Source organism: Callorhinus ursinus, unplaced genomic scaffold, assembly GCF_003265705.2.
Source record: "Callorhinus ursinus isolate GAN/ISIS: 27379988/994484 unplaced genomic scaffold, GSC_fseal_2.0 scaffold5, whole genome shotgun sequence".
NCBI lineage: Eukaryota > Metazoa > Chordata > Mammalia > Carnivora > Otariidae > Callorhinus > Callorhinus ursinus.
Genome location: NW_027397067.1, coordinates 38578475 through 38650563, shown reverse-complemented (window position 1 = coordinate 38650563; position 72089 = coordinate 38578475). Strand labels below are relative to the sequence as shown.

At 38.3% G+C, this 72089-nt stretch overlaps 1 protein-coding gene and 1 pseudogene across 2 annotated transcripts; one reads left to right on the top strand and one right to left on the bottom strand.

The window, feature by feature from the left end:
* The first annotated feature begins 13277 nt into the window (after positions 1–13277).
* On the top strand, positions 13278–67711 carry PIP4P2 (phosphatidylinositol-4,5-bisphosphate 4-phosphatase 2). 2 transcript variants are annotated; one of them, XM_025870814.2, is made up of 7 exons: positions 13278–13585; positions 35450–35598; positions 39699–39805; positions 41188–41311; positions 52167–52219; positions 66434–66524; positions 67331–67711. In XM_025870814.2, the coding sequence occupies exons 1-7, from the start codon at positions 13480–13482 to the stop codon at positions 67472–67474; spliced, it is 774 nt and encodes a 257-aa protein (XP_025726599.1). In that variant the 5' UTR covers positions 13278–13479; the 3' UTR covers positions 67475–67711. The 2 variants fall into 2 exon arrangements, with proteins under 2 accessions (XP_025726599.1, XP_025726600.1); XM_025870815.2 differs by lacking the exon at positions 67331–67711 and adding an exon at positions 60378–60563 and having other exon boundaries at positions 66434–66505.
* On the bottom strand, positions 45864–46333 carry LOC112823216 (nudC domain-containing protein 2 pseudogene; annotated as a pseudogene).
* Positions 67712–72089: the final 4378 nt, after the last annotated feature.

Sequence of the window (72089 nt, the reverse complement as noted above, 5' to 3'; positions counted from 1 at the left end):
ACAATGATTTTAGTGCAATCTGTGCTCATAAATCATTTTCCATTCCTAAATATTCCTTTATTCCATTACTTGCTAATACATCTAGATGTCATTCTATTCATTGTTCTTTCATCTTATTAGTAATAGCATTTTTAGCTGAGACTAAGTACATTATCTTCTAAGGTGTAAGTGCTTAAGAATTAGATGCTCCCTGGGGCACCTGGGTGGCTCAGAGTCAGCAACCAACTTTTGATTTCAGCTCAGATCATGATCTTGGGTCGTTAGATGGAGCCTGGTGTCTGGCCTGTATTGGGCTCTGTGCTCAGTGGGGAGTCTGCGTCTCTCCCTCTTCCTCTCCCTCTGCCTCTCCCCTCGCTCACATGCTTTCTCACTCTCAAATAAATAAATAGATTAAAAGAAAAATAATTAGTTGCTCCCCTAACTGTGTTTTCATGGTGTTTTCCTCATATATCCATCAGTGAAGAAATGGTTTGATTTTCTAAGTGTATGTCACACTCAACTGAAAACCCCTCAAAATTAGAAGTCATGCTTTATTCATTTTTTAAAAAATATTTATTTATTCATTTGAGAGAGAGAGAATAGGGGTGAGGAGGGACCGAAGGGAAGGAAGAGAGAGAATCCTCAAGCAGACTCCCTGCTGAGCATGCAGCCCGATGTGGGCTCCATCTCACAACCCTGCGACCATGACCAGAGCCGAAATCAAGATTTGGATGATTAACCAACTAAGCCACCCAGGTAACCCCCAGAAGTCATGCTTTATTCATTTTTATGTCCCCACACTTAGGATAGTGTTTGGTACAAAGTAAGCAATCAATACGTGATTTTTTATGATTGAAGAAAAGGGCAGATGGTAAGAATAGCTGCTCAGAGAAAACAAATCAAGCAGTGGTTGAATCTGAAACTCTAATATTATTGTAATGAAAGAATTTCAAATATTTAAAACTTTTATGTTATCTTACTGACTAATCCTGGGAAGCATTTTTGTATAGATTTATGTTTCTAATCTTCTGGCTCACTAGAAATAGGAGAAAACTTAAAAACAGAAACATTTGTTTAGAGCTTATATGTTTTATTTTAATCAATTTTTTCCTAAATGGAAATACATATTAATATCTTCAAGAGATATTTTCAACTTTTTTTTAAAGATTTTTTATTTATTTATTTGACAGAGACAGAGAGACACAGTGAGAGAAGGAACACAAGCAGGGGGAGTGGGAGAAGGAGAAGCAGGCTTCCCGCTGGGCAGGGAGCCCGATGCGGGGCTCGATCCTAGAACCCTGGGATCATGACCTGAGCTGAAGGCAGATGCCTAACGACTGAGCCACCCAGGCGCCCCTATTTTCAACTTTTAGAAACAAAAAGTAAGTCACATAAAAATGCAGATCTTTCTTGTATTGGCCCAACTAAAAGTTACCTATTGATCTCTGATTATTACTCTGAGTTGAAGTTAATGGTATTTCTACCAAGGGATTATGTATTTTGTATACAATAAAGAGTATTACTTTTGTTTTCATGTATTTTACTTTCTTCTAGTTTTTGTTTGTTTTGTGTTACTAATACAAAGTAGGTAGGAATTTAAGAATTGAGATTTTTGCCTGCACCGAGTTGTTCATTACCAGACACAATTTAAGAGTCAACTAAGGACCACTAAGAGGATTTGCCTTTGTGTTATGGTGTGGGGAAGTCCTTCTGGGGAAGGTAGAACAGTGGCTCACCATATCCGAAATCCCTGCGAATGTGTTACCTTGCATGACAAATGGGACTTTGCAAATGCGATTAAGTTAAGAATGTTGAGACGAAAAGAATTTCCATATGAATAATCACAAGAGCCCTTATATGTGAAAGAAGGCGGGAGAGGCAGAGTCAGAGATTTGAAGATGCTGCACTGCTGGTTTCGCAGAAGGAGGAAGGGGTCATGAGTGAAGAGTGAAGGCAGTGGGTGGTCTCTTAAGGCCAGAAAAGGTGAGAAAATAGATTCTCTTCGGAGGCCTCCCCGGAGGAATGAAGCATTGCTGACAGCTCAGTTTTAGCCTAGTGAGAACCATTTTGGACTTCTGACCTCCAGAACTATAAGATAATAATAGTTCTGCATCTTTTTTAATTTGAAAGGAATGTATTGTTCGCCATCCATAAAAATAGAGCTTTACACACTCACAACTAATGAACAAAATCCTACACGATCCTATTTCATTGTTTTAAGCCACTAAATTGGTGGTAATTTGTTACAGCAGCAAAGCAAACTGATACACTTCCCTTATGTTATTCTACAAATGTGATATTATTGGTAAGTAAAAAGCTCCTCCTGTCATGCAGGCCAGAGACAGCTGCATGGGACCAGTTAGTGTTCATTAGTGTGGCCGGGGTGATTGGTGACCAGCGAGACCAGCGAGAATATGACAACATATGACAATATGTCACTGAGTCAATGACGAACTGACTCAGGCAGACAGAACAGGATGCCTTGGAAAGACTGAGTGACTTGAGGCATAAACTTAAGTGTCAAATGACCCAAACAGAGTAGACTTGAGAGTAAATGGCCAATAAGACATGAGAAGGACAAGGCAGGAAATGGTACTCTGCTAACTTATGTATCATGTATTCTAGGTTTAACACAAAATGCGAAAGAATGAGGATGGGGTTCTATCAGCAAAAGAATACAGTTTGATATTTCATGGGCTATAAATTACAGAGCATATAAAGGAAGATCATATACAGAAACAGCATATACGGAAAAATAAGGCAATCATTAAAAACACTTTCAACATAGGGGTGCCTGGGTGACTCAGTTGGTTGGTTGTCTGCCTTCGGCTCTGGTCATGACCCCGGGACCCTGGGATCGGGCCCCATGTCAGGCTCTCTGCTCAGTGGGGAGCCTGTTTCTCCCTCTCTCTCTGCTGCTCCCCCTGCTTGTGCTGTCTCTCTGTCAAATAAATGAATAAAATCTTTAAAAAATATTTTCAACACAGACAAAATCAATAGACAATAAACTAAGAAAAACATTTGCCTTATTTATTATATGTGTTGAACTTTCAAAAGCTGACTGAGAATCAAGGGAATAGGTACTTTATTCAAGCTGTTGCAATAGAGAGAATATCCAAAGGGAGCGTTTCTGGGAAAATGGGAAACAAGAGGAATTGTATATAGCAAAGATACAAAAGTGGCAGAGTGTCAATTAAAAGTTTGGTGACTAATCAGGCAGGTACTGCAACGCGAAGATGCTGAGAAAGGGAGAGTCCCAGTCACCACAAGTGGGGGTAAAAAATGGTTCTCACGTCCTAGAGGGCAACTGACAATACACACCCTAAGATTTTTACATGTGCACAGTCTCTGATCTAGCCTTCCCATTCAAAAAATGTATCAGGAATAAATATCAGAAAAGTGTTCAAAGATTGACTGAAGTCATCCTTGACTTTTGTCTTTCATACACTGCATGAAATCCATCAGGAATTGGTTGACCTTCACAATATATCCAGAATCTGACCCTTTCTTTCCAAAAATGTAGGGGTGGGGGGGTTGGAGAGAGAGAGATTGGGAAGAGCGGGGAGAGAGAGATGGGGAGAGAGAGAGAGGGAGAGAAATTTGGCCTGTTTTAGTTCATTACGTCCTGTTCTTAGAACTGTAACTCAAAAAAGGAAGTGAAAGGAATGGATTAGTCTCTTAGTACCAGGGAGCGCCAGGGTCAGTGTACATTCAGAAAAAGAAGTTTTATATTTCTCCACACAGGCAAAAGATAAGTATATTTGCTATATGAAGATAAAGAAATTCTTTATAACTCTTTCTATGTATTTCTTTGTAAGGGAGAACACCTCCTGCTGTAATAAATAAACTCTGAAATTTCAGTGGCTTTTAACACAACAAAGCATATTTCTTTCTCACAAAACACTTCAAAAACCATTGTTCTTGGGCAGCTCTCCTGTATGTAAGTGATTTAGTGTCTCAAGATACTTCCTTCTTGTACCATTTTCAACATGTGACTCCCACGGTCTCCTTGGGGGTCATTTCCTGCCATCTATCTTAGAGAGGAAAAGGGCTTTGGAGGATCATGAAAGGGAGGTTTTTATGGGCCAGGCTAAAAGTAGTCTGTATCACTTCTACGAACCTTCCATTGGCCAGAATTTGGACATACAACTCTCCTTAAGTGCAAAGATGGCTGGGAAATGTAATTTAGCTCGGTTTTTAGGAGGAAAACGGAATGGGTTTGATCAATCAATAAAATTTGAAATTAAACTCATAAATGAAATTTTTAAGTGGTAATAAAAAAGATGAACTCCCCAGTGGAAAAATGGCCAATGCCAAGGATTAATAAAAATATTCAATAATCATTAAGGATAAAGATAAATAAGTTACAAAAAATCTACCTTTCATATTAAACTATCCATATTAAAAATAATAGTCCATTTATTTTCCTAAGCTGCTGAAAAATGGAGCGTCCCAGTCACCATAAGTGGGGGTAAAAAAATGATTCTCAGGTCCTAGAAGGCAACTGACAATACACACCCCAAGATTTTTACATGTGCATGGTCTCTGATCTAGCCTTCCCATTCAAAAAATTTATCAGGAATAAATATCAGAAAAGTGTTCAAAGATTGACTGAAGTCATCCTCGACTTTTGTCTTTCATACACTGCATGAAATCCATCAGGAAATCCTGTTAGACTGACCTTCACAATATATCCACAATCTGACCCCTTCTTTCCACCTTTACTCCTTCTTTCTTACCTACAGTCTAATTTTAACACAAGTAGCCATTGTGATCCTTTTAAAACCTATGTCGTATCAAGTCCTCCTCTATCCTAGGCCTCCAAGAGCTCCAGTTTTCCGTCTCAGAGGAAACGCCAAACGGGCTGCCTATGATCTGCCCCACCCAGGGCGATGGCAAACTTCTCTGATCTTATCTTTCACTCCCCCTCCCCACCCCCCCTCCCCAGCTCACTGTCCCTGCTGTTCCCGAATATGCCAAGTGTGCTCCCTCCTCGGGATGTTGCTGTTCACTGTCCTCATCTCTGCTCAGGTATCAGTGAAAAGGCAATGCGCCTCTCCACCCCTCTCTATTTCTCCTTACCCTGCTTGATTTCTCCCTGTAACATTTATCACCATCTGATGCAGTATATGTCCTCATTCGACTGAGTGTTACCTGTCTTCTATTGTAATGAGGTAAGGGGTTTTGTAACCCCTAGAACAGTGCCTGACACATAGAAGGCAATCAATAAATACCGGTTGAATGAATGAATAAAATACTGCAAAAATCCTGAAACATCAAAAAAATAGAGGACTGCTTCCTGGGATGCTGCCGTGAAGGGTCAGACAGATAAGACAGAATCAGAAGCCGAGAGGTGCAGAAAATAAAACTAGAATGTGGTTTTGTATGTCATAGGAGGAAACTCTGGGAATACCAATTTCTAAAGAGGTAACAGTTATTTTTCTTACCCAGCTGGTTTCTGAAACCATAGGAATGGCAAGTTTCTCATCATAAAATGTGTTTTACATTTATCAACTGCTTCTCTGGTCTCAAACAGGTTTTTCTGTGAACATGGGTGTCTCCAAGGGCTAAAAGATTTTTTTTTTTTAAGATTTTATTTATTTGCGAGAGAGAGAATGAGAGACAGAGAGCATGAGAGGGGGGAGGGTCAGAGGGAGAAGCAGACTCCCCGCTGAGCAGGGAGCCCGATGCGTCCTCGATCCCGGGACTCCAGGATCATGACCTGAGCTGAAGGCAGTCGCTTAACCAACTGAGCCACCCAGGTGCCCAGGCTAAAAGAATTTTTAAAAAGCCATCTTATTCTTTGCAGACTGTTATTAGTCTGCTGGAGTAGCCATAAGAAAATGACACAGACTGCTTGGTTTAAACAGCAGAAATTTATTTTCTCACAGTTCTGAAAGATGGAAGTGCAAGGTCAAGGTCCAACAGGGCTCAATTTCTGGTGAGGACTCTTTCAGGCTTGCAGATGGCTGCCTCCTTGCTGTGTCCTCAGCTGGGCTTTCCTCAGTGCAGATTCATCAACAGAGAGAGAGGCTGAGAGAGAGCATGCATATGCAAGTGGGCCCAAGCTCTCTGGTGCCTCCTTTTCTACAGACATCAATCCTATTGGATTAGGGCACCATTGTTATGACCTTATTTAACCTTAATTACCCCTTAAATGCCCTATCTCATCTTTGTAGCCCCAGCATTTAGTACCAGATACTTGTATTTTTTAGTCAAAAAAGTTTTAATCAAGGAAAGCTTGAATTTGGGGCAGCAGTCATATATTTTTCCATTCTATATCTATCTATCTATCTATCTATCTATCTATCTATCTATCTATCTATCTATCTTTCCATCCATCCAAGTTATTAAACCAACTTAACTCAGTGAAGTACAAATTAAGAAATAGTTATAGTTTCCTCTAAATGCTGTCCCTAACATGACCATTTTAAATTCCCCCTTGCCTCCCGTAACATATCTTATCACCTCTTGGGTAGATTCTATAACTTCCTGGTCAATTTCAGTGATTAAAAATCCATTCAGTCTATAACTCTAATTTCATATCCAAATAAAAGATTTCCTTTTTCCTGTCATCTGCTAGCATTGTTTTTTTTTTTTTTTTAAGATTATTTATTTATTTATTTATTTGACAGAGAGAGACACAGCGAGAGAGGGAACACAAGCAGGGGGAGTGGGAGAGGGAGAAGCAGGCTTCCCACTGAGCAGGGAGCCCGATGCGAGGCTTGATCCCAGGACCCTGGGATCATGACTTGATCCGAAGGCAGACGCTTAACGACTGAGCCACCCAGGCGCCCCTAGCATTGTGGTTTGAAGGACCTAGAATGGGGAGGGAATATGAGCTTCTCTTCGTTCTCATTTTTCTACCTTAGGCGAAAAGAAAGCAGTTTACCTCTGGGTTTCAGGTCCTTCTTTCCTTTTCAGTTGCAAGCTTCTCCAGGGAGTGGACACAGGGAGGAGTTAGAGGGATTCAAGCGGCCATCATTGTAGTCTTCCTTGGGCTGTTTGGCACTAACTGTTGGACCCACACTACCTGGCCGTTGACAATGGTCTCGCCGTGGCAGGTTTTCAGATACTGGATTTCCAGAGGAGGCACAGATGTGAGTTCTTTTTTTTTTTTTAAGAAGACTTTATTTTTAAAGTAATTTCTACACCCAACATGGGGTTCGAGCTCACAACCCCAAGATCAAGAGTTTCATGCTCCACTGACTGAGCCAGCCAGGTGCCCCTTGTGTGAGTTCTTTAGGGACCTTCCCAGTCCACAGTGTCCTGTTTAAATTCTTCCGATTCTGCTCAGCTCTTGCACTCAGTGGTAGACCCATGGGCTCTTGTCACTGGAGGATTTTTTTGCCCCGTAGTTATTTTGTGTGTGTTTGTGCCAGCATGCTGGCACAAGCTCAGCTAGCTCTGTGGTGCTCACTTGGCCCACCAGAAACTCATGTTCTCATCAAAGCAGAGGTGATTGTTGAGCTACACCACAAGCCTGTTTGTCCTGCCTTCATTCACCAATTCTTTTTTCCTGTTCATATAGACTTTAGGCAGATGGACTAGCCTGTGTCCTAATTTGATATACAGCTAGAAAATGAGGTGCTGGTTTTCCTTTCATGCAGGTACCCCCAGACTTTGCAAGTAATTCTCTTGGAGCCCTTCTCACTTGGCTTTTTGGAAAAGGTTAGGAAATAGCCACAGCAGAACTTCTTAGGCCAACAATTTATGGCTCCAGTAATTCCCATTTTCCTCTTCCTTCTTTGGCTTATATGGATTCGGGGTTATTGTGGTTATTGAGGGACCAATGTGGCTGATTTAACATCTGCAAGTACTGACCGCTTCTTTGTCCTCAGCTTGGACCCTGGCTATCAGTTTTGGGTCAATAGGGAAAGTCTGACCCAAGTTCACGTCATATATCCTCTACTGAACTTTGCATTTCACTCTTCCCCTTTGGACGGTGCTTATAGAGCTTGTGTCTTCCTTTACACTTATTAGCATCCTATGAGATGTAGGACAGCTATCCCCCATCTTGCTGATGAAACTGAGACAGTGACAGGCAATCTAGGACTAATTAATTGAAAACAAATTCTTCTGTAACTGCAGTGAAGCCTGTAACCCTTCTCAATTGTTTTTGCAAAATGTTGCACCTTTTACAACTCCAGAACATGGCCTTGTTCTTTCAGTTATAACTTTGTCTGCTGAAGAAGTAAACAAAACCCCTTGGAGCTGAAGGTAAAGCTCTTTACCCTAGGCAGAGTACCCATCCTTCAAGTTTCCCTCACCTGACAACCAGATTCTTGCTTTCCCAAGGCATGCAATAATTAAGGGCATTCATGTTACATTCTGTATGTGAAATCTAAATCCCTGTTCCCTTGGACCTGACGGTGTTCCTCAAAGTTTTTTAATAGGCATTTCCAAAAGACCTGGGAAAATTTATGCTTAAATACAAACTCCTCAGGCCTGCTAAGATGCTCCAGAGTTCTTGGATTAAGCATGCAGACCTCACACAGAGATGCTACCCTATATAACTTCAAGGTAAGGTAAATGAATTAGGGAATTAAAAATATAAACATACTCCAGGGGTGCCTGGCTGGTTCAGGCGGTAGAGTGTGTGACTCTTGATCTTGGGATCATGAGTTCAAGACCCACATCGGGCTTAGAGCTTCCTTAAAAACACACACACACACACACTCCAGACCATTGTACTTTTAGCTTAGTCCAGTCATGCTTATCCCCTGGTCTTCCTTCTAATAGAGTTAAAAAGGGAGTGTGGTAAAACAGCTTATATTTATAGCTGCCAGGCACTGATAATTATATTCCATACATTTTCTCTTTTATCATAAATACCCCACAGGGTAGGTATTATTTTCTCTGTTCTACAGACTAATTAGACAAATGAGGTATATAGAAGTTAAGCAAACTTAACCAAGATTACCACTTAGAGGTACTGAATTCAAATTATATAGAATAATATTCAAATACAATTGATTTCCAAGTGTGGGCTACCCCAGCACAGAAGAGAAAGACTGAGAAATCAAGGGACAGAGTGGAGGAAGCATTCTGATATGCACTGAGAAAAGCAGTTATAACCCTTACAATAAATATTTAACACGAACATACTTTACATCACACAGATGTTCATAAAATATACTTCTTAGAAGGACTTTCAAATTTCAATTTGAACTTCTTTCCCAAAGCATGGTGTTTCTTGAACTCTCCTTTGTTCCTCTCAGTGCTTTTCTTACATCAAATAGTTTTAGCTGTGATAGGTCTCTATATAGTGACATCTCCCTGCACTCATGCCCCCCTCTGTGTGATACCACCACACTTTCCATCAAGAGACTCAATTTATCCCTCCGCTCACTTGAATGTCTGGCCTTATGACTTGCTCTGACCGGTAGAAAGTGGTAGAAGTAACCTTGTACCTGTTCCAAAACTTGGGACTCCTGAGGCCTTGGCAGCATCTACATTTGCCCTCTGGGGAACGCTATTCTGAGACTGCCAGGCAATAAAGAAGCCCAGGATGAGAGTGAGTTTGGAGAGAGAGGTTCAGGCAACCCAGCTTTCTCAGCTGAGCTCAGTCTGCAGCTGAGCCACCAGATGAATGCATCTTTCTGAAAAATATTATTATTTTAATCCCTAAGTTTTAGGATGGTGGTTCTTCCAAAGCAATAGATAATCCAGACAAAGTGGGACCAGAAGTACAAAACAATAGATTAATCTGACAGAAATTGGTAAAGTATAAAGCAAGAGATGAATGTAACAGAAATTAGTATTGTTCTAACAAAACCCAAAGCACACGGCAGTCTTCAGGGCCAGGCAGCAGGTGAATGCTGGAAAGGGTAGAGAGGAGACTATTGGTGCAAGCTAGGAAAGCAGGAAGGAAATTGCTCTTGGAGACCAGAAGACAGAGGCGGACCAAATAACTGTTGCCTGTGGTACCTTGGAAGGTACTAAATGTACCTAATGAACCTGTTGATCTCACTAACATAATTTCCTTGTAGAATATAGAAAGTAACAATTAGCTTCTTTTAGCTGTCTTTGATGGGAGGTGGCATTTTTCTATTGCTGCCATAAAAAATTATAACAAACTCAGCAGTTTAAACAGCATAAATGTATTATTTTATAGTTCTGTCAAAACCCCGAGACAGTAAAAATTAAAACCAGATCAGTAAAATAGTATTTTGAGTATATTGTACACAAAAGAATAGTTCATGAATGGGGTTCCTGGGTGGCTCAGTCTGTTAAGCGCCCAAGTCTTGGTTTTGGCTCAGGTCTTGATCTCAGGGTCCTGGGATCCAGCCCAGGGCAGGCTCCGCGCTACGCAGGGGGTCTGCTTGAGGATTTCTCTCCCTCTTCCTCTGCTTCCCAGTCCCTATCAAATAAATAAATAAATCTTAAAAAAAAAAAAAAAGAATAGTTCACGACTGGGAGTCTTCAAATCCAACACTGAGGTGAAGCTCAGAAGCATGATGTTATTAGATGGCTTATCAAGTGGAAATAAGGACGTTGCTTAATCTTTACAATGGTTATCACAATGGAAGTCGACCATGAAAAGAGGCCTCTGAGCCTAACTTTCTTTGGGCAGAAAGCAGGAGGCAGGCTGAAGGAGAAGACTATGGGAGGGACATTGCTTGAGACCTGGAGCCTAGATCTGAAAAGGTACCATAGCTTCCACAATCACCCTCTCACCCTCTTGAGACCTGGAGCCTGGATCTGAAAAGGTGCCATAGCTTCCACAATCACCCTCTCACCCTCTTAAAACACTGCTCAGAGAATACCAGGCATGTGAAGAAGCCTGGAATGGAAGACTATACGGAGAGATGGAGAGAGACAACCCTCCCGCCTTCCTCCCCGCCTCCCTTCCCTTTCCAAGCCGTCCCTGCTGAGCGAGCCCTTAGCCAATCTGCCAGCTGAATGAAGCTTCCTGAATAGAAGCCTAGGCAAGAAAGATAGACTAGCCACACAACTAATCTATAGAATCATGAAAAATAACAAATCATGTTGTGTTAAGCCACTGGGTTGTGGTATGGCTCAGTAGTAGATAGCTAGAATTGTAGCTTAAGTAGCTCAAGTAAGTAGTAAGATGTAGCTTTTACTAGCTCACACATCATCTGTTTATATTGTACTATTATTCCAGAAGACACATTACCTCATCCCCTGAGTAGAGATGGAAACATATCATAATCATAAAATGCCTTGGACTGAGATGAGTATTATTTAATGTTTATTGAGTAACCATAAACTATTGTATTATTTTAAAACTAGAATGAAGTGATACTCACCTAGTAGAAGTTTTTCCTTTTTATGAAATTTCGGATTGCTGCAAATATAATCTCAATATACCTTCTACCTTGCATAGTGTGAGTAATTTCCATTAGCTGTGTCACCCTCTAATGAGTTCTGAAATGGATAGAGAAGCCATATAAAGAACTAAAGAAAGAAAAAAATATCCTTTATACCTGGGCAGTAAAGAAACCCTAGTTGTAGAGAAATAATGGAACAATAAAAACACTGGTCAGATGGCAAAACTGTCATCTTCATAAAAAAAAAATCAAGATATGCTCAACGCTTTTCCTGCTAACGATTTGCTTTAATAAGATTCTGGTACTGTGTAGGATTTCCTCATACAGTCCTTTGCTTATTTATTTGGCAAATATTTATCCAATCCTTCTTAATGAGCCAGGCATTGCATTAGATACTGGAGACACAATAGTGAATGAGTTAGTTACAGTTTCTGACTCACAAAGTCAGTTGGGAATAAAGGGTAGGTGGATAATGGAAATGTAAATGTACTGTTAAAATAGTGTGATAGGTGACAGAACAGGACACCACAGTCATAGGATTTTGCTGATTCTTCTCAAGTTTCTTTAACTCAATAGCTTCCAGGCTGCAAATGTAAAAAACAAAAACAAAACAAAACCAAAAAACCTGCTATTCATCTTGTAAATTGTTCATTTTTTGCAGGGAGTGCTATATCTTGACCCCTCACTTTTCAGGTTTCTGGAGATCTATAAATGCCCTTGGATTATATCATATGGGGATCCTTATATGGTGTTGGGTCTTGATACTACTGACCCATAAAAGATGCTGCATAATAGAAAACATTATTCTTTGATTTTCCCTTAGGATTTCCAGCTGATGCCTAAATGGTTTTTTTTTTTTTTTGGAAGAAAGAGTATCTTCAGAAAGCAAAATGAAGACCCTTCTTAATGTAATATGAGAAGTAGTTTTAAATGTCTAAAGTCAGCTTTCCTCATGACCCTTTAAAATCTACAGTTGGGACTACCAGCCTCATTTCTTGTTTGCTTTTGAGTGTGCTACCACACAGACATCTGGAGGATCAAGACCATTGCTCTACTGATTCATCTTTGTATACCCAGTAAGCACACCATACATGTTTGTTGAATGACTCAAAAATCATTGAAGAAGAATTATCTTTTGAGACCTTCACTGTTTTCCTATTGCCTTTTTTGTCAGGCATATTCAAAACTTCGATTTCTAAACCGTTTTAGCAAACCACCAAAACAAGAAAAGAAAAACATAAACATGAAAACATGCCGGTAACTAGCTCGTTTTTTACTCTCTTTTACATGCGAAATATTATTTTAAAACAGTAGCTCAAGAAAATATTTTTTTAAATTGACTTACATCATTCATAAACTTCATTTTTGTATAAGGTGTCAGGGACAATACAGTCCAAAACAAAACTAAAATTTTGTCAAATTAACCTTGTAAAAGCCAACAAACTCTGCATCGTTTCAATAAGGTACTGTTACTAGAATGCCAAACACCTACTAAAAAACAAGGACAAGCAAGGAATGGCACCGCTCTTGCAGAAATGTATTTCCTCTCAGACAACAGATGTTGAGAAGTGATTTTCTAACAAAAGAAGCAGCCCCCAAGAAGGAATTGCTAACCCTGGGAATCAGCTTTCTTCGATAATTGCTGCAAAGTTGGACAGCACAGAATCCCTCCTCCTCCCCCCTCCAGGAGCTAAACTTGAGATCTGTGTTTGCTGTAGTTCTTCTGTAATCAAGTCACAGGCCTTTTCTCTTACCCCCTTTCAGGTTGCTCTTTACCGTTCTTCCCCCTTTTCTCCTTAGTTAAGGAAATGTAAAGTACAAAGACAGGGAGAGTCGCAATCCCTTCCTCTCGCCTCCTCCGCCCCCCTTTCGGTTACTCCGCACCTTCCGTTCCCCGCCTTTCCCGAGCAGCCCTACTGTGTTCCCCGGCTCCTCCTCCTCGCCTTCTCCCAGCCTCCCCTCTCCCGGGCTTCTGCTTTCTCTCTCCCCTCCCCTCCCCCAGACTCTAGGCTTCCCAGCGCGCCGCCCTTCCCCCGCCTGCCGATCCCGCACCCTCCCCTCCCCCAGCCTCCGGCCTTGTGACACATCCCGGGTCCTCCCGGAGGCGGCAGCAGCGGCGGAACAGCGCTAGCCTCCACCTCCGCGGGAGCCGCAAGCCCCGGCTCAGCCTCCCCCCCGCCCCGGCCCCGCGGCTGCTGCAGCAGTCATGGCTGCTGATGGGGTGGACGAGCGCTCGCCTCTGCTGTCAGCATCCCATTCGGGAAATGTCACCCCCACAGCCCCGCCGTACTTACAGGAAAGCAGCCCCAGAGGTAAGGCCAGCTTGGACCTTTCTACTTTTGTAAGGAAAAGCCTAGAACGTTAAAGACCCGGGAGCTCTAGCTCCGAGGTGGAGGCGAGCCTCTCACTTGGGCTGGGAGACAGGGATGCTGACTGCGCCTTCCCGAGCCAGAGCCTGCTTGCCTGAGAGCTTCCCCGCAGGGCTTTTGGTGGGGTAGGGTGAGGTGTGAGCGTGAGTGTGTGCGTGTGCGTTTATTTCACCCCTTCTCACCCTCTGGGGTATGTGTGTCTGTGTGTGTATTTCACCACTTCTTACCCAGGGGTACAGGATGTGACATGAATTTCCCAGGCTGGGCTTTACCGTTTTAGAGCAGCCCCTAAGTGCAGCTGGAGGAGGGGCAAATCTTTCACAATCATTCATAAATCCTTTCAGGTTGCCGAGAAACCCCTAGTACTGCTCACCTTGGGATCTGTCCTTGAAAGGGCTTAGCTTGAAAAATATGCATATCCTGCTACCTCCCCCCCACCAGTGCTCTGTTCAGTCAGGGAATTGTTTTACCAAAAGGAATAGAATTAATCAATATTCCTAATATGTCCGAAATTCCTGCCCTTCCTTATTACTCCCCTTTCTTAGGAGTGTGTGTTAGCTTTAGTGGTGAATGAAGAAGAAAAGAAAGGAAGATGTAATATTTTTGATTCGTATCTGTGTGAGATGGAAATGAACTTACTTCTAAAAGTAACCCAAGTTAATCCTGCATGTATTTCTATTTATTTCACTTCTCAAGATGGAATCAAGAAAGATTTGATAGCCGTGGGATCTGAAGAAGTGTGTGTGTGTGTGTGTGTGTGTGTGTGTGTGTGTGTGTGTGTGTGTGTTGGGGGGGTTTGTTTAGCAAACTATTCAAAGATTTATCTTTGTTCCAAGCCTTTTAGTGGCTTTCTATAGTAGAAAGAAGGTGGAGTCAGGATTTATAGAAAAGGGAAGGCAAGACTTGAAAAAACCACTCAGAGTTATGAAAAGAATGGTCAAATATGGCACTTGCAAATGTAGCTTAAGTGGGTCTCTCTCTCTTTTTGGCTAATATGAGAGGAGTTTAAAAACCCAAGGAGACAAATGTTAATGCTTTTGAAAATATAGGCAGATCATGTTTCTTGTCACACAGCTTTTTCTAAGTTCAAGTCTGGAATTGGAGCAGTTGTAGAGCAGGTTGAACTTGTTTAGTATTTAAAATTTCCACTTCATGCATTACAACTTGAAAAGGAACAATCTAGGTCTTAATCAACACCTGACAAGAAGCAGGACAAAGGAAAAAGATGTTTAGCTATGAATAATTCAGTGTGATCAATGAGTTGAGAAATAAGGTGCAAAATGGAAAAGAGACTCACCTACAGAAAACCCACAAGTCATGTTTGTATTAAACTTGTGTTAGAGGACATCAGTTGGGGGAATTTCCTTTAATGCACAGGTTTGATATTAATATTTTACTGTTATCTAAATTGGATGGTCTAGAATAAGTTTAAATACTTATAAATGAATGTTTCAACTTTATCAAATCACCTTTTTAGGCAAAATATTTGCCATTTATTAAAAGACAAAGTTTGGATTTAAGCAACTGTCCTATAACAGATTTTCATGCCCTCTATCTTCTTTGTTTTTGTATTTTTAGTCATAGTGGCTAAATGATTCCCCAAAAATATTCATGCCCATGGACCTGCTTATAGATTTATTTATCATTTGCTGTGTATTTGTCTAATATGATAAGATCCCCTCAAACTACACAATAAGGTACAAATTGCAGTTCAGCCACTGAGAAAAAGAAGTTTCATTCCAGACAGCTAAGTAACTGAAGAAATTCAATGTATTAAAAAACAAAATTCAGTGAGTAAATTTTAAAGATCTTATGGGCTTTATTTAATGATTCATGACTCTATAGCATCCATCTAACAGAAAGGAGCTTCAAAAAGGTGTACTAAATGAAAGACTTCCGTAGGCAGAAGGGAGTGGGGGAAAGGAAGTTACACTGGCAAAAAGTGGATTGGTTGTGGCAAGATAGATCACTTTCCTTTAGGGCATGGCAGTGGTCTATCAGGCAGATGACCTCACTAGTGCTAATAAGGCAGTTCCTGACTGACTTTAAGATTCCATTCCTGGAAGAAGCCAAAAGTGTAATTAAGTCTCTGGTGATGTGGAGCTTAGCCTAAGTGCCTCCATTTTGAGCCTGTTATCTTGTTTTTAACAAATGATTTAGCAAAAAGCCGTTTCTGCCTTATGGTAGAATATAGTTTTGTTTTGTTTTGTTTTGTTTTAACTGGTGAATAAGACAGGTTAGATAATTAGAAACACTAATTTCATGTGGCATAATACCTAGGAAGCAAGAAGCATAAATGAGAAGTAAAGACATTTTATGTATTGGCATTTTTGTCAGAATATCTTTTCTCAAATAACAAATAAGCATCTTCATAAATATTTTGAGTAATACATAAGATCTGATTCTAGGAGACCAATGTTATTTACTTATTCGTTAATTTAATGGGCAGCATGATGCACCAGAGACTGCTCTAGGTCAACAAAACCGACCAAACCCATCCCTTCTTGGAGCCCATGTTGAAGTGGGAAAAAAGAATAAAGAAACACAGGGCTGAATTATTATTGTAGGAAACACTCCGTCGTTTGACCAGATGTTTTCAGTAGTTTACAAGAATTAGAGTTGAAGGTTGGGATTTAAAAGACCAGAATAGAATGTACTTTTTGATAATGAACTTTGGTTTATGATACCATTCATAATTACAGATTTTTTTTAAAGTAGTTAAGAGCCATAACTAGTGAATATTTTCTCCAATCAAACTCTTTGCTGTTGTGTCACCATCTAAGGACAGGAACGTTAGCTCTTCCTCGGAGGTGAAATATTCCGTTTTAAGTTGAAAGCTGGTGAAGTGTTTATTTATAGACAGGTTATTGATAATGTAGTGGGAAGCAGTTAGTTTTTTGCATTTGGTTTTAGCACAATGAGAATCACGTGTGGTCTGTGTAACAGTCCGCCTGGGTTTCTAAGTGGAATGCTTCTAGTGGTCTTTATTGTCAATATTCGATTCCTGCATAGAGTAGGAGATCACCTTTCCTGTGATTAAAATGCTCCGTTGGGTACATGTGTCAGCTTTTGTTAAGGCATAGAAATTACAATCAAAGACAGTTTTAGGCTCATTTAAAAAAAATATTGGAAGAAATACGACAGAACTTACACAATTTGGCTATATTTAATTGATTTCTTTACTATCTGCTGATTTTACAGGTAGGATGTGGCAAAAGAATATGACCTTTACATTTATGAGACTTCCTCTGTGAAAATGGTTTATATTTGGGGTTGTCTAATTATCTATATATTTACCTTGGGAATGTGATTACTTCACTATAATTTTAGAGGAGTTGTTATACAGAGACAGTTTCCTTTACTTAGTTTAGTTCATTCATTCAGCAAATAAATATTTGAGTACTAGCCAAGCTCTGTGTGGTAGGATGGGAAAAACAGATATGACCCCCCTTCCAGTCTAATGAGGGACATTGAGACACAAATTACATAATCATTTTAACAAATGCAGAGGGCAGTAGGGGTGAGGACAGTGCCAGAAATGGACCCGGTGCCGTGAAAGTATGGAATAAAAAGATTTAACCTGGTTAGGGAAGACAGGAAAAGCTTTCCTGAGACTTCACTGAGATTTTTAAAAGTTGAACTTGGCAACGGGGGGGGGGGGGGGGGGGGTGGACGGGAAGAACATTCTAGACTAAGAAAACAGTATGTACGAAAGCCTTTAGGAGGGTAGAGTATGGGAAGTACAAGGAACCGAAACAAGGCCGGTGTGGCTAAAGTGAAAGCACCAACAGGGAATGTATTGCAAAATGGGATTGGGGAAGTGGGTGTGGTTGATATTCTCTAAAGACCCACCTCTTACTCCAAAGAGCCGTGCTTTTTGATATTCAAGTCCTTGGATAGGTCCCCTCCTTGAATCTGGACTGACCCTGTGATTCAATTTTGATTTACAGAATAAAGTAAAAGAGAGCTGAATGACTTTGGAGACTAGGTCATTAGAGGTCTTGCAGCTTTCACCTTAGTCTCTTATAAAGTGCACCCTGAGGAAAATTAACTTGTCTTGTAAGAATTTGAATGCACTGAAACTACCTTGCTTTGAGGAATCCCTAGCTAGACACGTGGGGAGACTACATGGAGAGAGGGATGCCTGACCAGCTCTCAGACATGTGTGTGAAGAAGCCATCCTGGATGCCCAGCCCAGTTGGGCCTTCAGATGATTCCAACCCAAGCCAAATTTTTATTGTACCTGCATGATAGATTCTAGATGATTACCATTCAGCTCAGGCAGAACAATCCACAGAATCATGAAAGGTAGTATTAAACTGTTGTTTTAAGTCACTAAGTTTTGGGGTGATTTGTTCTGCAGCAACAGATGACCAGAACAGTAAGTATTGTTCAGTCCAGGCAGGGTATTATTGGTCATGTTGAGAAATTTTGCCTTCAGCAAAGGGATGATCTGGTTAGATCTTTATTATTATTATTATCATTATTTAAATTGAAATATAGTTGGCACACAATGTTACATTCATTTTAGGTGAAGAACACAGTGATTAGTGTTTATGATATGCTATCTCGCCACATGTGGCTACATCTGTCACCATTCAACACTATTATAGTACCATTGATGATATTCCCTGTGCTGTACCTCTTATCCATGTGACTTATTCATTTCATAATTGGAAGCCTATATCTCCCACTTCCCTTTCTCCATTTTGCCCCCCCGCCCCCCACCCTCTGGCCACCATCAGTTCTCTGTATTTACGGATCTGTTTCTTTTTTTTTTTTTTTAAGATTTTATTTATTTATTTGACAGAGAGAGACAGCGAGAGAGGGAACACAAGCAAGGGGAGTGTGAGAGGGAGAAGCAGGCTTCCTGCTGAGCAGGGAGCCGGATGCAGGGCTCAATCCCAGGACCCTGAGATCATGACCTGACCCGAAGGCAGACGCTTAACGACTGAGCCACCCAGGCGCCTCTGTGGATCTGTTTCTGCTATTTGTTTTGTTTTTTAGATTCCATATATAAGTGAAGTAATACGGTATTTGTCTTTGTCTTATTTCACTTAGCATAAGACCCTCTTGGTCCATCCATGTTGTCCTACATGGCAACATCTTATTCTTTTTTTTATGGCTGAATAATATTTGAATGTGTGTGTGTGTGTGTGTGTGTGTGTGTGTGTGTGTACCACATCTTCTTTATCCATTCCTATGTTGATAGACACTTAAGTTGCTTCCATATCTTAGCTATTGTAAATAATGCTGTAGTAAACATGGAAGTGCATATATCTTTTTGAATTAGTGTTTTCATTTTCTCTTGGTAAATACCCAGTACTGGGTGGAATTACTGGATCATATGCTATTTCTATTTTTAATTTTTTGAGAAACCATATTGTTTTCCACAGTGGTTGCACCAACTTACATTCCCACTAACAAAGCACAAGGGTTCCTTTTTCTCCACATCCTCACTAACACTTGTTTCTTGTGTTTTAGATACACAGGTGTAAGATGATAGCTCATTGTGGTTTTGATTTGCGTTTCCCTGATGACTAATGATGTTGAGCATCCTTTCATGTGTTTATTGGCCATCTGTATGTCTTCTTTGGAAAAATGTCTATTTTTTTTAAAGATTTTATTTATTTGACAGAGAGAGAGAGCACAAAGAGGGCGAGTGGTGGCGGGAGAGGGAGAAGCAGGTTCCCCATCAAACAGGGAGCCTGATGCCGGGCTCGATCTCAGGACCCTGGGGTCATGACCCGAACCGAAAGCGGACACTTAACCAACTGAGCCACCCAGGCGCCCCGGAAGAATGTCTATTTTTATTATTTTTTAAATCACTCTATTTCTGGATTAGAGTGTGAATGAGAGGGGAGCGAGAGTCGATGAGGATAGATGGCTCAAGTGGCTACAGTATGATTCAGGCAGATTTGAATAACTGTGATGATAGCAGGGACCCAGGGGGGTGGAGGAGGAGAGACAAGATGATGTTAAGGGAGTAGACGGCTTGATGGTAGAGGCTTGATGGTAGAGCGGCTGTGAGAGTGAGAGGGAAGTGGCAAGGGAATCTTGCCTGAACGTTTATGTCCTCTCAAAATTTAGGTTGAACCTCTAAACCCCAAGGTGATGGTAGCAGGAGGTGGGGCCTTGGGGAGATAGTGTGTGTGTGAGTTCTGCCGTCCACAGCCTGAGGGTGGGGATGCCTCGCTGAGACAGAACGCCAGAAGAGCAGCAGGTTTTGGGGAACACAGATCATGAGCTTAGTTTTAGCTGTGAGACATTTAAGATGTTTTCAAATATCCAAGAAGAGATGGCAGATAGGCCATTGCATCCACAGGTGTAGACCAGAGAAAGGAGGCCTGGGCTGAAAAATATCAAATTGTGTTATTTGCATATTGGTAACAGCTAAATAGATGGATGTTGGTTCAGAGCTTCCCAAGGCCCCACTGGTGTACCAAGCAAGGTGCTGAGATAGAACATATAGGGGTTAAGATACTGGTTCTCCTCAGTCCTTAGAACAGCCGAAGCCTTTAGGCCAGAGGCCTCCAGCTCCGCATAGCTATAAACCTATTGTCACTTTCTCTGGGTACTGAGATGTAAAAAAAGTTTGGGAAGCTATGTACGAGACTACTTAGGGAGAAAAAATAAAAAGAAGAGAGCCTAGGACAAAGCTTTGAGAAACTCCCACATTCAATGACTAGTTAGAGAAAGATGAGTCTCCAAGAAGACTGATAAGTCGCTTCCAGGCAGGTCAGAGGAAAACCAAAAGACTCTACTGTCACAGAGACAAGGAGAAGAGAACACTTCAAGAAAGAAGCAGTCAAACATGTCCAAAGCTGCAAAGAAGAGCAAATAGATAAGGATTCAGAAATGTCTTTTGAATTAGTGACGTCAGGGAGAATTGTTTCTATGTGTTTATATTCAAATCCTTTGTAAAGAATTGAAGACTTCTTCGTTTCCATCTAATGTAGTACTCCAATGTAGATTTACTTTAATTGTAAAAGCACTTCAAAGCCACTTCACCCCCAGGAAGAGGCTAATACTCCTTTATGCTGAAACACTTAGGTTTCCTATGAAACATAATTAGAAAGGCCCTGTCCTTTTCTTGTCACCTTTGTTTCACTTTTTAAAAAAATGTGTAAATTTGAAATTGCTTAAGAACATGTTTTCAGTGGCTAGAGACTAAATTGGCTTCTGGTTTAAGAGATAAGTTATTTACTATGTACTCCTGTGCTTTTCACTTAGAAACTGGATAGTAAATAAGGTGTATTTATAGTGAGCCTCTTCTGTCCTCTACCTGGAGAAATCTGAAGTTAGAAATGGTGCCTTAGTTTAAAGTGGGGCGAAGTCGCATCTCACTTAGAACTATGTTCTGTACTAGACTAGAGTTCTTTTGAGTGTCTTAGTTTAGGTTGCTGTCACAGAATACCCACACACGGCGTGGCTTAAACACCAAGCATTTATTTCTCACAATTCTGGAGGTTGGGAGGTCCAAGATCCAAAGTGCCAACAGATTCCGTGTCTGGTGAGAGCTGGTATCAGGTTGCAGAGGGCTGACTTCCTGTATCCCCCTCACTTGGTGGAGAGAGAGCCGGAGAGCGCTCTCCCATTCCTTTCCTAACAGCACTAAACTCATGCATGAGGGCTCCACTCTCATGACCCGATTATCTCCCCAAGGCCCCACCTCCTGCTACCATCACCTTGGGGTTTAGAGGTTCAACCTAAATTTTGAGAGGACATAAACGTTCAGTCCATTGCACTGAGTTAGAGTTCTTGACTATATTTGGGCCATCTATTAAATTTCCGAACCTCCTTGCATCCTTGCAGAGTTTAGGGTTGGCAGGAAAAGATGATGCAGACCCGGGGCCCTACACCACATGCATAACCCACTGTAAGGTTAGATTAACTTTTCATTTTATTTGCCAAGGATTCTGAAACCCACTGGAAGCCAGGTTGTCCTAATGAGCAGAGATAGAGGCAGCATATTTGAGAGCAGTTCCCTGCCCCTCCCCGAAGGCCTCAATAGGGGTATGCACCAGCTGTGAAACGGAGCGTGGAGGGTCTTGCTGAAGCTTGATTTTGTGATATGCTGAAGCTAGTGCCACATTTTAGGAGAGTTTTTTCAAATCTGTTCTTGAATCAAAATCTGCTTCACTGAGGCTACATCGTTAAGGGAAAATAGAGCCCAAGCATTGGTGAAGGGTATCTGCTTCCAGTTTTCCAGTATTGTGGCAAGCCCATTTCCTATTCTCATCCTTTCCTATTATTTGGCAGGCATCAGTCTCCGTGATTTTCTTTTTATTCTATTTTATAATGCCCACATTTCCTCCTGGCTCTACCCGCATCTTTAATGCATTAATCAAGATGTGTTTCATTCAGTCCATCATCCTTTCAATCTTCGAGTGCCTATTATACTGTTCCAGATGCTTGGGAGCTTACATTCCCGCTAGAGTTACATCCAGTGAGCACTATAGTTTCTGAGAGTGAAGAAAATAAAGCAGGGCATGAGGATGGAGAGTAACTGGCTGCGTGGGGAATGTTTCAGATTGCCTCGGGAAAGAGACCTCAGAGATGACAATTGCTCAGAGACCTGAAAAATTCGTTGGAATTAACCATTGGAAGACAGAGGAGGAATGTGCCAGGCCACTGGAACAGCAGGGGTAAAACACGACACTGTTGCAAAATACAGAGGGCAGTAGGCTAGAGCGTGATGACTTAGGGCCTAAGTGTGGCAGAAGGGACTGGGGGACTGGACTAGGGAAGACAAAGGAGATTTGGTAGGTCATTGTCAGAGCTGTGGTTGTGTTCTGAGGGTAATGGGAAGCCATGGGGGGTTTGGAGCAAAGGAGAGACATGAAATACTTGGTTTTTAAGAAAATCATCCTGGGGGTACCTGGGTGGTTCAGTTGGTTAAGTATCCAACTCTTAATCTGAGCTCAGGTCATGATCTCAGGGTTGTGCGATTAGGCCCTGTGTCGGCCTCCACGTTGGGTGTGGAACCTGCTTACGATTCTCTCTCTCCCACCCCCCTGCCCCTCCCTCCCTTCAAAAAAAAAAGAAGGAAAGTCATCCTGGTTGGTATGTGGAGAATGGACTACTGGGGGAAAAATAAGACCCTAAGAAGACATGAGACTAATCAGGAGGCTGTTAATGTGGCATAGGCAAGAGGTGATGGTGGTCTGAACCAGGGTGGAGGTGATGGAGACAGTGGGATGTGGCTGGATTCAGGACATATTAAACATAAAGCAGCAGGACTTGCTGTTGGATTAAAGATGGATGGAAAGAAATCACAAAGCTCCAGAAATGACCCAAGCAACTAGGAAAAAACTGTGCTTTTTTCTAAGGTAGACAAACAGGAGAGGGAGTTAGGTATGTGGGGCGGGGGGAAGGAGGACAGTGGAAATCAATATTCTGTTTTAGACATGTTGAGTTTGAAATACCTTTGGTCCTCACTTAGTTGGAGGTGTCAAGTAGGCAGGTGGATGCACAAGTCTGGAGTGTGAGGAGACCTCAGGGCTGGAGAGTAAATTTTATTCAACAATTATTTATCATCACTGTGAGAACACTTCACTGTGGTGAGAAGTGATGTTCTCCATTTCCCATTTATTTCCAAGGGCTCTACATGTTGTTTTCAGGAGAGTCAAACTTTTAGGGTAGAGCATTCCATTAAAGTCTTGCAAGATTGCCAGATGGATACAGATGTTAGCCAGATGAATACAGATGTTCGAGAGGCGAGTTAGCCAGATAGATGTTCCTAACTGTCTTTGAGGGCAATAAGCAACTATCGGGAAAGTGATCTAAACGGGGAAAAGCAGACAACACTGGATGCAGCTTTGAGCTCAGCTGTTTTGTGTTTTACTTTTGTAAGGGTGAAGAGATGTTGCATACATTGGGAATGACATCCCTTTAATAGCTCTTAAGAGGGAATACCTTCTACCTGCTGTTCTCTGTTCTTTTGAGAGAATTTCTCTACTTTTTTTTGGGGGGGTGGGGAGATACATTGGAGTTTGTGTTGCTTTGGCACATTAAAAGATTCTTTCCCTGATTGCTGTTGTAAAGTGAATTTCTATAAGAATAAAAAAAAAAAGTGAAAAAGAAATGGAAAGCATGGCTCCTCTTCCTGGCCTTCAGGTAAGTTGGTCAAGCATTGCATAACGACATCCCTTTATAGTCTCAGGGGTGATCTTGCCACCAGGTATGGTTTCGCCTGAGGGACCTGACACTTGAGTTCTCTCTGCCAGTGATCAGCTCTTGACCTTAGAATAGTTACCTTCCATCTTTGTGCCTCAGTTTCCTACCTGACGAGGAGCGATTTAGTATGTTCCTTTTTGCTTTTATGTACTGTGACACAGTTGTTCTTGGTAAGGAATCTGGATACATCTAGGAGAATGGATCTATAACTTTTTTTTTTAAAGATTTATTTATTTATTGGACCGAGAGAGGGAACACAAGCAGGGGGAGTGGGAGAGGGAGAAGCAGGCTTCCCGCCGAGCAGGGAGCCCGATGCGGGGCTCGAACCCAGGACCCTGGGACCATGCCCTGAGCTGGAGGCAGACGCTTACCGACTGAGCCCCCCAGGCCCCTGGGTCTATAACTTTCAAGTACAGGTGGTTGTTACCTTACCTCTTCTACCTCCAATGTCTCTCATTCACGTAAATTCCTATTCCATTATCCTTTGAAAATTGGAAAGATTCTATATTGAACATTAAAGAGTATTACATGGCTTTTTTAAGCATTGGAAGCCCAACCAGCATGCAGTATTTTATTCTGTAGGATGTATTTGTATGTGCCACCTGACTGTTTAGGGCGTTCTATCAAAGCATGTATTTCTAAAGCTTATGGCAAAATCCTGCTTCTTCCCATACTTTGTCAAGTTGAGATATTTAAGCTTGGTAGACTCATAATAGGGATTTTAAAACTGTGTACAAGAAAGCCTCTAATTGTTCAACATTTGACCATGTGATTTCTACAGAGGGAGAATTTAGGGGGAGGTGTGTGACAAGATGAAATTTTATAGTTTCTGAGATTAAATACGAAGATTTCACAATCCAGAGGAAAAGCAACACATGGGGATGGCAGTGAGTAGATTTAAAGCAAGAAGACTTTCACAAACACCTGAGTCATTATTAATCTTAGGCCATAGGATGTTTCCCAAAAAACACACTGATTTCTACTGAGCTGAATGGATGCTACCAATTAATACAAAAGTATTTCAAAAATTTATAGGAAAATGATTTTTCAAATTTACAGAATTCAGGGATCCTGTTCTGGTGATTCTCCATATAGAATACTTTGCCATGCTCAACAAAAGAGTATTTGCATTTGTTACCAGCCCTAAATGAAGACATAGGTTATTATTAAACTCTTAGACATACCTGAATACAGGATGACCTAAGTGCCATGTTTTAGAGCATTCCCCACATCTCTGTATGGGTCCTTGCCCTTGCACTTTGCATTTCAGTGTGTTGTGTTTGATTTGGTCCATTACTCCAGCCTGTCAAGGTCTTAATGGGAGGGATCCTGTTCTGAAATGGAAAACACCTCACTGTGTGTACATGCTTCTCCTTAAGACCATACTCATTGCCTCAGACTGGTATCACTTATTAGCCACTTCTAATCTTTTCTAGATAAAGATATACTGTTTACTTCCTATGAGGAAATGAGTAGGAAAGGGATTTTGGAATCTAAAACATTCAAATTCTATGCATTCATCGAAGCCATTTTCTTTCATATAATTCTTTCTAATCTCTATTACTGGAAGATCTATATTCCCAAACAATATCTCTCAACATTTCCATTGTATATCTTTTTTTTTTTTTTTTTGAGAGAGCGAGTGTGGAAAGGGGTGAGGGGCAGAGGGAGAGGGAGAATCCCAAGCAGGCTTCATGCTCAGCATGGAACCCCACACAGGGCATGATCCCATGATCCAGAGATCAGGACCTGAGCAGAAATCAAGAGTTGGATGCTTAACCAACTGAACCACCCAGGTGCCCCTCCATTCTATATCTTAATATTTATTTGTTTATATGAGCCTGTTAGGGAGACAAGGAAGGAGATAGGGTTCCTGTATCTTTCATCACTGAGTCCCTTTCATAGCCCCTTGCAAACGATCTTATACATCTAGGCACTCAACAAATGTGGAATGAATGAATGATAGACTGAGAAAGCAAGAAAGGATGGCATGATGGGGATTTTGAAGTCACTCAGGGAGTGAAGGTTTTGCAGCTCAAGTTAACAGGAGAGCAAAAACAAAGTGAGCCAGCGGAGCAGACAGCCAGATCTCCTTCCACCTTAGAAATGCCCGCATGGCAAAGGAAGGAGCTCCAGGGCTATACCGTCTGCTGGCTGTAATGAGGAACTTACTCTCCTGGATTAACTTCTGGATTTCTTTAGCAATCTCTGTATTTTGAAATGAAATTTTAACCCATGAGGTAAAAATATCTAAGCACTAGAATTTAAGGGACTTGGGGCGCCTGGGTGGCTCAGTTGGTTAAGTGTCTACCTTCGGCTCAGGTCATGAGCTCAGGGTCCTGAGATCAAGCCACACATCTGGTCAGGCTCTCTGTTCAGTGGGGAGCCTGCTTCTCCCTCTCCCTCCCTCTCCCTGTTCCCCCTGCTTGTGCTTCCTCTCTGTCAAATTAAATAAATAAATAAATAAATAAATAAAATTTTCAAAAACAAAAAGAATTTAAGGAACTTACTAAATATCTTTATATACTTACTGTATGCTTAAAAATTAAATACTGGTTTTAAGAAGTTCATTTCACTCCATTTTTGTGTCTGATTTTGCTTAGATTTATGGTGAATATGTGCCAAATTCCAAAATTACTGAACTGTTGACTTCATCTAGAATCTTTTAATCCCTAAGTCATTTTTTAAATGGGTGAAATATTTAAGATAGGAAAATACTGAGTATTATATTATCATTCATATATCCTTACCATCTAATTATGCTGGACCTTGGGTTTTTTTTTTTTTTTTTAATTTTACTTATTTATTTATTTGACAGAGAGAGAGAGAGCACAAATGGGCAAGCAGCAGGCAGAGGGAGAAGCAGACTCCCTGCTGAACAGGGATCAGGACCTGGGCTGAAGGCAGACGCTTAACCAACTGAGCCACCCAAGCACCTGGGTTTTGTTTTGTTTTGTTTTGTTTTAAAGTAATCTCTATGCCCATAGTGGGGTTTGAACTCACAACCCTGAGATCAAGAATCACATGCTCTACCCACTGAGCCAGCCAGGTGCCCTGATTATGTTGGAACTTATTCTGCCATGCTGTTTCATATATTGAAGCAAATAAAATTATGAATCTGGTTGAACTTTTTTCCCTTCCTCACATACTGAGGTCATTTTCCCTCCTATACTCTCTCTTATCTAAAATGTCTTGTAACAGATTTGGGGCTCAGTTATATTTGATTATATTTTAGAACTGATTTATGAATACTTGTAACCTGTAAGTTATCATTTAGTGTGCATACTTAGTTATATGTAAAGGAGTGTCTTCCTTTTTTTTAGAAATGCAGTCTTTAGAAATGTAGATACATAGTGAAAATGAGCTGTCTAGGAAGAATGACAGAATAGGAATTCTTTATCTCCTTAGGCTATAGGAGGAGTTTCTTAATTTCTAGTTAAGTCCATTTTTTGCCCTGGGAACAACAATTTCTTTTTCTTTTTTTTTTTTTTAAAGATTTCATTTATTTATTTGACAGAGAGACACAGCGAGAGCAGGAACACAAGCAGGGAGAGTGGGAGAGGGAGAAGCAGGCTTCCCGCCGAGCAGGGAGCCCGATGTGGGGCTCGATCCCAGGACCCTGGGATCATGACCTGAGCTGAAGGCAGATGCCCAACGACTGAACCACCCAGGCGCCCCAACAATTTCTTTTTCTGTACTGAAAGTAAATGTCTCTCTATTTTTCTTGAAACACATGCTTTCTTAGAAGCAATATTGCAAAGAACAGATTATGAATGTGGCCATGCATGTAAACAATATGATTGCCCATAAGTCATGTCAGAAAAAAATTGCATCTTTTGAAATAGAAATAAACACAGTTGTTGATAAAGTGAAAGAATACATAATTTGGGGCCCTTGGGTGGCTCAGTCGGTTAAGCATCTGCCTTCAACTTAGGTCATGGTCCCAGGGTCCTGGGATCGAGTCTCGCATCGGGCTCCCTGCTCAACGGGGAGCCTCCTTTTCCCTCTTCTGCTCCCCCTGCTTCTGCTCTCTCTCTCTCTGTCAAATAAATAAATAAAATCTTAAAAAAAAAGAAAACATAACTTATTTACTGTCAATACTTGAAGAAAGCGCCAGTGCCACAGATGAAATGCATTATTAGAATGAGGCAGAAATATTGCCTTATGAGAAGCAGAGAGGGCAGAGCAGAAATTTGTCTTCCAGGAACTGGCCATTGGCAGGTCAGTGGGCATCCTTGCTGGCATCCCCAGTTATGTGGCAGTGTTTTGATACGGCCCAAATGCCTGAGACCAGGAAGGGAGGGAAAGAAAGAGATTAATAGCTCAGAGTGGAATTCAGTCCCCATCATTACCTGCTAGAGAAAACGCCTGGTTTGCTGTTGCCTTGGGGCCTGCCGTGGGCACACATAAGCTCTTACAAGCAGTATTGGAGGCATTCGGATGTAGATTGATATTGGTTCCAAGCTGATATTACAACCACACTCAATAAGGTTAGGCTGTTTCTCTAGAGCTACTGTTTGGAGAAAGGAGCTAAAGGTAACAGTGGAGAAAGGTTGTGGTATTGGAGGAAAGCTGAACTGTGCTAGACTGACTCTGCCACCAGCCTCCTCTGCCCTTGCCACCAGCCCGCACCCCTGACACATACTCTGCCTTAGGCAGAATTAGATGCCCTCTTCTGTGCTCGCAAAGCCCCCATGCACGTCCTTATCAGAGCACTTAGCACACCCAGTTATACTGGCACTTTTCCTGTCTTTCTCCATGTTAACAACATAAGTCCTTGAAGCCCTGGAGCCTGTCTCACTGCACACGGCGTTCCGGATGTTCCTCTAGGGCTGCGCCTGGTGCATGGTAGATGCTTGTGACCCAGCGCGTGCTCACTACCTCCTGGGAACCCGCCACGGTGTGCCTGGCTGGCTGCTGCTTTCCTCCTGAACGGAGCTGAAGGCCTCTTGACTTTCTCTGGCATCAGAGCGTAGAGCAGGGCTTTGTATCACACCTCCTCAGTTACAGAACTAGGAGTGCCTGGGAGCAGCAGTCCAACGTAGAAAATAAGCAAATCGATGTAGTAGGGTGTGGGCATGCACATTTCATCTCATAAATTCACGCCGACAGCCTAACTCCCTAAGCCTTTGATTCTTCTTCCGCGCCAGGCTAGCTGCGTTCTGATGTCACAAGTCCATTAAACGTAAGGCCGAGTCTCACCAACAGACAAGCAAACTGACAAGAGAGCTACTTCCAGCTTTAAAACAAACATCGAATCCAGAGCATCTGGTAAATGCACCCTATGATTAAATTTGGCTCAACTCAGTGTTATGTTCCATCCTCTGGTTTGACACTCTTAGGATCTACCCCTACACATATTCTCGCAAGTTTCTGACAATATATATTTTCAAAACCTTGCAATTCTCTTGATGTATAAGCTGCTGCTTCCTAGTCATGCTTTCTACTTGTCCTCCTGGAACGTGTTGAGATCTGAGCTTAGTTCTGTGTTTTGAGGCAACCAGAGGTGAGGATGAGTCTTAAGGAGAATGGCTGTCCACTAGCGAGACAGTTTTCCTGTGAGGGAAGGCTTGTCTCTTCAAACACAAGGAGAAAAGCTGCTTTCTACTCATAAGGGAAGCTCAGAGTGACTCAGAGTTTCTCACCTCTGTTTGGCTACAACTAGATGTCTGTTACATGTTTCAGGGGTCCACTCCTTCACAATCAGTGTTCCAACTTTCACAGAGAGCTTGGTAAGCCTGTGGATTTACCTGACATTATAATTTTGAAATCTACACAATTGAATTTGTGTTTGATTTACAGCAGGATAAGCCCTGTGACAAGTAGATATAAAGGATACTTTTAGGGCTGCAATAGAAGTTCTCTGGTTCTCTGACCATGACTTGAGCTGAGTTTAAAGACCTGAGCTTCTCATTTCCTTTCTGTAAATGCTCCAGTGTATTCATGGGAATCAACCCCATATCACAATCTGTATAGTAATTATTACTGCCATATGGTCTAGTGAAGGAGCCACAACCATCACAGTCATCTATAGGGGATAATCTGATTCATCAGGATGCCACCGCAAGCCATCAATTTCTACCATACTGTGTCCCACTGGTAAAGGAGCTCAGCACTGCGTTTGAGCCCAAGGCATGATCAAACCATTTCTCCAATCCCATTTTTTGTAAAGATTTATTTATTTGAGAGAAAGAGATAGAGAGAGAGAGAGAGAGAGCAGGGGGAGGGGCAGAGGGAGAGTGTGAGAGAGAATCTCAAGCAGACTCCTCACTGATCACTGAGCCGATGTGGAGCTTGATCCCACGACCCTGAGATCAGACCTGAGCCCAAATCAAGAGTTGGATGCCCAACCAACTGAGCCACCCAGGCGCCCCCTCCAATCCCATTTTTGAGGGTCAATTTCCTGGGATTACTCTTGGCATGAGTTTTTGTATCAGTTAAGACCTGAAGATAGAAACCATACAATGGAATATAATAAAATTGTTAATTATGTATGAAGTTGTTCACTAGGTACTTAAAAGGTAAAAATACTATACTGAGGTATCAAGTAGGTATCAGATGTAGGAAGCAGCTACCATGAGGACTAGGACTGAGAGAACAGAGGGAAGGGATTAGAGCCAGTAAGATGTAATAATTTAGAGGTGGGGTTCTACAGAACTGAGACATGACTTCTAAGAGGCACTGGCCAGCTGGTGCTGATGTCCCTGAGCTCTGGAGAAAGTGCACCTCGGAAAGGGCTGTGAGTCCCTTCTTCCTCCCCCAACCTTTCAGGCTCCCTTTATCACCTCCTGTTCACAGATGTAGCCTGCAGCCAGCTGGCAAAGCTACAGTGTGGTCTGCAGAATTTCGGCTCCAGCATGACAAAGCAGAGAAGGGTAGATTGGGAGCTAAGGGTCAGTAAGGTAATAAGTAGCATGTTTACCCTTCCATGCTGACTTCAGCTCGATGGAACCTTCTGAGGGTTTCATGGTTCTGGAAGAACCCAAGAGTCTCCCAGAATAGTTTTATTTCTTTGGTTTCACAGAGGGGAGGAACAGAAGGTGGTCTTCCCCTTCTCAGTGCACAGCTGGACTGGAGAGGTTTCACCCTGGATGTAGAAAACCCATACTAACCAGGCTCACTCTGTCCCTAATCCATATTCTCCACAAAGATCCTAAGGAGGAGAAAAAGCCAGCCAGGGCTTTCCTCACAGGCTGGCCCTTTACACTTTGCTTACTCATCCTGTAATCATAGTGTCCTAAAATATCTCATTTTAATTGGATGTCATGTTTCAATTTTGGTACCACATCTTTGTCAGGGGCCTGAAGGGGTGAGTATAAAGAATGCATTAATGAAGTAAGTGAATTAAACTGGAAAAGATTGCCATCGAAGAGGCTTATAAAGGAATAACTGAGCTAAGAAAGGCCAGAGCAATCCAGCAAAAACAATTTCAACCTTTAAGATGCTGGAGGATATATCTGGTAAAAAAAAAAATGAAGTATGGGTTAATACACTAGGATGAATTAGCAGGACAAGCGGCTGTTTGGCATAAAACAGATAAATTAGGTCTGTGTTTATGATGGGAAAGTGTAATTTGATCACCTGTGGGTTTACAGAATAATAATGGTTCCTTTGGAGTGTTTCAGGAAGACCATTATGTATTCCTTGTGATCCATATTCTTTCATATCATCTCTTTATGAGTCTCGGTTTTTCTATCAAGTTTTTATTATCATGAATGGATTCGTTTTTTATACTCTGTCCTATTTTTTTTTAATTTTCCCTGTCTTCCTTCTCCTTCTCCTCTTCCCTTTTAGCTCAGATCTGATTCTTGTCTTAGTGTTTCTACAGAATTCTCACTAGTCCTTACGTTTTTGCCTGTATTGAATTATTCACCAAGAGAGAAAACTGTTACTGTGGAGAAATCTCTGGGAGTGTAGTCAGCTCTTGACTTTGCTGAAGGCTGTATACAAATCTATTCAAAAGTTAGAACTTCTAGGCCTCAGTTTTCTCTTCCATAAGTGGAAGAAGTTAGACTATGTTATTCCTAATATTGCTTTAATTTCTAACATGCTATAACTGCAACTTTGAAGGAGTTTTTCAGGATTGGGGATTACTGGTCTAACAAATACTGCTCACATGGAGGAAAAAAAGATTTTTCACTTAGGTAAACCCCATAGAGAAAATGACCGTTGTTTAAATAATAAGACTCTTCCAAAATGAAGACTTTTTGTGGCTCTCAATATCTAATGATCCTGAGTTCTGAGATAACAGTGGACCTTTTATCCAGGGCAGAAATTTGAAATAGGTATGATAGTTGTGATCTGTTGACTTTTAAAGTGAAAAGAGACAGAAAGAACAATCTAAATTGCCAATTATTACAGGTTTACTAACCGTGGAAGATATCTCTGATATCTTAAAAGGGATTAAAAGTCCCTCACAAAAGGAGATGGAGTTATAGATGAAGGGTTTTTTGGGGGTTAAAGTCCAAGACACATCTCTATATCGGCTTAAGGCTGAAGTAATGGACAGAGAATTGAGACAATAGGCCTGAAAGCACTGCTTAGTAGAGCAATTAGGCTGCAGCATCTGTCATTCTATTGATCTCTTGGATTGATTCCACTTATGTGGGGGGCCAGGCCAGTGTCCCCTGACTACCTCACCTCTGTCAGTGCATGATTTGGAGGGTATTCTTCTATATAGTAGAGACCCTTTTTTCAGTGAGGCTTACTTGCATGCTCTGTAGGACCCAAGCTCCTCTTCAGTGAGAGCAGCAGTAATATACTTAGTGTTATCTTCCCAAGAGAAATAGATGTGTCTGAAATATTGCAGTGATTCGCCCATCCATCCATCCATCCATCCATCCATCCATCCATCCATTCATTGAATAGTCACTGAACATCTACCATAGACCAGGCACTATGACAAGTGCTGGTGAGTCAGTCCTGAACAAGCCAGACACTACTCTGGTCTCATGGAACCTACAGCCTCTCCCATCGTAAATTTCTGATCCTCACTTCTTTTTCTTTTCCCTTCCCTCCTCTTCTCAAGCCTCCAAAAGATTCAAGCTTATTTTTGTCATAATCGAAAGCTTTTTTTGACAGGTTAAAAATTATGTGGTACAAATCTTAGAGAAAAAATTCACAGGGTTTTGTTGGCTGTGATGCACTTTAAATGCTTTTTTAATCCCTCATTGGGAGTTTTAGATTCCTCTGAACAAAGCTTTTGCCTTTTGGAGTAGATGGGCTTTACTGGCCTTTTATGTATGCTGCAGTGTGTGGCTAACCCTCCCCCCCATCCTCAATGCACTTGTTTTCTTTGTGAAATTCTCATCTTTAAATTTCTTTTCTGTCATATTATGTAAGATGGAGACCTGGAATTATGGGAGACTCCATGTTACTTCATAACTCAAGAAAAGGCAAGAGACGAAACTACTTTTATTAATAATGCTAATAATTATTAAAGCAATTTTTATTATTAAACACCAGGTAGTGTGTCTAGAATTTCTAGTGAGGTATGTATTTGTTTTCTAAGAACAATATCTTCTTTATTGAGATCTGATAAAGTAATCTGCAAATTGCAAGGACTCCAAGTACTGTTGACTCATTGTTTCTTTAACCTGTTTTTCCTTCTTGATTAATATGTTCCAAGTCACTCTGGATCAACCTCAAATTCTTTCAAGGATTTAAAGCTATTCTTATAATTTAAGACATCTATAGCTTCTTTTCCAGTTCAGTATTTGGCAGTGTTCTGGTAGAAGCCTCCCAGAAATGTATGTGTATTGTCATTTCAAAGTGGTCTCTTTCAGAGCCTGACTGCTATGGAAATTTAGCTTATCATGAATCATTTATTATTATTTTTTAAAGATTTATTTATTTTAGAGAGAGAGCATGTGTGTGCAAGTAAGGGGAGGGGCAGAGGGAGAGAATCTCAAGCAGACACCACCCCCTTGCTGGGCACGGCGCCTGACTGGGGGCTCAATCCCACAACCCTAAGATCATGACCTGAGCTGAAACTGAGTCAGAGCCTCAACCGACTGAGCCACCCAGGCGCCCCTTATTATGAATCATTTAAATGAATAGCACTTATTGCTAATCCTTTGCTAGTCTAAAAAAATCTATATGATAAACTGCAAGGATGCCAGGTGGTAATATGCGAATTTTAAACATACCATGGTGTGCTATGCTTTAAAAAATACCACAGAGTTCAGAATCTAATTCACTGGATAGAAAATCTCTATTTCAAAAATAACTCTTTTCATAATTAGCTATTGTGATTGTGTCTTAGAGTATCACAGAAGCCCTTCGAAATACCAGTTCCCTTTAGTGGGGCTTCAATCATGAATCGTGTGTTGAGGTGTGGCCCTTTCTAGAAGTCCTAAGACAATACCTTTCCTGAAAAGGACCTCCTATGCCTGTAATTGAGGTAGCTACACAATGGGGTTAGGCTGTCCCCTTTAGAAATCCCATTCCAGAGTAGTACATCTAGATTCTTTTTCTCAGACTTCCACAACAAATACATACTTCTGGTAGATGAACATGATTCTGAAACGGGGCTTCCACCCTTTACCCAATCAGGCAAACTTAGGACTCAAAAAACTGTGTGTGTGTGTGTGTGTTTCTTTTTTAAGGTTTATTTCTTTATTTTAGAGAGAGAGCGAGCACGGATTGGGAAGGGGAAGAGGGAAAGGGACAGGGAGAGAGAGAATCCCAAGCAGACTCCTGCTGAGTGCAGATCCTGACACACATGGGGCTCAGTCCCGGGACCCCGAGATCATGACCCAAGCCAAAGCCAAGAGTCAGACGCCCAACCAACTGAGCCACTCGGGTGGCCTTTTCTGGCAATTTCCAAACACACACAAAAGTAGTAAGAACGAAATGACTTTCTATATCATCATATTTATTCATTATCAACATTTTGCTAATCTTGTTTCATCTCTTAAACCATTTTTGCCTTAGAGTATTTAAACCAAATCCCAGACATCATAGTTTTACCCATAAATACTCAAGTGCATTTCCTGGATTTTTAATGTTAAAGTTACAAATTTGAGATTAAAAAATGTTGTTTATTTTTGTTTTGTGTCTGAAATTAGCATTGTTCTATTCCAATTAGCTTTTTTCCATGTTGATACGTTTCGTTTTCCTACATTCACTTTTGTCTGTCCTTAGCTGCCACCAAAACTGTTTTGTGTTGACATGGCCAGCAGTTACATGCTGGTCCCTTTATAAACACAGCATGACGGCTGCACAATTTATGGGTGTGTATAAGTGATTTAGAAACTTTGTGCTCACTGACTGTTTCTGTTGGTAACCAGATCATTAGTGTCAGATTCTTTAGGCATGAATCATCACTTTCCCATTACAAGCTCTCCGAGTTTCTGCAGGAACAGAGTGGATATGTTGTGTATAGGTTAGTAAAAGGAAACCGGATCATTTGGGTAGACCGAGGCAAACATGATTTAGATTTTATCAGAGGAAGAATTATTCTACTTCACAATGTATTTCCATGTGTGTTTGTGCTCTGAAACTAGGATAAGTTGGCTAGTTTTGAAAACATAAATACAAGAATGAGGTCATTTGTGATAGTTTCTGCTTTACCTCTATTCTCTGTAATACGGCTGGCTCTGATTCAGTGACTGATAACCTTTTCAGCGGAACTCCCACCTCCGTATACAGCCATTGTCAGCCCCGATGCCAGTGGTATTCCAGTAATAAACTGCCGCGTGTGCCAATCTCTCATCAACTTGGATGGCAAGCTTCACCAGCATGTGGTTAAGTGCACGGTTTGCAATGAAGCTACGGTAAGTGGGGATTTCCATTAATAAAGCATAAATTGTTACCTGACATCTTGTCTCTAAAGGAAATACTCCAGTAATGTTACTTAAAGGTAGACGTGGGCTGGATATAGATATGGCCGTATTTTCTCATCCTTTCTTTCTTCTCTCTAGTTCTCTTTTATCATACAAAGATGTCTGCAGGTGTTTAAAGCTAATTCCATTATGAAAATTTCATGATGAATTTAAATATAATGCCTTTTGGCTCTTTATTTTTTAACATGAGACTGCCCTAGTCAGGTATTTATAATTATCCTCAGTGTCTATCCACATCACAACTAAATCCATTTTGATTTTCACAAAAATGAAGATACGCCAAATTTCACTTCAAATGTGGACTTTGTACTTACTATGTCGAAAATTATTTAAATCTGCTTTACATCTGTAGGATGTATGGTTTTTCTGGACTTAAGATTATGCATTTATTATTGATATCTATGCCAAAGTGTTTACAAATAGCTTGGTATTTTATTCTGTTTGCTTGATAGTAATTTAGAGAAATGTTCAAAAAATTTGAAGGGCACATTTTTTTTTTTTAACTGAACCTGGTGAAGAACAACTACATTTTAAGTAAAATTTTTAGTTTCAAGTAATGAACTGGAAAGTGTCTATTAGTTAGATTAAATATATTTCTGCTTTTATGGTTAGGCTTTATTTTTATTTTTAAAATTTCAATCTCTCTCAAAATCTGCAATTAAATATCAATTGTTGGTATTTGTTTATTTTTCCTTTTTAGAAAAGTCTCAAAAAAAGTCAGCCAAAGATTATTGTGTCTCTAAGAACCATGAAACATGTATACTGGGCTTTATATGTTTTACCGAAAAGTCATAAACTAAAACCTTAAGTCATGAAGCAATATATTTCATTGCAAATGTGGATTTTTTTTATAAGGGACGTCATTTGGAGATGAACTTTACTGTGTAAATAGAGGCGATACCTACAGAACCAGCTCTTTTCTTTTTAGGTTGAACACTCACTAGCAAACTTAACATTAACCTCCGTAGTGCTCATTTTAGAGTTAACAACCAAATAAGAGTTGTCAGACATAGATGGCTATTAAAACAACAACAACAACAAACACTCAGTACCTGAAAGGTTTCATTTTTTTCTCCTGTTCCACCATCCCTACAAACTTTTGTTCTTTAGTGAGTATAAAAAAACTTTTAAAGCTTTATATTTACCTTTGGAAGTAAACAGAACAGGCTATGGATTTAGCCAACAGCCTCAATCTGGCTACTCAGAAGTGATGAGTTCATTTTTTAGAACAAGAGGATTTGGGTACAAATAAACTACTTCTGGACATAAAGAAAATTGTGCTGACATTTTTATATCATTATAACTCCTGTTAAGTAAGGAAATGTAAGTATTTCTCAATATTCTAGAGAAAATGAATAGTATCTAATTAGATTGCCTTGTGTGGAATCAGTTATATTAAAGGGAAGGAGAAGAGGGGGAAAAATGTGTGTGAGGAGTGCTTTAACAGATGACTTGCCAATGTTTGCAATATAATTTGATCTTGAATTTATGAGTGAAGAGGTGTTAGGCAACTAGCAGCTTCTCTGGAGAAATTCTGGGTTGAAAAGAACAGGTAAATGGACCAGGATCCAACAAAGCAGCTTCTGTTCACTGTCACCGTTCCCCGTTCAGTTTCACTGTATTTCATTCCCCTCATGTCACCTAAAACAAGAGATCAGTGTGTCTATTCTCCTCAGCAGCCACCTCTAATAGGAACCTGATATTCCTGAGGAGATTAAAAAAAACGAAACATAACAAAGCAAAAAAACTAGGCTAATGAAAGTCCTTCTTATTTCAGTAGATGGAATTGGGAAAGAAAAGAGAGACGTTGGGGGAAAGAAAAGATGGACAAATTTTAGCAAGGCTTAGAGAATACAGAATTTAAGGTTAAGGGAGAAGCAATTTCTAGGGCAAGTTAATGGAAAAGTTGAGAAGTCCTGGAGGAAGAGTGGAGCTAATTGGCTGCATGATTGATTATGAGTCTGAGATCTGGAGGCTGATGGACTGTGCTTTGAATCCTAGCTCTGCCACTTGGTAGCTATATCCTTGGGACTTAGCTTCTCCACACTGTGGTTTCCTCAAGTAGAGTGGTATAATAATAATATCTACCTAATAGAGTTGCCCTTGGGATTACAGGGGTAAAGTGCCCAGCACAGCACCACGCACATACAAGTTCATTTTACTAAGTAAGAATATTAAAACTTATGCATAAGGACAGTGCCATTTTCACCCCCATTTCCCTGCAGATCAGACATGACAAGGCATGGACGGGCAGTAAAGACCAGTTCTTCTAGTTCAAGTGCCTTGCTTTATAAACGAGGGAACTGAGGTCTAGAAGTAAGATGGGAATAAAATTTAAAAAAGTTTGTCATTTGCCAAGTACACATTTACTTAATGGGAAAATTTGGATATACAGGAATTAACCCAATTTTTGGTTTTCTTGATATTTTAGATTGGATAGTAACACATTCTGGATGTCTATAAATCTTAGATATTCAGATTTTATCTGTTACATAGTTTAATAAATTGTTGATGACTTATTGCTAACTTTTGTATATTTCTAACAAGATTGTTTACTTAAATTTTTTAATCTTTTTTTTGAAATGTGTTACAGATTCACAGAAAAGTTACAAAAATAATAGTACATATTATGTACAGAGAATTCCCACAGACCCTGTACTCACATTCCCCAAATGCATTAATATTTTGTCACATTGGCTTTCTCTCTCTACATAAATAAATAATCTTTTTTTTTTAAGAACCCTTTAAGGTAACTGCAGACCTCAGTCTCTTCTACCCCTAAACATTTTAGTGTGAATTTCCTTTAAAAAAAAAAAAAAGAGACATTCACTTATATAATCACAGTACAATGATCAAATGCAGGAAATTAACATTAATACAATGGCTATTATCTGATCTTTGGACCTAATTCATATTTGCTCAATGGTTCCATTAAAAAAACCCAAAAATACAAAAAACAACAATATGGTCCAGGAGTCAATCTAGTATGTCTCTTTAATATCCCTTAATCTGAAATGTAGTCTTTCTTTGTCTTTGATTGCCTTGACATTTTCCTAGAGTACAGGCAAGGTGTTTGGTAGAATGTTCCTCATTTTGGGTTTTTCTGATATTCCCTAATAATTGGATTCAAGCTATACATTTTTGGTAGGCATGCCCAGGAATGATGATCTAGTCATCTCATTGCTTCATAGGTTATTTACTCTAACAAGTCTAAGTCCTTATTTATTTATTTTATTTTATTTTTTTAAAGATTTTTTATTTATTTGAAAGAGAGAGAGAGAGAGCACAAGCAGGGGAGCAGCAGAGGGAGAGGGAGAAGCAGGCTCCCTGCGAGCAGGGCGCCTGATATGGTGCTCGATCCCAGGACCCTGGGATCATAACCTGAGCCGAAGGTAGATGCTTAACCAACTGAGCCATGCAGGCGCCCTGCTAAGTACTTATTTAAAGGAGTGGGGGTTTTTTGGTGTTTATTCTTGCTTTTAAATTTACTGTAAAGTTTAAAAAATGGTAACATTAAGAGTTATTGCAAGTTGTTTGTTTTTTAAGTAAAAAGATGTAATAAAATTAATCCCTTCTTATATTCTAGGCAGTAAAGAAAAGTTCAAATTTGTTATATACTCCTCTTTGTCCACTATTCCTAATGAGTTTGCTCTTCCCAAACAGGTATAAGAACCTTTAGTGAATATTTGCACCTGGTAGGACAGATAGTTGGCTTTGGTCTTAAAACTTTAAAGGAAAACCATTCTTGTTGTGAACTTAAATTTTCTTCTCATATTAAAAGGGCACTGCAAACTAATTTTGAAATATGCCCTTCACAATTATATCTCGGCAGCCCCAAAATTTCATAGAGTGCTTGCCAACATTTGAGCTATTTAAAACCACTTATGATGCACTTTTCCTTAACCTGTACTTTGGTAGCACTATGGGGAGCCGAAGTTTTTAAGGAATCATTTCCTTTTTATATACAAATAAGCTTTGGCAATCTGTCCTTTGGTTAATGTGCTGTGTTTGCATTTTCTTCCCTTATCTAGCCAATCAAAAACCCCCCAACAGGGAAGAAATATGTTAGATGCCCTTGTAATTGTCTCCTCATTTGTAAGGACACATCTCGGCGAATAGGATGTCCGAGACCTAACTGGTAAGAGATAAAGATTCATCATTCATTTATTCATTCATTTGTTCATCCAACAAGTACTTATTAAAGGCTCATTATGTGCCAGGCTTTGTTCTAAATAACCTTTGTCCTCAAAGTAATTACAGGACCTAGATTATTATTTTTTCTTTGTTAAAAGGAATGATGTGATTAGTTTGAAATTAATGGTCACAAGTATTCATAAGATATAATATTCTTGAATGAGCGGTGAAAGTTTTCTTGATGTTATATAAGTACTTAATGCACTCTAATAAATTGTGACTCCTTAAACTTATTTAAAAGAAACCGCTTATCCCCATCGTTATATATACAGTGAAGTTATTAAGAAACTTGTAATAAGGGTATTTATAAGATCTCTAGTTGCAACCTGCAGACCAGTGTTATCTGAGTGAATAGAATAAACCCATTCTGTAATTCGTGCAGTCAGGTGTTTCAACAGTTGCAATAAAGGTGTTTCTGAGAACACTATTTGCAAGCCATTTCAGATGTCTGTTCTATCAGTGAAGGGAGGTGACACCCAACTATAATACACACACACACACACACACACACACACACACACACACACACAGTGATTAAGATCAATTCAAATAAATGTTTCAAAGAAAAAGAAATAAAAACCCAAAAGTAACCACCCTAGTTTACTTTTGATTTAATTCATCTTAACCTGGAAGTGTTTTAGTCATCACTGTGTACCTCACTGTGTGCTGTATGAGTCTTTGCTGAACATAATCTATGCAATAAATTCTGGAACGATTTGATAAATGCCATTATAGATGTGCCTAGATAGAAGTATATCTAGACTTTCACTGTGGTTTTTCTGGTTTCTGGCTTTTTGACCATTAAATGAATCATTTGCAACCCCATCTGATGGAATAGACAGAAAAGAAATCTCCCATTTTCCTTTTTGTCCAACTCTGGTTAAATAGACATCAAAGAATACCAGCCTACCCAGAGAAATTTGGCTGTGACTCAGCACCTTGGTACCTTCATGGCACACACATATTTGCTGATGTAGAGTATTTTAACTTGTGTAGTCCTCCACCAAACCTCAACTTGTCTTCCTAGATAGGGAACGATAAAAACAATTTCTAATTTGAACTTGTAGGAACTTGGAAATAGCAGTTAAATGGTTCCCAAGGCCATTGATTAGAACCAACACCATAATATATGGTTTCCATCACAAATATTAAAAAAACTGTCATTTTTCTGCTTTCAAAATTGCTGCTACTTTCTGTGAATTTGGCTTCAAACCTGACAATTTATAAAACAAGTATAATCTATTTTCATTGCTATGCCATATATTACAGGTTTTGCCCTCAGTCCATTTGTGGGATAATGAAGTTGTTTCCTTTCTCTCTCCACAGTAGACGCATAATTAACCTTAGCCCAGTAATGCTTATTTCTGAAGAACAGCCAGCTCAGCCTGCACTGCCAGTCCAGCCAGAAGGTACAAGGGTCGTGTGTGGGCATTGCGGAAACACATTCCTGGTAAGTAACCACATATTTGTCATAGTGGCATCAATCTGTAAATGTCGGTCATGATCACATAGATTTGACCACTGCTCACGCTCTTCTAGTTTTATCCAAGTGCAAATTAATCAGACGATTAAAAGAAAGCCTTTTTAAGAAAGACAGTTAATCACAGGTTCAGCTAGGATGTCCTGCATCTTTTGTGAATTAGATAAAAGGTGGATCCTCTGATTGGTTCATTTGCAAAAAGAGGCCTCTCTTGGTAGACTAATGGGAAACAGTGCCCTTTCCTTCTGAACTTAGCAACATGGGTGTCTTGGCTTGGTGAGTGGGTGAATCTAAGCTTTACTGTGACCTCCTCAGCAGAAAACAAAGTGCATAGTCTCATGTAGTGGCCCTGCTTTGTGGTTTCTAGATTCAAGAAAAATTCTTATTATAACTTACCAATTTTTTGGTGTAAGTAGTTAGATATAAGCAAAAGCTACAGGAGTTCTTGTTTTACTACTTTTAACTTTAACCCTAAGTTTGATTTTTAAAAGTTGATTTCATAATGCTTTTCTCTGTCAGGAAGATTTTCTTTTGTTATTCAGCCTTCATAGGAGACAACAAATTTTCCTTAGAACCTAAGTATTAATGAAAACTTCCGGACTGTGAGCATGGGCAGGGCTGAGGTCACAGTGGTCTTCCACTGCAAGATCTGCTGTCTTGGGATAAACGAAAAGATGAACCCATTTAAGAAAGTGTAGATGATTTGCTTTTTTTCCCTCTAATTTTTATTTTTAGTAGAGTAATTCATGTATATAATTTCAATGTCAAATAGGGTTATAAAGCTTATAGGGAAAATAGGGGTCATCCCTAAATACCATCCCCCAGATACTTTGAACTCTTTCAGCTGCCCTCCTGGGATTTACCTACATGTGTTTAAATTGTTTGCTTATCCTTTTTTCTTTTTGATTAGGCAGTTTTAGATATTACCTATTACTCTGTACAGTGCAGGTTGAGGATTTAGCACTCATAACACCCTTTCCCCCAATCCTTGTCCTTCTCTCGACTCCATGATCCAAGTAGAATTTTAATATTTTAATTCAATTAATACTTAGTGTTTACCTTTTTTATGATTAGGTAAATTTATGTTCACAGCTGAGTCAAGTAGGATACTATATTTCAGTACTGTATGGTCTTTCAAAAATTTTTGAATTTGTTAATAATTGTCTATCCTCCTTTTGGGGCGCTTGGCTGATGGTCTACCCAGTCAGTAGAGCACCCAAATCCTGATCTCTGGGTCTTGAGTTCGAACCTCACGTTGAAAACAGATTACTTAAAAAGAAGAATAATTGTCTCTCCTCCTTTGTAATTTGTTTAATTGTCTATGTACAAATCATTAGTTCTTCCCATACTCTTTTAAAGAACTATAAAATTACTATCAATATAGTCAGACACATCAGGGAATCTATTACTGAGGTTTCCTGCTACACAGCTGCCATCATGGGATTTCCCTTCATCATTATCCTAGGGAATCCTTTTTCCTTTTCCTGTTTTGGATTCTGTGTCATCCTCACGGTTTTTGGTTTATTCCTTCCTTTTGGTGTAACACATCCTTTCTTAGCTTTCTGAGAAAAGATGCAAGAAAATAAATTTGACAGCGTTTTACTTCTTAAATAGTTTTAATTTTTATTTTTAAAGATTTTATTTATTTATTTATTTGAGAGAAAGAGCGAGAGAGCACAAGCAGGGTGAGAGGGAGAAGCAGGCTCCCCGCCAAGCAGGGAGCCGGACGCGGTGCTTGATCCCAGGACCCTGAGATCATGACCTGAGCTGAAGGCAGACACTCAACCGACTGAGGCACCCAGGTGCCCCTCTTAAATAGTTTTTTTTTTTTTTTTAAGATTTTATTTGTCAGAGAGAGAGAGATACAGAGCACAAGCAGGGGGAATGGCAGGCATAAGGAGAAGCAGACTCCTGTCGAACAGGGAGCCTGATGCGGGACTCGATTTCAGCACCCTGGGATCACAACCTGAGCCTAAGGCAGACGCTTAACTGACTGAACCACCCAGGCGTCCCGCTTAAATAGTTTTTAATCTGATCTCACATTTACTTAATAGTTTGTCCAGATGTAGAATTATAGTTTGCTAATTGTTTAGGGACATGATTCCATGTCTTTTCTATCTGACTTTTTTTTCCTCTTTATTTTCCTCTCTCTTCTTTCATTTTCTCCAGTGCTCTGAAATTGCATTAGAATGTGTCTTAGAATGGATAAAGGAGATATCATACACACACACACACACACACACACACACACACACACACACACACACAGAGGACTATTACACAACCATAAAAAGGATGAGACGTTGCCATTTGTGGCAACATGGATGGACCTTGAGGGTGTTATGCTTAGTGAAATAAGTCAGGTAGAGAAAGACAAACATATGACTTCACTTATATATGTGGAATCTAAAAAACAAAACAAATAAAAAGCAGAAACAGACCCATAAAAACAGAGAACCAACTTATAGCTTCCAGAGGGGAGGGGTGTAGTGGGGTGAGTGGTGAAGGGGAGTGGGAGACACAGGCTTCTAGTTATGGAATGAGTAAGTCATGGAAATAAAAGGCACAGCATAGGGAATGTAGTCAATGATACTGTAACAGTGTTGTATAACAGACGGGAGCTACACTTGTGCTGAGCACAGCATAACATATGGTTGAATCACTATGTTGTTCACTTGAAACTAATGCGACGACGTTGTATGGCAACTATACTCAAATTAAAAAATTTTTAAAAATGATGTGTCTTAGGGAGAATATGTTTGAACTCATTGTCTGGGTACTCAGTGGGCCCTCTTAGAGTCCACACTATTTCTTTGCTTTCCTTTCCTTTCTTTCTTTCTTTCTTTCTTTCTTTCTTTCTTTTTAAAAACACTTTCTTTCTAGTTTTGCCTTTTTCTTTTGCCTACTGGGAAACTTACCCAGCTATGTCTTCTAAACTTAATTCAGAATTTTGATTCGGATTATTTAACTCGATTTTTAATTTTGAAGAGTTTTCCTGTGTTCTCTGGTTAATTTATTTCTTTTTCTAAAGAACGTTCTCTTCTCTATGGCATCTTTCTGAAACTATTAATTCTGTTTTTTTTCTGAGGTACTATTCTTCTTTATGTCTTGTCTCTGTTTTCCCTCCACTTTTTTTTTTTAGTGATAGAGATTTTACTGAAGAGTTCATTTATATTTGAGGGTCAGCACTGATTGGAAGCTCTATCCATGCAGCAGGAGTGAAGCTTCTTTCCTTCCTTCCTTCTCTCTCTCCTCCTCCTTCTTCCTCTTCCACTTCTTTTTCTTCTCCCTTTTCTCATTTTTTGAATAACTTATGTCAAGAAGTCTTCTTTGAGGGCAAGTTTCTCTGGGGAACAATCCTCTGGTTTCTTGTGAGTGATATGCCTGGGAGACAGCATTTAGGAGTTAAGAAAGGTAATGAGGAGAAGGTCTCATCCACTGTCGAAACCACAGACTTTAACTTAATTCCTTTTTAGAATGTTTTATTTTTGCCTTTTGCTAATGCCTGGTGTTTCTAAGTTCATAAGCTTTCTAGTCCAGTTTCTTTTCAGAATAAATCCTTCTTTTCTTGCACGAACTGGGGAGAGAGGGCTTTCTGGTTTTGTGGTGTGTAGGGAAGAGTGTATAGCCGATAGTGCTGTTTGTGTCACTACTCCCAGCCCCACCTTGGAAAGCACGTAGTAGCCCCAAGAGCTGAATTGCTCTGCCTTTCTTCAGTGTGAATAGCTTTGCGTTGACATAGCTCTCTGCAGACAGCTGTAAACTTTCAGCATCCCTTTCACTAAGTCAGCTGCCAAGTCTCCATTAACTTTCCAGTGTCCAAAAATTGGAGGCCATTTCTCCTCTTTATCCTTATGGTATTAATACATTTTTAAATTCATTTACTATCATTTTAGTCAAGTTTGGGAAAGGAAATGGAAATGCATGCATCTGATTTACTACATTTAATCAAAATTGCTAGGATTTTTCCAATCTAGTAGGAGAAGGTAAATCTTCCTTACATTTATGTTTTATTGATTAAATCAGTGACTGAGTACATAAATTAGATATAGCTTGTGGGAATAGTTAACACACTTCTTTTTGAAAATTACTATATATTGCCTTTTTTTTTTCCTATTTAGGAAAGTTTATTGAACATTACTGCATTACACTTACTGAAAGAAAAATTTAATTATCCCTGATTCCCTCCCAGTCATTTCACATGATCTATACCCTAATTTTTTTTGTATTAAAAATACAGGTTAATATGAAATTAGTAAAATACAGCACATGAAACTTCATGCTGAGCAAAAACACAAGTCCAAAAAAAGTTACTCTCTATCAGTTGAATAGTTTCCGCAGTATTTAAGATGTTTCCTATGTAAGTCATATTTGAATACAATTTTTAGAACCATAGTTAAAGATATTTTGCAATTTGTTAACTGCAGGTATCCACATTTTCCTTCCATCACATAATCTGTTCCTTTGATTAAGTTGGCAACATCTGCTAGGATCCACAGAATGCAGCAAAAAAAAGTAGTGGTTATTTCTCAAGATTTGAGAAATCTGTTCCACCTTTAGTATAGTTTCCTGAGATTTCTGCTCCACTGAAGTCAAAACCAGGTTTTCTTTCTGGAATCTCTCTAATGTAAATTTTCTCTGCATTTGGTCTTGCACCCAAGGATCAGTTGCATATTCAGATTCTAGAAGAGAAGTCCAACAATTTGCTGCATCTTTTTTTTGTCTTTGTAAAAACAATATGGACCATTTTCTGTCTTCCAAAGTCCATGCTCCCTCATCAGCTGTTGTAGAATCGAAGAGCTTGCCCTTAATGATCTCGCGACCGCCCAGGGCCAGTGCCACCTGCTGGCTCTGCAGGCCATACTGGCTGTCTTGGGCGTGAGTGCCTCGTGGCACCTGAACTTCAGTGAACACCTCCAAGGTCTGGGACCACTGGCCCCATGGCATCCCGCATGGAACCACCCCACCGCTCTCCTCAAACGGGGCTAACATACTCCAATAGTCTCCCAGTTGCAGCTGCACGGCGTAAGGTTATACTGCTTTATTGTAGGGTAATAGACTCTGTAGGTTTTGATAGGTATCAAGTGATTTGACTAAGTTAAATATATGTTAAATATATTTATTATTTTCTTTCTTATATGTGAACAAATTATATTTTGAAATACCATTTTAAAATCTTCAAAACAGATTTCTTTTCAATTTACTTCAGAGAACTTCCCTCCATAATTATCTTACATTTGCATTTTGCTCAGTTATATTTTGTATTCTAAATCCTCACCATGGATAATCTTATAGCCACAATATAAGTGAGCTGATTTCATATGTTCAAAAACATATACTGAGTGCATATCAGGCATTGGGCTACATGCTGGGGAAACAGGAGGGCACATTTCCTGCCCTCATGGAGTTTTCTAATCTAATTGGAGAAGAAAGACAATTAAAACAAGAATTACATGAAATGTGTTTAGACTACAGTAGGAAATAACAGAGTGTTCTTAGTGCACACACAGAATTACCTAGCCTAGAGGAAGTGACATTATTCTCAGAGTAATGGAAAGCTTAGTAGAGCTTTATAGATAATTCTGTATATAAGAGTGCTATGTATAGAATGGATTGCATCAGGGCAAGCCTGCAGAGGAACAAGACTAGATGTTTGGCTTTTATTATCCAGAAAAGTGAAGATGATGGTTGGGAATAGCATAAAGATTTTCAGAGATACTGACAATAGGGTAGATAAGGGAATGAGGAAAAAAGGAAAATCAGAGACATTAAAGAGTTCATATTTAATTTTTTGAAATCATCTGGCAGTGAATTCTAGAGAATGATCCAAATTGAGAGGTTAAAAGATATGTATGTGACATGGTTTCTATTACTTTAAATTTGTGCATTTAGATCTTTTCACCCTAGGAGAAAATTACTAAAGTAATGTGCATTCCAGAGACTAACTTCTAAAACTAACTCTTAATTAATATTTAGTGTAGGCAAGTGAATCATATTAGCATATTAGTACAGTAAATATGATTAAAAACTTTAATTCTTTAGCAGAAAAGGCTGTTTTGGATTAATATATGGTATTTAAAGATGATTTAAAAATTTTTAGAAACCAAAGTTTTTGGTGATTAGGGGAGCATAGTATATACCTGTGGGGTGGCTATTACTTTTGAGAGTTTCAGATTAATGAGAGATATTCAGTGTCATAAAGAATAAGTAGACCACAGATCTCTTAATTCTGACTCAAGAACTTTGCCTTATCCTTATTATTATGCCGATCACAAATAGTCTTATGTCCTTTGTAGTATGTTCTTTGTCCTTCAAGCTTTTAACTATTAGGATTCATTTACTTTTTCGCTACCTTGTTTCAGCCTTGCCTTACAAGGCATAGAAACGATTGAGACAAGTTACGAAGTTCAGTGACATTGAAAAGGATATACGAAAAAATCAGGAACAGTGAAAAAAGGGCAGAAAAACATTATAAGTTGTACATAAGAATATAAATATGCATAATATTTAATCCTGCAGTTAAAATTAGTCTGGATTTTAGCTGTGAGACTTCTAGCATCTCTGAATAGAGGAAAACATGATCTATTAAAGATAATCATGATTTTTTAAAAAAGATCACATAGGAGAGGGTTTATTGGAATACTGTGACCTGAAAGAATTATTTCCATGGATTAAGATAAAAGAACAATATAATGGACTGTGTCCTCAACAACCTTCTGTTTATAATATCATCATCTTTTTTTTTTTTTGAAGATTTTATTTATTTATTTGACAAAGAGACCCAAGCGAGAGAGGGAACACAAGCAGGGGGAGTGGGAGAGGGAGAAGCAGGCTTCCCGCTGAGCAGGGAGCCCGATGTGGGACTCGATCCCAGGACCCTGGGATCATGACCTGAGCTGAAGGCAGACGCTTAACGACTGAGCCACCCAGGTGCCCTATAATATCATCTTCTAATATATCAATGTTATAATGCTAAAGTTAAATTTACTATAAATCCACTCTATTCATATTCTTCATTTCACAGCCTGGCTGGAACCATGGGTGATGTTTTGAAAAGTTAGATTTGTGTTTTCCAAAGTATATTCAATGGAACACTCATTTTATAGGATAATAATAGGTGTTCTGTGAATAAAGAGTTCCATGGTCATTGGGAATTGCTAGGATAAACAAAAAACTAAACACAATTTTTTTACAGGTGTATTCTTTAGCACTTTTAGCCTGCATCATTGTTACTATCCAGGAAGAGTTTTAATATAGTATTTACAAACATTTTTTACAAAAAGATTTATTTATTTATTTTAGGAGTGGGGGAGGGGCAGAGGGAGAGAATCTCCAAGCAGACTCCCTACTGAGCACAGAGCCTGATGCAGTGGGGCTTGATCTTAGGACCATGTGACCAGGACCTGAGCCAAAACCAAGAGTCAGTCACTCAACTCACCGAGTCACTCAGGCACCCCTACAAATACTTTTTAACCTCTAAGCTACTTTCACGACATCATCTAGTCAGAATAATGTTTTGAGGGATATTGCTTAGAAAATAATTTTCCAGAAGAATAAAGGGAATACATAGCCTTTAAAAATAAAGAAGTTTCTTAAGACACTGAACAGTGGAGTTTAATTTTGCATTTCTGTGGGGCAGGTGTTCTCTGTTGCTGATGAAAGGCAGGTCCAGATGCTTTGTCAACCAATACCTGACTGTGGGGTTGGCATGCCCTAATAAAAACAATCTACAATATGTACCTGAATTGTAGATGATGGTTCAAACTTTGCTCTGAAGTGAGCCTGTGTAGTTCCTTCAGTCAGGGTCAGATTTTCCTTATTTGGACACAGGACATATGGTTTGGTGTCATTGCAGAGAATAACAATAGTTTTAAAGTGAATAATTCAAAGTAATGATACCAGTCACCTAGTGTGTCCATTAAAAAATAAAATCCAGTAAGGTACTATCAAATGATTCATTTTTAGCAGTATAACTTTCTTATGGACTTCTAAGACTGATTAAAAAAATACATCTTGGGTAAACTAAGTTTGTTACGTAGAAGGTTAGAAATAAGTCAAATATTAGATGACCTCCACTAAAAATGATTGAGTTTTAGAGTAGTTGCCTTTAATCTTTCCGATAGAGAATAGGTAATTTTGGGGCGCCTTGGTGGCTCATTTAAGTTAAATTTATAGTAAATTTAACTTTAGCATTATAACGTTGATATATTAGAAGATGATATTATAGGGCGCCTGGGTGGCTCAGTCGTTAAGTGTCTGCCTTCGGCTCAGGTCATGATCCCAGGGTCCTGGGATTGAGCCCCACATTGGGCTCCCTGCTCAGTGGGAAGCCTGCTTCTCCCTCTCCCACTCCCTCTGCTTGTGTTCCCTCTTTCACTATGTCTCTATCTGTCAAATAAATAACTAAAATCTTCAAAAAAATAAAGAAAATAGATAATTTTGGTTTTTTTCTCCTATTGAAGTTCTGGCAATAAAATTCTAAGGGTGCAGAGGCTGCAGTTTAGATTAAAGAACAGTAGTAAGTCAACTTCCTTTCACAAGCATAGATATTTGCATTCACTTGAATAGAGTATGACAAAATTATTTCTAATACTAGATGTTTTTCTTAAAATTATTTCTAATACTAGATGCTTTTCTTAGTTTGCTGCATTTAAGTGAGTACTTGGAGATAACAAAACCTGATATGTTAGGTTACTGGCTGTATAATTTACTAGACTTTACATAAGACTTTACATAATAAAGTCTTAGCTGTTTTTCAGTTATAATTGAATTTACCATGCATAATCTATGCTGAAATGAAGAGCACTATTAAATGATAATATTGGACTAAATCATCTCCTTAGGTTGGTCATTAAAAATTCTGGAATTCCTATGCTAACATAATAGCCTTCAAGCTTGGATTTTGAGTTCCTCTTTGCTCAAGGGTTTCATAACTGCCTCCTTAACTACTTTGGTTCTTTTAACTATGAAGAACTTAAATTTGTTATTTATAAATAAAATTTGAAATGACTTTGCACGTTCAGCAACTGTCCTAAAACTAATTACAATAACATAACAAAGGGGCTCCTGGATGGCTCAGGCAGTTAAGCATCTGACTCCTGATTTCGGCTCAGGTCATGATCTCAGGGTTGTGCTGCTGGGCATGGAGCCTGCTTAAGATTCTCTCTCCCTCTTTCCCTCCCCCATGTTCTCTCTCTCTCTCAAAAAAAAAAAAAGTAGTAAGATTTCTGGATTCTTCACTTAATATTCTGTAGAACTCTAGAAATGTTTGCTTAGCACATTCTGACATTTTTACTATTAAGTTTTGCAATACATTAACTTGTACAAAGTAAGTATGAAAGAACGATTTACTGGTGCTTGAACAAAAAATGTAGCCTTGGTTTGGCATTCTCAGATGTTGAAAAATAATCATTTTTTTGAAAAGAGAGTGAACATTCATGTGAAGTTCCATTTATCCTGAGACTCTTTGTGCCTACTGTGACTGAGAGATCATTTCCAGCTTAACTAACTTTCTTTGAGGTGTCAAATAAAAATGAAGAAAGAGAAGTCTAGGAAAACCCAGATTTATTTGTTTTTTTTAAGTTAATAGTTTTTAAAAATTAAAAAAGAAAAAACCTATGTATCAAATACTTTCTGAAAGTTATCATCTATTGTGTGGAAAACATTTGGATATGTACAATTTATTGAAGCCCTACTATACCTAGAATTGGAAAGTTATGGAAAGAGACATGAATGATTGGAATCCTAAACAAAAATTAATTTTAATAAAAGAAAAGTTGTTTTGTTGATAAAACTGAAATACTTAAAAGGAATTCTTCTAAAACCATAAAGGAAACAGACCCTTTGCAAGAGGAATATAGAAAAGCAAGCAAAATGGAAGATGAAAAAGGCACTTTTAAATATACATTTTGTGGTTAAGATTTATTTTAAATTTATATCGCACATTCTCTCAAAGACTTTAACCCACAACCAGTAAACCATTTCAAGTATCTCAATAACAAGGAGGATAGTTCATTCTATTACCTACATTCACAGGGAAGAAAATTTGCACCATAGAAAGAGTATCTTTTTGTTACATAGAATAAGCAAGGAAGGACAGAGAGAGCTGACTGACTTGAGTTCTCTCTCTATCTTATTTGTTTAGTTTATTTACTCTGTGGGTTTCCCACATAATTAGATTATAAATAGTTGCATTTTAGTAATGAATTTCAATATCCATATATTTAAAAGGCTAGTCCTTAAGATTTAAAAAAAAAAAGATTTTATTTATTTGTGACAGAGAGAGAGAGCGCGCACGAGAGAGCATAAGCAGGGGTGGAGGATAGCGGCAGAGAAAGTAGGAGAAGCAGACACCCCGCGGAGCAGGGAGCCCAACTCAGGGCTCCATCCCAGGTCCCTGGGATCATAACCTGAGCCGAAGGCAGATGCTTAACTCACTGAACTACCCAGGCACCCTTAGTCCTGAAGATTTAAAGGCAAAACATCTTTGAAGGCCCATGAAATATGTTTTTATTCCTTGGAAATGAACTGAGACCTAAAACTGAAAGAAATGACCCTAATTACACCATTACGTTCAGATTTCATTATAAAGCCAACCTAGATTGCGTCAGAATCTTGGACAAGTCATGGGAACTGTTGCAGAGGAGAATCCCAAACTTTATTTTAAGGGAGGGGAAGAAGTGTTGAGGGGGGAAAGCTTCTATAACGGTGAGAAGGGGGTTGCTTCTGCTGTGATCCCTGGTAACATTTGAACTAAAAGAAACATCTTATCAGATTGGATAGTTTTCATTTGTTTTTCTTTTCAATCTTTTCTTTTTATTTACAGTGGATGGAACTGAGGTTCAACACTCTGGCAAAATGCCCACACTGCAAAAAAATGTAAGTTTCTCTACCATTGGAAATGGTACTGGAGGTACTTGAGAACAATTTAAAGAGCAGAATGCTCACTTTGGTAGATTTTGATTTGAAGACATACTATGGGATGAATATATGTTTAATATGTTTATGTTTTCTAAAACTAAAAAAAAGATATCTTTAAACTGATTAATATATTCCATTTTGAAATGAAAATGATTGGGCTTGATTATCACTCTCCAAAGGGAAATCAATTTCTAAGAAGAAATTACTATTACCAGTAACCTGGTGAGGATTTACAAATGTCCTAAGAGGTTATAATCTATTGCAAATAATCTAAAATTTATATTTAAAAAATGGGCTGTAATCTAGGAGAAAAACCATGTTTGGAGGTTTATAATTAGATAGTTGTTAGCTTTTTTTGTGCCCCGTCTAGTGAGATTATTCTCTGATAGCAAAATTTATATAATTATTTACCTATATTAACTATTCAGTATATTTTTCTCTTTTCTTAAATAGTGTACCTAAGGAAATTAACAAAAGGCAATATAAAAATGGGAAAAAATAGAAGATATTTTGATTAAAGATATTTTGTGGCAGCTCCCCAGATCACCCCAGGATTCTGTGATTTTCTAAGAGGATTAATAGGAATTAGTATATATTTGTACTCATAGCTATGATTTATTATACAAAGCAAAATCAGCAAAAGAAAAAGGCACATGGGACAAAGTCTGGAGGACATCAGGTGCAAGTTTCCAAGAGTCCTCTCCTATAGAGTCACACAGGAAGGGCTTAATTCCTCCAGCAGGGAATTGTTACAACCCAGGTGCATATTATCTCCTGGAGAAGCTCATTAGAGATTGTGGCCAAGGTTATTGTTGGAGCTGGTCACAGAGGCACCTATTGCATAGCACATACCGAATTTCTAAACTCTCAGAAGGAAAGCAGGTATTCAGCATAAATCATATTGTTTGCACAAACAGTATGGGCACAGTGAGCCACTCTTATCAGGTAGGGAATTGTGGGAACGTTTTAGAAATTTTAGGTTCACAGATGCCAGCCAAGGGTCAATCCTGAAAGCAGACCTTTCTACCTATAGCTATCTCAGGGCTGCTATATATTAACTCTTTCTGCACAGTATTTATTTTGATAAACTTTTAATTTAGAGATTGTTCTCCACTTATATGTGTGAATTGTAACTTAAACTAAGGAAATTAAACTGCAGTGTTTTGACAGTTCAACTTTTGAAACCGAAAATATGAGTTCATATTTTAATTGGTGTGATCCCTAGTACGATAAACACCTTATCAATTTGGGGAAATCCTAAGAACGATTTCTAGGAGAAAAGAATTGAAAAGTATCTAAATAGAGTGTATATGTAACAAAATCTCTCCATTTATCTCTGCTATATCTAATTCCAACTGAATCTAGCCCTGTAAGAATAACTTCTTTTATTTTTATTTTTTAAGATTTTATTTATTTATTTGAGAGAGAGAATGAGATAGAGAGAGAGCATGAGAGGGGGGAGGGTCAGAGGGAGAAGCAGACTCCCTGCTGAGCAGGGAGCCTGATGCGTGACTCGATCCCGGGCCTCCAGGATCATGACCTGAGCTGAAGGCAGTCGCTCAACCAACTGAGCCACCCAGGCGCCCCAAGAATAACTTCTTTACAGCATATTTTTGGCTTCAGAGGAACAGACATTTCCTTTTTTAAAAATTTATTTGTGAAATTAATCAACTGATTTCTTAACTTTGTTGGATTCAGTAGAAGTCTATATGGAGAAGCAAAGTGGATAACCCCAAATAATATACAGAAAAATATATACTTGAGAGACACTCCCCCACACAAGTATGTGAATATGTATGTGAATGATAAATATTTCTGTGTGTTATCTATGTTTTCACAAAAATGGAAAAAATTAAATGGCAAATATCTTCACTAAGAACATTAAATTGGATTAAAAATTCTATGGAAGGGGCGCCTGTGTGGCTCAATCCATGAAGCATCCCTTAGTTTCAGCTCAGGTCATGATCTCATGGGTTATGAGATTGAATCCCGTGTGGGGCTCCGCGCTCAGCATGAGTCAGCTTGGGATTCTCTGCCTCTCCCTCTGCCCCATCCTCTGTGTGCATACACATGCTAGCCTAGTGTGCGCGCTCTCTCTCCCTCTCTAGAAAAAATAAAATCTTAAAAAATTTAAAATAAGTAAATAAATAAGAATTCTGTGGAAAATAAGAAGCAGAAACTTCCTGTGATTAGTAGATTGTTTGCTAGGCACAGTGGTGGTTACTTTATATACAGAGATATATTAGCTGTAATCCCTCCAGCAATCCTGGAATGCAGGAATTGTGATCCTCATTTTACAGATGAGGAACTGTTAGAGAGGTTAAGGATTTTGCTTACGTGATTTTGCTTGGGTCATTGTTTTAGAACAGTGGTGATATTTTACTAATAATAAAGAAGCGTTGAATGTCTTGATAGTCTATAATGGGTTAAAATATCACAAGACAGTGTATTAATGTTAAGAAGAATTTATATCAATTACTTAAGGAACAACTTGGATAGAAATGCACATGGAATAAGTCTGCTTAAAATCATTCTTAAAGGAACATTTATGGAATTGGAATCACATGCTAAACATGGGAGGACTCAGGGCATCCGTTACTTATTTGAGTAAAGATACTGTTATCACATGAACACTCATGGCTTGTATCTACATTTGTTTTCCTTTTGAATGTTCTTCTTCATAACAAAATGATGAGTCATCTGTTAAGATAAGATTCTAAGGAATCTTTTTTTTTTAATTTTCTTAATAGATTTATTTATTTATTTGAGAGAGTGAGAGTGAGCGAGCACAGGGGGAGGGGCAGTGGGAGGGGAGGAGAATCCTAAGCAGACTTCACACTGTGCAGGGAGCCTGAAGTGGAGCTTGATCCCATGACCCTGAGATCATGAGCTGAAACCAAGAGTCAGATGCTTAACCCTGTGCCGCTCCAGGAATTTTATTTCTTTAAACACAAGTATAAAATATCCTAAAACTATGTTTAAATTACAGGGGTTACTAAGTCATTACTATGAAACCATCACAAAACACGTGCAGGAAAGCTTCTTCCAGTGGTTCCAGAGACCAAAGGCCATTTTTTCATACCACTCTTTCTCCCTGGGGTGATTGTAGCTGAAGGTGAGGCTGTTTTTCCAGTTAGTTGGGCAGCTTGTGGCCACTGCAGGACAGGAGTGGTAGTCCTAGCATTCAGAAGGGGTACTTGAACTATATTATTATAATAGACCTAAGACTGATAAAGATGGCGGCTTAATCCATGATAATTATTATTGTATCACTGACATACTCCTTTATGGATCATCTCCTGACATTTTAAACAATAGTGGACTCTTACTTTTATTTTGCTGTTTAGTGCTTTCTTTTACAATTATCCATGAATTGAGTAAATAGTCCTATGCTAGGTACTGGGTGCTTGAAATAAAAGATGTAACCTTGCCTTCGGGGAACTTATTCTTGTGGCTATAGGGAAGAGAATAGTCAACTATAATAAAGTTTTAAGTCCTTTGAAAGAGGTACACATTGCATTTTCTGCTTTCAAGAGCCCCTAACCCAGATTGGGGAGGGGAAAGGGAACTTGAGAGAAAGCTTCTGGTTGGGGGGTGGTATATGAAGGAAGTTATTACAGATGAGTAAGAATGTAAAAATGATGTAAAAAAGAGGACGTTCCTTGTAGGAGCTACCTGTGCAGAGGTACAGTGGAGTCAAAATGTAGATGTGGTATTAAGGAAACAGAATAGATAGGATTGAATGTGAAGGTATGAGAGAGATTGGGGGTAGAGGATGACTTTATATCTGAGAGGCTATAGAACTATTCACTAAGATAGCATTTAGAAGAACTATGTCTGGCAGACAGATGCTAAATTCAATTTGGACATATTAGATATAAAGAGACTCCAGGTTTGCTAGATTGGCTGAGTCTTCATCCCTTGAAATTCATATCCATCTACTTTTCCAACCATCAGTCTTGGATCAGTATGGCCACTGCTTCTCCCTTCCTTTACCAAGATAACTGACATCTGAAAAAAAATTCTGTATTGGTTATCTCTTTACAAATATATAGCTTAACACTTCATTGAAACCCTTGCTTGATACTAAATTTGGAGTGTCCCTGATTAACTCCCTCTCCCGTTCTCCCAAGCAGTTATCTCCAGGAACAGTATCTCCCTGTTCCTCTTCAGCTCCCACCCCTACTACACTACTCACTCAGCCTCAGCCGATGAGTTGCCTTCTGTCTCCTGATATGATTGGGAACTCCTTCGTCTTAAATTGCCTGCCTATACACTACCTGTGTCTATGCATACTTCATTTTCTCCCCTCAGAGGGAGGCAGGGCTCTCCCTTTCAGTGCTTATCCCTTCATTTGATCATGGCACCGATTCCTTCTGGAGTGAAATGCAATCAGCCATCATCCCCACTAGGTCACTGAATTTGCTTTAACAAAATTCATACCCCAATTGCAAATTCTAATAGATCTGATCAGTCCTCATCTGGCTTGTTTTCTCTGTAGTAAGTATTTGGTTCTGTTGATCATCCTGTTTTTTTCCTTAAAATTTGTTCTTTTCTTGGTTTCCAGGTACCACTTTCTCCTGCTTTCTTCCCACTCTGAGAATGTTCCTTTGCTATTTCCTTTGTTGACTTCCCTTTCTCTTTCAAGTAGTTAAATATTGCTATTCTCCAGGGTTGCAACTTGACCACACTAGATCTTGGTTTTCTCATGGTTTCCTCTGTCATACATGCCATTAAATCTCAACCAAAATGCTACTAAATCACCCCAAGTCTGTCTTTGGAGCTTCAGATATAAATACTCAATCTGTATTCACTATTTTCCCTATAGTTATTTCAACCTGGAGGCATTTCGAACCCAGATATTCAACTTCCTTCCACTCTGCAAACTAAGTTTCCTTGTGTGTTGATGAATATATTATTCTAATGAATGTTATCCCATCTACCCAGCTGACCAAGCCCGAAATCTGAATGTATTTTTATTTCCCATATCCAAATGGAAACAAGTCCTATCAATTCTCTCTTGACATTTCCATTCTGTTCTCTTATTCTATTCCTACTTTAGTTCATACATTTAGGATCCCTCTCCAGGACTGTTGTAATAGCTTTCTAATTTATCTCTTGGCCTTCAGTCTTGCTTTTCTCTTTTCTATTTATTAGAGTAATGGCCCTGGATACAAATATGATTTTAAACTCTCTGGCTCCAAATCTTTTAGTAGCTCCAAAATTCATGGTCATGATGTACATTTATGCAGGTTGTATACTGCACAATGAGGTGCTATTTTCATTGTTATCCTAGGTTTGTCTATATATGGTGGCATATAAAGTATCCTGAGGAAGGACATATTCTACTTATTGAAATAAATACGCCATATGGAGTATTACAGGCCCATTGCCTAAAATCCAAAATCAAACTCCAAACTTCTTAGCGAGGTATATACAACCCTCCAGACTTAGGTATTTGCCTAATCTCTCTAGTGATATCTTTATTATGTTTTCTTCCACCTTAACACACAACTCACTATGTGCCATTCTCAACAAATTCTACTTACATAAATATACAATACCGTTTCTTGCTTCTGTCCCTAAATCTCATCCTACTGGGCCTGGGATGACTTGGCTTACACAGGAAAACCCCTCCTTAACTTCCCAAATTAGTTCATACAGCCCTTGCTTTTATTACTCTACTATTCACCTACAGAAAACGTCTCTGAAAGAAATGTTATTCTGCTGCTTGTTTCTTGAACAAAATTCTTATGTTTTTCATACCTGAACAATGTCACTGTCATCTGCTAAGATGACTTACTTACTTTCTCATCTATTCACATCTTATCCTGCCCTTAAGCTGCATCTAATAAAACCTTCCCTAGCTACCTCATCTGAAAGTTGTGTTATAAAAACATTGCTTGGCACCATCTTCATTTTTCAGATGTCCTTTATAAGGCCTGTGGTCCATAGGGGAGTATTGTGAAGGGAAAAGTTAATAATTTGAAGAGTGAACAGTTAGATGTTTGAGAAGTCTTGCATGATCTTTTTTCCTCTTGGGAGATTTACTGTCCATATTTTGTATATTAGAGGCTTTTGACTTTTACATCCAGTAATATGAAAGACTAGTTAACTATAACAAATATCCTTTTAAATGCATAGTTCAGTTCATATGAAAGTTAAGATACCCATGGGCCAGAAATGAAGAGGAAAGGACAATTATTGCTGTCATTTCAAATATCCTGAGAGTATTTGCCGATACTGGGGATCCAGGCCCTTGGGTTTCAATGTTCAGATGAAGACTGAGAGGAAGGCCTTGGCCTTGCAGAAGGTGAATAGGACTACCATCCCCTTACCCCCAGAAAAAGTCCTTAAGGCTGTTCTTCATGAAAAGAGTAGGTGGGGAAAAAATCCACCATAAAGGGAATATTATAAAGTAGAGATTTTATAAGAATAGTGAGTTTGAGCCTTATATTTTACCTCATTTATATGGTCTAGGAAAAGCCAGTCTCTGAAATACATTTAAAGTGGTTTAGGGTTTGTATCATTCTAGGGAGCTTGGTAAAGGAAATGAAAATTCTCTGTGGATGAAGCCACCCCTAAACCATTCTTATGGATTTCTTACCTTAAGAACTGCCAAAATAAATTCTCAACAAAAACTACCAACCACTAGAGGAAACAAGGTACTATAAACAGAATCAGCATCAGAAACAAACAGTATAATTAGATTCCCAAGGACTTCAGATATAATTATTAGATACAGAATATGTTATAGCCATGTATAAAATGTTTTTAAAAATAGAAATGAGAAAACAGATAAAACTTTGAGAGATTCTTGACTCTGGGAAACAAACTGAGGGTTGTGGAAGGGGAGGTCAGTGGGGCGATGGGGCAAATGGGTGAGGGGCATTAAAGAGGGATTGTGATGTGTGATGAGCACTGGGTGTTATACACAACTGATGAATTACTGAACACTACATCTGAAACTAATGATGTACTATATGTTGGCTAATTGAATTTAAATAAAAAAAAAATGACCAAGCACACACAAGAAACTGTACACAAATTTTCATAGCAACCTTATTCTTAATAGACCCAAACCGGAAACAACCCAGATGTCCTTCCATGGGTGAATGGTTAAACAAACTGTGGTACTTCCATACCTTGAAATACTACTCAGCAATGAAAGGAATGAGATATTGACATCTGCAACAGCTTGGATGAATGTATGCTGAGTGAAAAAAAAAAACAGCCCCATGAGGTTGCCTACAGTAGGATTCCATTTATGTAACATTTTGAAATGGTGAAATTTTAGAAATGGAGAACAGATTAGTGACAAGGTGGTGGGTGCAGAGGGTAGGCAGGTGGGAGGGACGTAGGTGTGATTACAAAGGATCCTTGTAGTGTTGGAACTGTTCTGTATCTTGACTGTGGCGATAGATACTTAAACCTACATATGTGATAAGATTGTGTAGAATTGAATACACACATACACAAATGAGTATAAGTAAAGCAGGAAATCTGACTATCAGTGGATTGTATCTGCCAATATCCTGGTTATAATACTATAACTGGTAGTTTGCCAGATGTTGTTACCATTGGAGAAATTGCATAAGAAAATTTTGAGATCTCTGTATTATTTCTTAAACTGCTTATGAATCTACAGTTGTCTCAAAATAAAACATTTACTTAACTAAAACAACAACCAGGTAGATTTTAAAAGAAACAATAAAACTTACAAAAATTACAGTGCAATGGACAGGTAAAGCAGCAGATGAAGCTGAAAACTGAAGTTGTGGATTAGAAGAGAGAGGTAAGTAAATTACCCAGAATCCATCAGGGACACACAGGTGAGAGTAATCTTAAGACAAATATATATGAGAGCATCTGAAATATATCTGATCTAGAAGGCAAAAACAAAGAATGAGAGGGGGCATTTTGAAGAGCTAATCTCTAAGGATTTTCAGATCTATGAAAGATATGAACCCTTAGATTTGAAAAGAACAGTGAAATCCATCCAAAATAAGCAAATGCATTATAGTGAAATTGCAGAAAACTTAAGATAAAGAGAAGATACTAAAAGCAGAGAGAGAAAAGACAAATTTTTTTCTAAAGATTTTTTTTTTTTTTTAAGTAATTTGCAGACTCAGTGTGGGACTCAAATTCAAGACCCAGAGATCAAGAGTTGCATGCTCCACCTACTGAGCCAGCCAGGCTCCCCAAGACAGATTTTGACTGTAAAAAAAGATAACAGTTCTGTCAACAAACATCTCAACAGCAACAATGGAACCCCAAAAATAAATTTTAAAAGTACTTAAAGGTATTAAGAGAAATTAACTGTCAAACTGGTATTATAGACCAATCTAAGCCATAGTAGAATAATGAAGGCAAAATAAAGGTATTTTCAAATGCAGACCAATGAACACAAACAACAACAAATCCAGAACATTTACCATCTTGATACCCTCACCAAAGAAACTACTAAAAGATAAACTTAGGGAAAATAGAAAAATATCCCAGAAGAAATTTCTACAAGGCAACAATAAAAGGTAAACTTGTAACTTGTAAACAGTCATCAGGAACATTGTATAAAATAGCAAAAACAACAGTAATGATAATATTAATGCTAATGAATTTGGAGAAATAAAAATACAACAATTGAAATATTGGAGAACAAGAACATATAAGATGGGGGCAGAATATTTGAAGTTAAAGCTTTCTAAGATTCCTGTTTTTGTTAGGAGGAAGATTTATTAAATGATTTTAATTTTTAAATGTTATGTATGTTAAATTTTACACATGACTGCTAAAATAGTAAAAATAAATTGTAAAACTTTCTAAATAGTAGGTGGAAAATGAAATAAAAGAATCATAGTCAACCCACAAGAAGTCTAGAAAAAAGGGTGGAAAATCATAGAAAATACAGAAACCATGGAAAGCCAAAATAAGAGAGCAGAAATAATCCATATATATATCAGCTGTCAGAATATATGTAATTAGACAGAATCTGTCAGCAAGGCTTGACAGAAATTATCAAACTAGACTGAAGTCCGTTTTGTGCAGTTTGAAGAAGAAACTCATGAAATACGAGAGCATAGGATGCAAGTAAAAAAGGGAAAAAGGATCAAATCACAAAACCTTCACCAAAGGAAAGATATACCATGCAAACTCTAACCAACATAAAAATAATTGTATTAGTTAAAAGAGCAGATTGCCCTCTTCTTCCTTGTACCAGAAGAACTTTCAGAGTCTGGCCACCCAGCTAACCACATTTTCTAGCCTCTCTTGAAGAAGGTTGTAGTCATGTGTTTAAGATAAGGCAAAACTTTTCTTAATTCTCTTTCCCCTCTTCCATTTGGGCTGGAAAAAGCATCTGCAGCAGGAGACTTGTCACCCGTGCTGTCTGACAATAGCAGTTAATCACAAAACAGAGGGGTCTAGCAACCCTAAACTGTACATTTACCTTTGAATTCTTATATGCAAGAGAAATAAACTTTTTAAAACATTTTATTTATTTATTTGACAGAGAGAGAGAGCACAAGCACGGGGAACAGCAGACAGAGGCAGAGGGAGAAGCAGGCTTCCTGCGAAGCAGGAGCCCGAAGCGGGGCTCGATGCCAGGACCCTGGGATCATGACCTGAGCTGCAGGCAGATGCTTAACTGACTGAGCCAGCCACCCAGGCGCCCTATGAAATAAACTTTTTAAGCTACTGTATTCTGGATGTCTCTATTATAGCATTTTAGCAGGTACCTTAAGTATCTCATATGCTTTAGGGTAAAAAGAGTTATTATTATGGTCACTTCATCAAAAGCATAAATTCTGGGGGCACCTCGCTGGCTCAGTTGGTAGAACATGTGACCTCAGGGTCATGAGTTCAGGGCCTACACTGGGCATGGAGCTTACTTTAAAATAAATAAATAAATAAATTAATTAATTAAAAGAAAAAACAAAAAACCCCACATAAATTCTGGATTTGTGTGCACCACATAATATGACTTCAAAATAAGTAAAATAAAAATTGATTATTATAAGGACTGTGCTCTTGTAGATCAAGACATAAGTATGAAAATTAAATTCTAATACTTTTAGAAGATTTTAAAAATATTTTTAAGACAGGTAGGAAAGAATTTCCTACACAAGGCAGAAGAAAGCACAAACCTGAAAGGAAAATATTGATAATTTTTACTATATTAGAATTACCTTACATTACATTGATTTCATGAATAAAAACTCGTTATCAGAAGATATTATTTAAAAGTGAATTTTGAAAACCACAGGCTAGAATCCTCAGCAACAGTAGCATCTTTGTGCCAAATCAGAGCTGAGCTGATTTCACCCCACTAAATGTTTGCAAGATCCCTAGTGGGTGTAGTTTAAAAATTTTTAATAACCAAGAATTTGCTCAGTTATTGGCACACTGTGAACCATGGTTTTGAGACAATCTATGAACTCACTAAAATGTGTATCGTATGCTTGAGCTTTGTAAAGGGTCAGGCGCAGAATACCTCTATCACGATGTTACTAGCACCCTCTGCTGGACTGAGTTCCACCTGCATGTCCCCAGCCAGTGGCTGGATAAAGTTCTTACTCAGATGGGTTCACCTCACGATCCTATTTTTTTTATTTTATTTAATTTTTAACAGCGAGAGAGGGAACACAAGCAGGGAGCGTGGGAGAGGGAGAAGCAGGCTTCCCGCTGAGCAGGGAGCCCGATGCAGGACTCCATCCCAGCACTCTGGGATCATGACCTGAGCCGAAGGGAGACGCTTTAACGACTGAGCCACCCAGGCGCCCCACAATCCTATTAAACTGCCTCAGGCTTCTGCCTCTTGAAAACTATTGAGCCTTGCATGTTACTTGAAGGATGGATGAGTCAGACATGATTGAGAACTGACAAAAGAGCCTTGATAATACTTCACCTTTGTGACCAACTCTTAAGATCCAAAAATTAAAAAACAACAACAACAAACCCTTGGTAACATTGTCAATATCAAGAACCTGTTTACATTGTTACATTCTATTGTAAAATCAGCTAAACTGCATACTTTCAGCAGGACTTTTGGTGTATAGTTAAAGAAGGGATGGCCAAGCTAGGGACAAATTATCTATTTGAAAAATGGTCCTAAGAGATTCTTTCATGTTTGGCATTTTAAGGTCATCGTTTGGCAGAAGTTTAGCATTAATAGTCTTTCTAAAATGTACTTTTATCAGGTTTAGAACCTATGTTGAGTCTTCTTTTCATGGGTTTTCATAATATTTTAGAACTATTTCTTTAGTAATGGTTTTTGTTTGCTTTTTAAGTAAAGGTTAATCTTGATAAAAAAGCAAACCCACAGACTAAAAGAAGATATAAACAGAATAGATAGCTTCCTCAAATAGTATGCAGATTGTGTAAATATCATCTGTGAGTCAGTAAGCTAAAGACAGCCCAAAACAAAGGAGTAATAGTATGAACAAACAATTAATAGAGAAAAGAAAACCAGTAGGCAACTAGCATTGGAAAAGATGCTCAATCTTGCTAGAAATCATGTTAAAACCACAGCGAGGGACACCTGGGTGGCTCAGTCCATTAAGCATCTGCCTTTGGCTCAGGTCATGATACTAGAGTTCTGGAATCGAGTCTGTCTCTGACTGCCGCTCCCCCTGCTTCTGCGCTCTCTCTGACAAATAAATAAATAAATCTTAAAAAAAAAAAAAAAACGGGCGCCTGGGTGGCTCAGTTGGTTAAGCAACTGCCTTCAGCTCAGGTGGTGATCTCGGGATCCTGGGATCGAGCCCCGCATCGGGCTCCCTGCTCCGCGGGAAGCCTGCTTCTCCCTCTGACCCTCCCCCTGCTTGTGTTCCCTCTCTCGCTGTCTCTCTCTGTCAATTAAATAAATAAATAAAATCTTAAAAAAATAAAATAAAAAAAAAACAACTGCAGCAAAATACCATTCACACCCATGAAATTGTCAAGCATGAAAACAATACCAAGTGTTGAAGTGTTGATGTGGGTGGAACACTGGAAGCTCTCATATAAAGATGGTGAGGATATAAATTTAGCATTTATTAAAGTTGAAGATATGTCTACAGTACAACCCAGCTATTCTGTTCCTAGTAATATATTTGAGAAATTCCTGCATATGTACATAGGAAACATAAAGGAGTGTTCAAAGCAGCTTTGTTATAATAGCCAAAACTTAAGGAAAAAAAAACCCTTGACTGCCCATTAACAGGGAGAATGAGTAAACTGGTACTTTCATATAACAGAAGATAGTTTGAAAATGAGTGAATTAGATCTCCACATAGGAGTGTGGAAGAGTCTCATGTAGAGTATTAAGCAAACACAAAAGGGCAAGTCACAGGCATAGTTGAGCACATACACATACAGAGGTTTAGCACATGCAAAACAGTACTACATATTGCATGCAGATACCACGAGATTTCTTAATCTAGGGAGTAGGTGCTTGTTGCTCATTACTTTATCCCTGTGATAATACGGCAGTTGAGTTGTAGAGTAACAGTAGGTTATTTCTTTTCTGGGAAGACTTCCCAGAGGTAGTGATTGTGTAAGCTGGATGATGAAAAATGAGCCTGGGTTTTCTAAGGAGAATTCATGCATTGAAATTAATGTACTAAAGTGGATTCTTTGGTTCACAGAAAAGCTGCTCCAATAGTCACTTAGGACCTTTTGACTTATTTAATACGTAATTCTAATAAACTGAGTTGGCTTGGAATCCATGGCAGATCAGACTGCCGAGGCATATACACAGGTAAATGAGAAACGACAGCCAGCTATGAGGTGTAAAGGCAGGGAAAACCACCAAATGCCGGCAGAAGAATTAAAACTAAAAATAGTTTATGACTAACTATAAAGGCAATGAATCTCCTATGTCCTGGTAACTCCAGATAGCAAGCTGCACACTACATTGATGATGACTCCAGGTTACCCAGATGTTTATGTCTCAGTTCAAGAATTCAGGAGTATTTAGGATATATATTTGAAACATTATTCATCAATTTTTAAAAAGATTTGGAGCTTAAAGGAAACCATTTTTTCTGTTATGCAAAATTAACCTCTATGGAATAGCCCATTTCTAAAGTATGCCTAGTAAGTAATGCATTTCTATATTCCACTTATTCATAGCATACATTCCTTGAGCAACTACTGTGTGCCAGCCGTGATGTTGACACTGGCCATACAAAAGCAAATCAGATACTTCATTATCTTGTCTGCTAATACAGTGCCTCCTGTATGATGTGTTTATGTATTTCTGCTTTAGGAAAAGAAGGAAGTGCGAATTTGGCTGTGTGATCTCTGCTATATTTGTACCATTTTGAAAATTACAAAAATTAAAAGTGTAAATAACTAAAAACTATTGGATTTAAAACTTCAGTTGAGAAGTGGGGTAACTATATGCTTTTATGAATTTCGCATAGGCTTCTTGCAATTTGTATTAAAAGATTTTGAAATCTCTTTAATTATGTAATCCTAATTCTAAAAATTTATCTTGAGGAAACAAAGAAAACTAAGCAGAATGCTTTTAAATGATGTTTATCTGGCATTATTTGTAGTAATGAAAACTCTGAGCATCCAGTTAGTAGGGAATTGGTTAAATTATGTTATATTCATCCATCAGAATTCTAATTAGAGAATATTTAATGACCATAAAAATGCTTATACTATGTTGGCAAATTACCAAAAAAAAACCCCAAAACAAAACAAACCGGCTGAAGGCAGAGATGCCAAAACACTAAGCGACTATTTATGGTAGTGGAATTATAGGTAATTTTCTTTTTCCTTTTTGTTCCTTACTCTATTTTCCAAATTTTCTACAGTAAACATATACTAACTGTTATAACTGTAAAAAATCAAGTGCTATTTATAAGATAGCACATATTTTCCATCCTAGAATACATTTTTTGAAATGTATTTTTATCTTGGAAGATCATTATTGACCACAGTGGTTCTTTTGTGGATACTGTCAATAATCAAGGCTTGAACTTTGGTTCGAGGCACTATAATATAATTTACCATTTATGATTATATTAACTCATTAAAAATGGCATTTTTAGGCATGTTCTTGTCTCTCAAATTAAAGAAAGAAACGGAAGCACATATGTCACTAGAGCCATAGAGGAGTATTCACAAAGATGAAAGGGAGAAACTGCATGTAAATAATGCTCTCTTTTGCTCATGACTTTGCAGTTCCTCAGTGGGTAGTGCACTTCCACGAAGACGCTGCTGTGCATATATTACCATTGGAATGATATGTATTTTCATTGGAGTTGGATTAACTGTGAGTATTACTCTACTCACTGTTAGAATTCTTTCTCCTCAACTTTTATCAGTAGTAAATGATGAGGCCTGGGACAACCTTCAGTGAACCCCAGAGAGCCTGCCTCCCTGTCATCCCAGTCCCAGAAGCTTCTGAAGGACTGTGGGCAATCTGAAGCCCAATCCACGGACCTGTTTTTAATGGAGCTTGACCATCCCGTGAAATGGTGTTTTGGGACTCCTCTAAAGGTCCTTGACATTGGGGGCTTTACCACCCATTTAACAAAGGCCCATTGTTTTTATTTAGTGCCATACCAAAGCAAAAGCAATAGTCAGTCAGCTATGGAGGTCTGAAAAACCGTTCTCTTTATTCAAATTAAGCACAGATTTATTACCATTATGGGGATGGCTTATTTTTAGAGGAGACCGAAGCTAAGTAGTTGGCACTGAGAAGGAGTTACTGATCTTTTTTGCTACCATTGACTTCCCATTCTCCTTTGTCCTACCTGGTTCCATATTATTAGAAACACCCATCTTGTATCATACAACACTAAGGAGTTTAGATTACAGATTTAATTACTTATAGAAATAACATGTTCAAATGGGCTTTTTTATTTCATAAAATTTATAGTTAATATAACTAGCAGTATTGTCCTAAATTTTACTCTGCCAGTGATAGTCAACAAATTCATCAACTCATATTTCATAGGAATATTGTGGCCTCAGGGATATATTTTATAAAAATCATATGTAAGCCAACACAAGCTATGTAAGCAAATATTTGCTTGAAGTTTGTAATCTTTGTTATTATATTGCTTTTTATTTTAGGTTGGCACCCAAGATTTTGCAAGGCGATTTCATGCAACCTATGTTTCTTGGGCAATTGCTTATCTCTTAGGTTTGATCTGCCTTATCCGAGCTTGTTATTGGGGAGCCATAAGAGTGAGTTACCCAGAACACAGTTTTGCGTAAGCTTGCTTATAATTCAGTGATGCAGGTGAGAGTATCTAGCAGTTCTTGATAAGCTACTCTGGACATCTTTGAATCATTCATCCTAATGGATTCCATTCTGGTTTCTGTATAAAGTTTCAAGACTTTGGGAGTATTTTATGAACAAATGCTCATTGTACTACATTATATGCAAATAGTTTGTTTTGCTGCTAGGTTTTCAAGCTCTGAATAATAAAACTGTGTCTTCATGTTCTTTTACATCTCTTAAAGATATTTTTGGATTTGTCACCAAACATTACATATAACATCACCCTTCCATTATTTTTAAGTCAGTTATTCCATTATTTGCTGATCTGTGAGTATTCCCAAGGAGTGTTTATAAATGTTTCTACAATAGCTTCACATTTGTACTCACATTTTAATTAAACAGTATCAGAATTGCTTGCTTTAAAATCTAAGCAATATGCATTTTGCTTGAACTGCTTACTGTAACTTTAACCTAAGATCATAGTGACCTTATTCAGGAAAAAAAAATTGAGTGTACCTTTCAAAGACTTGACATTCTTGACAGATAAAAACCATTTCTAGATACTGTATGCTTGTTTTTTGTTGTTTGTAGAAAGATACAATATTTTGGTAGTAATTTAAAATACAAGAATGAAATATTTATTTGTCCACAGTTGGAGATAATGTTGGATAAATGTTTTTTCTCAAAGATCACAGGACTTTTGTCTTTCATTTTTGTCTGCTTTTTTATTTACTAATTATAAAAGTTCTGGTCTAGATTTATGAAATTTAATGTTAATCAGCTGTATGTTTTCCTTTATAGATCTTGGAGGAAGTATTTCACATAACATGTTTTATAATACTTAACCATTTAAACAAAGATATATTTACACTGGGTTGCCCCCCTTTGCATTAGATCATGGTAAATTTTTCTTATTGGGCCAATTATGGACTACTTATATGAGAAGAGAGCCTATGACATTTTACACTAGCTAAAATGTTGAGATTAGAGGTATTTACTCTTACCATTCTTCTCAAATATAGCTGGTCTGATAGTTACCCAATTTATTCAAGAAAGTAGATCAAAGACAAAAAGCAACATAGTTTTCTAAGAATTCAGTAGGATTTAAGGAATCAGCTCTTGCACTGCCCATCTTTGCAGTTTTGAAAAAGAAATTGCTTAATTGAGAAATAGTGTTCTAAAGCCTTTAATGTAGTAGATTTAAGATAAAGAGATAATATGACTAAATTAATTGGCTATTCCAGAGATAAGAGTAATAATTTAAATTATTTATGTTCCTGACTAGTATAAAAATGTACTCATCAGAGAATTTGGAGCAAAATACTTGTAAACTTCAAAGAGTAAATGATAAATGTCTAAATGCAGTAGCTCAGGATTATATGTACCTTTGAAAATACACTAATAAAGATTATTGTTCAAAACTACCTTGTTATGTTCCATTTTTTAAAAATAAGATGGTGTTTCCAAAATTGCCTTGAGTTATTACTCTAAAGGAGTTTTCGTGTTTAAGAACATATATAATGTTTCTTTATATAATATTCACTTATGTTTTTTCTAATATTTTCGTGGTTTCATTTTAAAAGTACAGATTTTAAATCTATTTGTAATACTTTTGATGTAAGGTATGAAATAAGAATCTAATTTATTTCTTAATGGTTAGCTATTTGTAACAGCATTATATATTGAATAATCCATTCTTTTCCCACTAATTTGAAATCCCACATTAAATTATATGCTGCATGATCATTTTCCTTTTGGACTATAATTCCATGATAGCAGGAACTTTGGTGGTCTTACTCACTGCTTTATCTTCAGCATTTAGAACAGTACATAGTGCATTTGTGTTCAGTAGATATTTGTTTCATGAATGAATAAATGATTGAATGAATTGGTATGTTGAATTCTTATCCCTTGGATTTGGCCTTTATATTTTGTTACAGAATGTATGGGTGAATATTCATATAGTCTTGTGTTAAGGAAAAACTTTCTAAGTAAAACTCCAAAGCAGAAATCATACAAAAGGATTGATAGATTGTATGATAAAAAGAAAAAAAAAACTTCTGTGTGAAAAAAATCATAAGCAAAGCCAAAAGATAAACTGTATTTCCAAAATAATAGAGAGAATTAATCTTTTTAATACGGGAAGGAACTAAAGGCATGAAAAATCAATTCATGAAAGAAGAAATACAATAAGTAAAAAACACGGATTTCTTTTCAATTTACTAATAATCAAAGAATATAAGTTAAAACAGAGATACTATTTTTTACCCAGCATATTAACAAAGAATGAAAAAGAGTGATTAATCCCTGTAATGCTGAGGATATGAGAAAGCACACACAAAAACATGGTCTTTGACATAGCAATTCTGTTTCTAGGAATTTATCCTAAAGGTGTTCTGGATAAAAGAACAAATATATGTGTACAATGGTGTTTATCACATTTTTGTTTATAATAGGGATTAAAATTAGGAAGTCCAAAAATTCAGCAAGAAGGGATAGGTGAAATAAATTATGGTACACTCATAATATGAAATAATAGGTAGTCATTAACAAGATGATGAATTTCTCACCTAATTGAATTGGCAATGGTTCACAAGATATTGTGTGACAAAATCATATTACAAATCAAAATGTACAGTGTAATCCACTTTTTGAAGAAAATGATTTTATGTGTATGTGTTCAAAAAACTAGGGAAAATTGGAACACTAAAATATTAAGAGGGGTTATCTCTGGTTGATAAAAGATAATAACTTTTTAAAAAATTTCTGTACTAGATTAACAGTTAGAAGGTTTAGATTTTGCTCTTGACGAATAGATAAGAATGTTTTACGATGATCACATCAATATTTGTTACATTTTTATTTAGATTCTTGAAGAGCTTTAAAATAAATTTATTAAATCCAAACTAATGCATTTGATTCATAAAACCTTAAGTTTTAGAGTTAATATATCATATAATTAAGCTTATATATATATATATATATATATATATATTACACACACACACACACACACACACGTACATAATAGACCTGAAAAAAAACCCTGGTGTTTATTTATCTGCCTTGCGTATATGTTATTATTTAATCTCTATGTCATAGTTATGACTACCGTTGAAGAAGCTCAGAGAGGCTAAATAATTAAAGGTCATTCAGCGTATGTGATGGAGCCAGTTGGAATCCAACAATCTGCCTTCAAAATTTATCTACTTTCCCCTACAGCATGAGATTTTATTGTGCTTTGCTTTGTAGAGAAAAACTTTTGAATTTTGTGCCCCCTGCTGTTCATTGTCTATAACTCATTTGTGGGAAGAAAATTGAAAAATGTTTGCCCTCAGTATTCATTTCACAAAGCATAGAATACTACTTTTTAAATATTTTTATGAATTTGATATTATATCCAGCTTTATTTTAGAGCATTTTATGTAACAAAGTATTATTACATGTATTTATTTTCTTTTTTATAGTTACCATAAAATCATTAAGACTGCTAGGAATATTACATATTAAATATGAGGAAATTGACATACAACAAATTTTAATGTAAATTCTTTTTGTGATAGCAATATTAAAATGGTAAATAGCACAAAGTGCTAAAAAGGATCTGTAAAGGTTTTTCATTTTAAAAATCATTTTACATGCTCAGTTACAAATTTAATGCTAAGATTATTTATGTTTGGATAAATATACATATATTTGACTTGAGGTGGAATACTATGTGCAAAAGAGAAAAATAAAAAGCCTATATTCTTTTGGGACTGGCCCATAGACTAAGGTATCAGATAAGGCTACAGGTCTAAAAAGTGAGTATGGTTTATAATTTGACAGGTGAGAATCTTTGATCTACCGCACAGGTAGTCTTTTCAGTCTTGTCAGTGTAACTAAGCTCATCTAAGGTAACTTGCTAAATAGAAGTGATTACACACATTCTTGACAAATTTTTAAATTTACCTTGAGTGGCTTATGCATATGTATAGGTACTAATGGTTGGTTGTAGAGCTACTGCAAGTTCCCAGTGTTCAAATCACTTTTTTCTGAAAAACCTTGCTGCCGTGTCTGATATTTCTACATCAGATATACCTTTGGCTGAAGATATTGGATATTTAAATAATTATGGAGAAAATGTGTTACATTTTCATTAGTTTTTAACCTCAGCAAGAGTAAGGTTAGGATATTTGTAGAGAATTCCTTAGCTTATGCAATGCTTTATTTTTTCCTGGCTTCTTGAACACCTACCTCCTTTACTCCTTCAAAAGTTCCTCTCTACCTACCATCTGCCATCTACAAATCTCCTTTCACTCCCCCATAATTAATGCAGACTTCAGTACCTGGTTTTCATTCTTACCATATGCCATTGATTTAAATGTCAATGTGAATGGACTAATACTCTGGTTTGGACTCAGTTCTGATTCCGTCAAGTCTAATGACCTTCCATTCCACTCTCTAGCTGTATGGTGGGTGCTCACACTTAGAAGCACTCCATCTCTGAACTCTTATGCTCAGATATCCACTCTCTGGACCTGTACCTCTTCTATCCTTATAAAATCTTCACTCTCTTTGTACCACTAATTCATGAGTATCACCTTCAGCACTTCATTTTTAAATTAT

Excerpts from the sequence above, each read along its gene's own strand:
- PIP4P2 (XM_025870814.2), top strand. The coding sequence starts at position 13,480 with ATGGCTGCTGATGGGGTGGACGAGCGCTCGCCTCTGCTGTCAGCATCC. Across the intron at positions 39,806-41,187 it reads GGATGTCCGAGACCTAACTG|TAGACGCATAATTAACCTTA; the intron begins GTAAGAGATAAA and ends CTCTCTCCACAG. Across the intron at positions 41,312-52,166 it reads ATTGCGGAAACACATTCCTG|TGGATGGAACTGAGGTTCAA; the intron begins GTAAGTAACCAC and ends TTTTATTTACAG.